The 72,089-nt window shown below is 35.0% G+C and overlaps 1 protein-coding gene across 1 annotated transcript; it reads left to right on the top strand.

Moving 5' to 3' along the window:
- Positions 1-34,184: 34,184 nt before the first annotated feature.
- Positions 34,185-34,398, top strand: LOC111148194 (DNA-directed RNA polymerases I, II, and III subunit RPABC5-like). Its single transcript, XM_022504659.1, has one exon. It carries the CDS (start codon positions 34,195-34,197, stop codon positions 34,396-34,398), a length of 204 nt encoding a protein of 67 aa, XP_022360367.1. The 5' UTR covers positions 34,185-34,194.
- The last annotated feature ends 37,691 nt before the right edge of the window (positions 34,399-72,089 follow it).

Genomic DNA, 72,089 nt, shown 5'->3' on the forward strand with positions numbered 1-72,089 from the left:
TGTTAAAACTTTCTGTTTTGAAATAAAGTTTCCATTGTCTTGTGTTTTAAAATATTGCTTCTTTTCTAAGACTGAAATTTTTAAAAATATTGCCATCTTGAGTGTTTTACCTGCTGAAAAATATACAATACACATATAAAATCTATTATTCTTTTCAGGTTTTTAAGGAGTCCAAGATCCTGGGAAATTGCATTTCTCTCTTTGATGCTATTCAATGATTACACATGAAAATATATAAGAATCTCTTTAGTTTATTAGTTAAATTAATTATGTCAAGTTGAATATTCGGCTATTTGCCCACTCATTTTAGGAAGTGGGTACTCACACTTAAAAAATTTTTTCATAGATAATTAGAACCAATTTTTTTAAGTAGAAGAGAGGAAATTTGCTTGGCAGAGTGCTCATGAATTCACAAGATTTGTGCTATTTTACAATTTAACTTAAAAAAGAAATGATTAAGCGAAATAGAAATAAAAGAATTGTTGGTATAGCCCATGGAAGACTTATCTTATTTTTCTTAGATTTTCTATTTTTTATTAGTGACCTTCCTTTTATGGCATGATACTAGCCCTGAGACTAAGAGATGAAAATATTACTGTTTTGTTAAATCTGCTGTTTATAGCTTTGAAATATATATTCGATATTAGAAGTTTCCTAATGTTTTACAAGTTAGTGAATCTCCAATATTGTTCTACTCATATACTTTTATGGAACCCATCAATATTATGCCCTTATTGTGTGTGTGAGTCTGTGTGTAACCCATGTGGAAAACAGTCATTTACTAATAAAAACAAATATTACTCTTACTTTACTTCAAGCTGAAGTACCATAATAAAATATACAGTGCACCTACATGATTATTTAGTTGCTCAGTCTTTACTTCCTAATACCTAGATAACCAAATTGATGTTTGTGCAACCAGTGGCTCAGTAATTTGTTATATGGTGATATCTTTGGTTTTTTTAAATATAAGATTTTAAAACATGTGCATACATTAGTGGCCACTTTAAAAATAACAAAACAACAGTTTCAAGCTTCTTTCAATAAAATCTTAAGACTCTTTAATTTCTTCTTTACCAATATGGATGCCTCTCATTTCTTTTTCTTATCTGGTTGCAGTGGCTAGGACTTCTAGTACTGTGTTGAATAAAAGTGGTGAGAGTGGACATCTTTGTCTTGTTGTTGACCTTGAGAAGGAAAGCCCTCAGTTTTTCCCTATTAAGGATAGTAAGTGTGGGTTTTTTATATATGGCCTTTATTATGTTGAGGTATGTTCCCTCTGATCTAATTTTTTGTTGAAAGTTTTTATTATGAATCGATGTTAAATCTTGTCAAATGCTTTTTCTGAATCTATTGAGATGATCATATAATTTTTATTCTTTGTTTGTTGAGGTGGTACATGATGTTGACTGGTGAATATTGAGCCATCCTTACACCCGAGGAATAAATCCCAACTGGTGAGTGATCTTTTAAGTGTATTGTTGGATGCAGTTTGCTAATATTTTGTTGAGGATTTTCACATCTGTGTTGATCAGGGATATTTGCTTGTGGTTTTCTTTTTTGTTGTTGTGTCTTAGTCTGGTTTTGTTATCAGTATAATGCTAGCCTTGTAGAACATATTTGGAAGCTTTCCTCCCACTTTCTTCCTACTTTTTGGAATAGTTTTAGGAGAATAGGCATTAACTTTTCTTTAAATGTCTGGTAGCATTCACTAATGAATCCATCTGACTGTGCACTTATTTTTGGTAGTTTTTGTTTTTTCCTTGCCAATTCAATTTCATTACTTGTAACTGATCAATACAGATTTTCTATTTCTTCCTGGTTCAGTTTTGGGAGATTATATGTATTAAGGAATTTACCCATTTATTCTAATTTGTCCAGTATGGACATATAGTTTTTCATAGAATTCTCATATACTCCTTTGTATTTTTGTGGTATCAGTTGTTACTTTTTCTCATTTCTGATTTTATTTATTTATTTACTTCTCTTTTTTTCTTGATGACACTCTTTGTAGACAGGAATGGCTTTTCTGTAGCAAAAAAGGTATAGTGGGAGAGCAGTTTTACTTTGCTTTGGGGAAATGTCTTCCTAGTAACATATTCTACCCATAAAAGACAACTTTCCATATCTTGCAGTTCACAAGATATTTTCCCCAAGTGAATAATGGCACATACTTGCTGTGGTAGAGAGTTTCTTGCAAGTAACACATTGTTTATTGGTATTTTTCTTGTAGAAAAATGCATCTTTTTAAATCCTGTATGGGTAAGGGATTGTGTTTTTGGATATAATAGTGTGAGTTTAATTTTATCCATGCTGTTTAATCTGTATAATAATATAATAGTAATGTTTAATAATTGTACACCTATCTAGGTTCAAATTACAGGTTGTAGTAGGAAGATGAGATACCCAGATGTTCCTTAAAGAAAAGACTTCTTGTCCCAGTAGGTATGAGTGCTAGCAGCTCCTGCTGGAGCTGCCTCAGCTACAGGGAACTATTTTGTTCATGTCGTTGTAAGAGCAGGTCACAATCGATAACAGAGTCAGAAGCATAAAGGCTTGAGGATTTTGGCCCATGCAGGACATTTCTGATGGACCATTTAGCTCCACAGGTCCCTGTGGAGTTGACTGAAACCATGGGGCCTGGACTGTAACACACTTTACCCCTGGCCCTAGTAATCATCCTGCATAACTCTACCTGAGATTCTGCTTCCCTGGAGAATCATCCAACTTGTAATATAGAGATCAGAGAGCTCAGGGAAAATAGAAGACAAAAGAATCCTATTGTGGAACATATAAACACAGATATTTAAAATTATTTTTCCCCTTTGTTTTATTTATATTTATGAAATATATATATATACATATATAATATACTTATATATATTTGTATGGAATTATTCTAAAAATCATATGTTAATATTTTTTAAATTACTTTAAAATATTTTTTAAAGCTTGCTTAAAACCATGTGTATAAACATATATATTTATAATTTATAGATATAATTGTCTATATAACGCTATATGTAAGCATTTTATGGGATCAATAGAATTCTAGAGTTTTGTCTGATTTTTAGAATAATTCCAATATATAGCTGTGCCAGTATTTATTTATGCCATATTGTTTGACATCAGCTTTTCTTTCCTTCAGTTTTCTCTTATTATAAATCATGTTTCAGTAAGCATTCTCTTTGTAAATTTTGTGCATGAGAGGTCCTCTTTTACTCCTCCTATGACATTTCTGATTATTACCTAATTGAATTGTTTTATAGTTTGGAAAGTAAAATAATTAAATGCATCTTTATTTGTAGATAGAGAAGTTGCATTTTGGAATATAAGCTATTCCAGGAAAATGTTAATAAAGAACGAAAACCAGAGCCTGACAAAATTCAATTTATTGGACTGAGTTTTATGGATTATAGTCAGTATTAAATTAATCATGAGCTTCTTAACCAGTCCCTTTATTTTGGGAAAAGTATTGAATCTTATAAACTGGATCTCTCTTGCCTTCACTTAGTTGTATTCCATTTTTTAAAAGATATTAATGCATGTCAGAAACTAGAAAACTTTTAGGGCAACCTATTTTTCAAATTGTTAAATCTGCCCTGTAAAAATTTTCTACAGCTTATAACTGGCTGCACTAGTTTTTCTTATCATCTACAATACTGCCACTTAGAACCAAATTTAATGATGCCAATCAGTTTTTCTGGATGATCTATAATGCCTGGGATTGCTGGTTATCTAATGCTTGTTAGAGATATATATTGTTAGCCTCAGTATCTTCTAACCAAAGATAACATCAAATTGGTAGCAGTTATGTAGTATTGCTTTTTTTGTTATTATTATTGCACCTAAGTTGCTGATGGAAAAGTCCAGGTAACTTAATAGCTAAGTCTATAAATATATGTGGATCATGAAGGGAAAGGTTCTTCCCACAGGTTCAGAAATGTAAGTCTCCAAAGGAATCTCTCACTCAAATATCCCTGTTTATTTCTTATTTATTTCATTTTTTATATAGTATTTGCTGTGTGTTCATTCAAACTGGAATAAAATGTAGAAATGTTTTGCCAATAAGCATTATACATTTTTGCTTCATTGAAAGCAATTATATATCATTAATACTGAATTATATCAGACATTAGTAAAGTAGTTGTTAATGCATTCTTATTTCTAAAATTTTCTCTCTTTTTTTAAGATTTTAATTATTTGAGAGAGAGAGAGAGAGAGAGAGCACTAGTTGGGGAAGCAGCAGAGGGAACAGACTCCCGATTAGCAGCTTAACTGACTGAGCTACCCAGGTGCCCCTGTTTTTAAAATTTTCTTAAAACAACCTTCCGACCTCCTAGGTGATTTTGCATTTAAACTACAATCAGTTGGCCAAATATCCAGAGAAGAGTCTCTATTATTGATTATCAACTAAAGGCCCGTGTGTTCAAGAAGACTTCATAATCTTACACACCTGAAAGGTAATAATTTTCGACTTTTCCTCAAGAAATGTTGATATATTCATGATCTTAGGGGGAAAATGCCAATTTCTCCCCATTAATGTGATGTTTCTTTTTTTAAATACCTTTTATTTTTTTAGAGCAGTTTTACTGCTCTTTTCTTTTTTTTAATACTTTTTTTTTATACCTTTTATTTTTTTTATACCTTTTATTTTTTTAGAGCAGTTTTAGGTACACAGCAAAATTGAACGGAAGGTATAAAATTTCCCACATACATCTTGTCCTCGTCACACATGCATAACCTCTTTCACTATCAAAAGCCCCCACACATGATGATACTAACATTTGTTGTGATGGACTACATGGACGTATCATCACCTGAAGTTCATAGTTTAGATTTGGGTTCACTCTTGGTGTTGTACATTCCATGGGTTTTGACAAATGTGTAATGACATGTATCCACTATTGTATTATCATGAAGAATAGTTTTAGTTCCCTAGAAATTCTCCATGCTCTACTCATTTGTCCATTCCTTTCCACTAATCCCTGGAAATCACTAATATCTTTAATGTCTCCATCATTTTGCCTTTGCCAGAATGTCATATAGTTGGAAATGTGTAGTATGTAATCTTTTCAGATTGGTTTCTTTTACTTAGTGATATTCATGCAAGTTTTCTCCATTTCTTTTCATGGCTTGATAATATTTTTAGCACTGAATAATATTCCATTATCTGGTTATATCAGTTTGTCCCTTCACCAACTGACGGACATGATGGTTGCTTCCAAGTTTAGGCAATTATGAATAAAACTGTTATAAACATCTATGTGCAGTTTTTGTGTAGGCATAAGTTTTTTAGCTCATTTGGATAAATGCCAAGGAATGTGAGTCCCAGATCTTATGGTTAAGAGTATGTTTAGTTTTATAAGAAACTGTCAAACTGGGACACCTGGGTGGCTCAGTCAGTTAAGCATCTGCCTTTGGCTCAGGTCATGATCCCTGGGTCCTGGGATCAAGTGCCACATTGGGCTTCTTGCTCAACCAGAGACCACTTTCCCTCCGCCTGCTGCTCCCCCTGCTTGTATTCTCTCTCTCTCTCTCTCTCTCTCTCTCTCTCTGACAAATAAATAAATATATAAATCTTTTTAAAAAATTATTTATTTATTTGACAGAGATCACAAGTAAGCAGAGAGAGAGGAGGAAGCAGGCTCCCTGCTGAGCAGAGAGCCTGATTTGGGGCTCGATCCGAGGACCCTGGTATCATGAACTGAGCCAAAGGCAGAAGCTTTAAACCACTGAGCCACCCAGATGCCAAAAATAAATAAATCTTAAAAAAAAAAAAAAAGAAAAAGAAACTGTCAATATGTCTTCCAAAATGACCATACCATTTGCATTCCCAACCAATAAGGAGCCAGAGTTCCTATCGGTCGACACCCTGATTAGGATTCTGTGTTGTCAGTATTCTGGATTTTGGCCATTCTAATAAGTGTGTAGTGGTATCTCATTGTTTTATTTTGGAATTCTCTATTGACGTATGATATTGAATGTCTCTCTCTCTCTCTCTTTTTAAGATTTTATTTATTTGTCAGAGAAAGAGAGAAAGTACAAGTAGGGAGAGCGGCAGGCAGAGCAGGCAGAACAGGCAGGAGAAGCAGATTCCTTGCTGAGCAAGTAGCCCGACAGGGGACTTGATCCCAGAATCCTGGAATCATGACCTGAGCTGAAGACAGACGCTTAACTCACTGAGCCACCCAGGTGTCCCTTGAATGTCTTCTCTTATGCTTCTGTGCCATCTGTATATCTTCTTTAATGATATCTGTTTGGGACTTGTTTTTTAACTGAGTTTTTTTCTTATTGTTAAGTTTGAAGAGTTCTTTACAATTTTGGATAATAATCCTTTATCAGATGTATTTTTTTGCAAATGTTTACTCCCAGTCTGTGGCTTCTATTTTCTTTCTTTTGACATTGTCATTAATTTTAATAAAATTAAAAGTTCAACTTAGCAATTATTTCATGGATTATGCTTTTGATGTTGTATTAAATCACCAAACCTAGTATCGTCTAGATTTTCTCCTATGGGTTTTAGGATTTTTATAGATGTTTATCAATTTAAGGAAATTCCCTTCTTTTCCTAGTTTGCCAGCGGGTTTCATCATGGTATGCCATGATGGTGTTGGAGTTTGTCAAATAATTTTTCTGCATCTCTTGATACGATCATAGGATTTTCCTACATTAGTCTGTTGATGTAGTCAATTATATTGAATGGTTTTTAAGTGTTAGATCAGACTTACATAACTAGAATAAATGTCACTTAATTGAAAGGGTATTTTTAATTAATTTATTTAATTTGTTGAACCTAACTTGCTAACATTTCGTTGAGAATGTTTGTTTCTGTATTTAGTTGGTCTGTAATGTTCTTTTATTGTAATTTCTGTCTGGTTTTGGTATTAGGATAATTCTTGCCTCATGAAATGAATTAAACTTGTTCTTCCTGCTTTTATTTTCGGAAAGGTCTTGCAGAGAATTGATATCACTTCTTTGTTAAATCTTTAATAGAATTCACCAGTGAAATCATCTGGCCTGATTCTTTCTGGAAAGTTATTAATTTTTTTTAATTTAGTTGTTTTAATAGATAAGGGCTTGTACAGATTATCCATTTCTCTTTGTGTGAGTTTTGATCACCTGTATCTTTCAAGGAATTAGTACTTTACATCTAAGTTTGTGGGCATAGAATTGTTCATGGCATATCATTATTATCTTTTTAATGTATATGACAACAGTAGTGATGATGGTGTCTCCTTCATCTCTGATATTATTAATTTGTATACGCTTTCTTTTTTCTTTCTAGTTTATCCTTGGTAGATGTTTGTTAATTTTAATTTATCTTTTCAAAGAATATGCTATTGGCTTTGCTGATTTTCTCTCTTTTTCTGTTTTCCATTTTGTTAATTTCTCCTTTAATTGTTATTTATTTTTTTCTGCTTGATTTAGGTTTAAATTACTCACTTCTCTAATTTCATAAGTAGAAGCTCAGGTTTTTGATCTTACTCCTTTCTTCTTTTCTAAAAGATACACTTAACTACTATAACTTTCCCTCTAACTGCTACTTTCACTGAGTCCCCAACATTTGCTATTTGTGGATTCTTTCCTCCCATCCCTCCTGACATTGGTGTAATTTATTTCACTTTAACAATAATATTTATACTATTTTTACTTTAAGCAAACAGCTAACATTTAGATTAGTTAAGAATAAGAAAATGAAATATTTCATTTTACCTTCATTTTCTTCCTACAGCATTTGTCCTTTGTAAACATCTGTTTTTGATCGATACCATTTTCCTTCTCTTTGAAGAACTTCTTTTAACATTTCTTGCAAAGTAGGTCTGATGATAAATTCTCCCAATTTTTGATTTTCCAAGAAAGTCTATTTCTATATCACCTTTGAAGGATAAATTCACTGTATATATATTTTACCTTGATGTCTTTCTTTTCTCAACACTTTAAATATTTTATGTCACTCTCTTCTTGCCTATGTGGTTTCTGATGAGCAGCCTGCGGTAGATTTCCTCTTTGTTCCTTGATGTATCTGAGTTTCCTAGGGCTGCTATAACAAATACCATACTCCAAGTTGCTTAAAACAACAGAAATTTTTTCTCTTATACTGTGGAGGGTAAAAAGTCTGAAATCAAGACATCAGCAGGCTTGACTCTTTCTGAAAACTCGAGGATAGAAATAGTCCCTTGCCTGTCTTCTAGCCTCTGGTGATTGCCAGCAATCTTTGAAATCCCTTGACCTGTAGACGTTCATTCCAATTTCTGTCTCCATCCATGGGGTTCTTTCTTCTGTGTGTTTGTGCCCCAATTTTTCTATTCTTATAAAGATATCAGTCATTGAATTAGGTCTCATTCTAATCCAGTATGACCTCATTTTAACTTGATTACATCTGCAAGAACCCTAATGCCAGATAAGGTCATATTAATAGGTACCAGGAATTAAGACTTTAAAAAATCTTCTGGGGGACACAATGCAACTCACAATAGGAAAAAGTTTCCCCCTTTGGCTTTATCAAAAATGTTCTTTTTAGTTTTGTTATGACATTACCAGGTATCAATTTTTGTTCCTTATAATTTTTTTGTATCTTACTTGGTATTTTCTAAGCCTTCTGGATTTATGGTCATGTCTAGTTTTGGTAAGTTCTCGGCCATTATTTCTTCAAATATTTCTTCTGCTCTATTCTCTTTATTTTCCTTCTATTTTCCAATTATGTGTATGCCTTTAAATTCTCTCAAAATTTTTGTTTGTTTTGCTCTCTTTTCCCCCCATTTTCTTTGTATATAAGTTTGGAAAGTTTCTGTTGACCTAGTCTACTCTTAGTCTTTAGAAATTCATTAAAATTACCATTTAAAGTTCCTATTAGTTAACAGCTTCAGTTATTTTGGCTTCAGACAAGTGGATCTCACCAGTGACTGTTAATTTATCTGTCTCTTCAGATACTATGGTTTTGGGCAGTTTTCCCCATGACCTCCTTTCTCTAATGGGTCTCAGAAAAGTCATTGATATTTAGTTTGTTAGGTGTTTTCTTGTTTTAAAGATGGCAATATGACTTCTAAGGTCTTTACATAGTGGAGTTAAAACTAGATGTCTCTGCTGCCCCCCCCCATAAAATATATTTTATTATTTCATTGGATCTCTCTGAATACTGAGTATTTTAACTAAGTAAAATTATTATCTCATTTTTATAACAACTCAATATGAGTGGAAATGTATATTTCACATATTTATCTTATTTTTCCTCCTCTTGGTTCTTCCTTTCCCCTAAATATACTTTTAGGTCTGTATATATTTATCAGCTTCAGTCAAACTCTTTAGATTGCTCAACTTTTCAAACTTAAAGTGAGTAGTGGAAATTGGAAAATATATTCATTCTAACTGACCGTGGATTTTCTACTGATGTGAAAGAAGCAGAATTCCTGAGGTGCCTAGGCTCAGTTGGTTAAGTGTCTCACTGGCTCAGGTCATGATCTCAGGGTCCTGGGAACTAGCCCCATGTCAGGCTTTGCACTCAGCAGGGAGTCTCCTTTTCCCTCTCCCTCTGTCTCTCACCCCACTCATGTTCATGCTCTCTCTCTCTCTCATAAATAAATAAATTCTTTTTTTAAAAAAGGGGGGTATTCCCTCATTCAATTCTCCCATGCAGACGTATACACCCCAAACCAGGAGAAAATTACATCATAAACACAAGATGCTATAGCCAAACCATTTAAATAAGAAGCATGACAGGAATACTTACTAGCATAATAACTAACCAACATTTTGAAATTCTAACTAAAACAATATGAAAGTAAAATAAGGTGATCATATAAAAGTTATTAATGTAAAAAAATTATTCCATTAAAAAAATAATTACCTCTCAGTAGAAGTTGACTATATAATTATATAATCTTTTAAGAGTTAGTAAAAGTTGATAAAATTTAACAGAGAAATTGATGTCAGGTGGAAATAAGATAAATACACAAAAGTCAATAGTTTTATTTATATTTTTTTCCTCTACTTAAAATAACCAACTGAAAATTGAAAAATTAGTTTATTCACAATAAGAATAAAGAATATTTAAGTGTAAAATAAAGAAGATAGATCTAAAAGTACTAAATACTAAAACCTATGCAACTTTATTAAAGGAAATGGGGACTTAAACAAGTAGAACACAATATATTCCTTCAAAGGAAGAATCAATATAATCAAAATACTATTAATTTCTAAATTAATAATATAATTAATACAATCACAATTAAAATCCAAATAAGTGGGACACCATCAGTTGGGCCTCTAACTCTTCATTTCAGCTCTGGTGGTGGTTTCAGGGTTGTGGGATCCAGGCTTCCTTGGGCTCCATGCTCTGTGAGGAGTCTGCTTCTCTTCCTCTCCCTCTTATCTTCCTCTCCCCTCACCCCCCTGCTAGGAGTACTCTCTGTCTTTCTCAAATAAATAAATAAACCTTTAAAAAATAAAAAATAGGGGCACCTGGGTGGCTCAGTGGGTTAAAGCCTCTGCCTTCAGCTCAGGTCATGATCTCAGGGTCCTAGGATCGAGTCCCACATCGGGCTCTCTGCTCAGCAGGGAGCCTGCTTCCCCCCACTCCCTCTCTCTGCCTGCCTCTCTGCCTACTTGTGATCTCTCTGTCAAATAAATAAATAAAATATTTTTAAAAAATAAAAAAAATAAATAAAATCCAAACAAATGCCTGTATTTAGCAATATGAAATGGTTTAAAGTGCATCAAAAGTAGTATAGATAAAAATAAAGAAAATGTTAAAAATGAAGAATAATGAAGACTGGTCTTAGAAGATATTAAAGCTTAAATTAAGGCCAGTATAATCAAAAGTGTGGCTCAGTGACTGATCTAGTCTTTGTTCATTGCCTAGGGAAAAAAATGGGCAAGCTATAATTCATCTATGCTAACCTAATATTAACATAAGAGGTATCTAACTTATAAAATATTCATTTAATAAATGATATTGTAACAGTCAGCTATCCTATTGATAGAATAAAAAGTTGTATCATTAAAAATTTAAAATAAAAAACAATTAAATAAAACTTCTTTTTTAAACTAGAAACACTTGAGACTATGAAGTCAGTGATAGACATATTGCATTACCAACACCTCACAAAAGTGTACAGAACAGATGCTGTAGTAAACATAAAACTGAAACTGACAAAATATTTGCCATATATATGAAATCTTAAAAATTGATAAAAAATACAATGAAAAAAAGGACAAAATATATGAAAAGACAATTATCACAAAAGCAAATACACATATGAGAGGATGTTCAACTATATGAGTCAGGGAAATGTAAATTAAATCTATAATTACATTTGGAAAATCACTAGATTGTCAACTGCATTAATGCTGAGTGTTGAAAAATGTATCATATAATTTCTGTCCTGAGCAAAGGTTGTTGTTTTCTGGAAAAGACAAGAAAAAATACTTTTTTATGTTTTATGATTATACAGCAGAAGAAAAGACACTGCTAATTTCTAAATCAAATTATCCTGTCACTTATTTGATTTTTGTGACTTCAGTCAAACCAAGACATCCCTTTAATCTTTAGTGAAGAAAATGGCTAAAATAAGAAGCTCAATCCAAGGACTCTTAATAATAAGAGTAAAGAGTTGGCAAACCATCTCTGCAAGATATGATGTACAAAATGTATCTTGACAGCTTATAAAACAATAGCCTGGAAATTCATTACATAAAACTTTGTTGGAGACTGACAGTATCATTTAATCCAGAATTATAACTCTAGAAATTACATTTAATTTTAATGGCATAAGGCTGAAAGGTTAGTGGGTTTAGCTTTAACTGTGATGGAAATCCATATTTTTCTAATATAAATAATCAACAAAACCTAGCATTTTGTATGTTTTGAAATATACAGTATAGAGCTCTAGTTAGCTTATATGCACACTGTCTAAAGATGATGAATAGAAAGTGTTTTATGTTCTGTGAAACCTTAGTGAGCACAAAATTGAGTGAGCAGTGCAACTGAAAGTCTTATCTAAGTCCCTTCTCTGTCTCCAGGGAGACACAGGGAAGTTGAATTAACTGACTTAAGTAAAATAAAATATAGCAATTTCAATATATCTTAAAGGAATGAGGACAGTAAGGATCAAGGAACTTGCCATCTACTGGGAAAGTGAAAATAAAAATAGGAAAAAAATTAAGTGAGGGCTACAAGATGATGCATACAACAAGTATAAAAAAAAAATCCTCAAGGTTATAAATGAGTGGGTGCTGGATGAATGGTAGAAACTTGTTTTTTTGTTTGTTTGTTTGTTTTATTTTTATTTTTGTTTTAAGATTTTACCCATGTATTTAGAGAAAGAGCATGCATATTTGAGCACAGCCGAGAGAGAGGGTATAGGGGGAGGGAGTGAATCCCCTGCAGACTGTGCTGAGCTGGAGCCAAGTGGGGGGACTAGATGTGGTGCTGACTCTGTGATCCCAAGATCATGACCTAAGTGGAAACCAAGAGTCTGACACCCAATGGATTGAACCATGCAGGTACCCTTTGAGTGGTTGAAAGTTTTAATGATCCCTGCCACATGATAGTCATACACTTAAGCAAACAGCAAACACCCCCCACCCCGGCTTCTTTCCTGCCTTCTCAGCTTGTTCACTTTGAGGAAGAAAGCCACCATTCTGAAGCAGTCCATGTGGCAAAGAATTTATGGCCATTTACATTCAACAACTAGCAAAGACCTGAATTTTCTCCATCATTCCACCCACAAAGAATGCAACATGGACAACAACCAATCCTGAGTTAGCTTGGAAGAGGAATTTGACTCAGTTGAACCTAAGATGAGTGTCAACCTGGCTGAGAAGTTGATTACAGGATGGTGAGAGACCCTGAAGCAGAGGACCCAGGTAAGTAAGCCAGGCTTGGATTCCTGACCTACAGAACTATAAAACAAGAAATGTGTGTTGTTTAAGTCACTGAGATTGGTAGTAGTTTGTTATGCAGCAGTAAATCAGTAATACAGTATATGTTATTAGTTAAATGTAAGAGGAAGTATTGTGACATATAATTTAAGAAAACTTCCTGAAGAAATCAAGTGAGCTAAACCATAAAGGGAGAAATCATATTAGTTGTTGTTCAAGTAAACTTAGCACATTCTTTTTTTTTTCAAGTTTTATTTAAATTCTAGTTAGTTTACATATATGGTGAAATTGGTTTCAGGTATAGAGTTTAGTGATTAATCACTTACCTATAAATACCCAGTGCTCATCATCAGTGCCTTCCTTAATGCCTATCCCTCATTTAGCCCATAGCCCACCTATCTCCTTCCATCAACCCTCAGTTTATCCTCTATAGTTAAGAGTCTCTTATGGTTTGCTTCCCTTTCTCTTTTTTCCCCCTTCCCCTATGTTCATCTGTTTTGTTTCTTAAATTACACATATGAGTGAAATCATATGGTATTTGTCTTTCTCTGACTGGCTTATTTCAAACTTAGCACATTCTTTAAATTTCAAGGACCAGCTGAAAATAAAACTAGCAAGAGTTAAAAGAAGGTATGCACTGGGGTGCCTGGGTGGCTCAGTCAGTTAAGTGGACTCTTGATTTCAACTCAGGTCAGGATCTCAGGGTCTTGGGATCCAGCCCTGGGTTCTGCCCAGCAGGGAGTCTGCTTATCCCCCTCCCTCTGCTCCTCTCCCTGCCTTCACTTTCTCTCTTTTTTTCTCTCTCAAATAAACAAAATCTATTAAAAAAAAAAAAAGGTAAGCATTAGTCATAATGAAATGGGACTGAAAGAAAGAAAATCAGTTGCTAGTGAAAAGACAGAAGAGTGATTAGAAAGATTTTTAAGAAATAGGAAGGGATAGGAAAAAGGGAAGTGGGGATGGAAGAGAAGAGGAGAGAGAAAAAGAGTGGGAAGAGAACATTTTGTTGTGAATATATTAGCTTCTATATGTGTGGATTTATAATATTTTATAATTTAGCCATTAAATAGGTATCTGGGTTATTATAGATGGTAGGCAGTTAGTTTATTTGAAATTAAGTGTCATTAAACAGGATGTCCCAAGTGTATGTGTGCATGTGTATGTGTGTGTGTTTCACAAATGCTACAGTAGTTATGAAAATGCTAGGTATATTTTACTCCAGAAATCTTGAAAGTTTGAGGAAGAACTCAGAACTATTTGTGAGTGGGTCCTCTACATTCTTTTTCACTATCTTGTGTGAAAGACATGCATATAAACTCATTTTGTGATTAGTGTAAAGCACTATGCTCTATTTTCAGACACTGAAAGATGGTTTCCATGTTGGTTAATTGTGATTAACAAAGGCAAAGGAGACAGCTATCTATACACTGGAATAGTGAGACACCAGAAAACCCAGACTCTGAGGATACAAAGATACACAGTTTCTTGATTAAAGTTATAAACATCTATGTTAATTCCTCTATGTTCTCCTATGCTGCTACAAAGGTAACAGAAAGATAATTTCTAGTTGGTCAATAACATCTACTCTAAATGGCTGGTGCTGGAAAGATCCATGAATCTTACTAATCTACCTAATTTTGTTAAGTCGGTATATTCAAATTGTATTTCAAGCAACAGTGGCTTTTGCCAGCCTTAGGTTTATTGTGTCTTCAGTTACCAGCACAGTTGTTGACATCAGGGATGTCCACACTAGGCAAAAGGTAAGAATCACTTGAAGTTGTTACTAATTCCAAGCCTTTTGTCCAGATATTCTGATTCCAAAAATTTATGTGGATACCCAGAATTCGTACATTAGATAATATTTATAATTAGAAAAGTTTAAGCAACAATTAGGGAAATGACCGGAAGGAAGAACTATGGAAGTAGTCATCAGAAAAATGCATGCATTGTTTGACTAAATCCTAGAAATCCAGGAAATTACAAATAAGTAAGAGTTGAAATAATTTTCTAAAATTTTATGTTTTCTTGAATTTTGAATTTTAAAGCAAAAAGGCATTTTCAAAATGTCATAGTCTTTGGAATCTAAAAAAAAAAAAAAAAAAAGAACTGATTCCATGCTGCTTGTGGAATGGAAAAACAAATGTTAAAATACAAAGCAATCTACACATTTAATGCAATCTCTATCAAAATACCAACAACATTTTTCACAGAGCTAGAACAAAAAATCCTAAAATTTGTATGGAACCACAAAAGACCCCAAATACCCAAAGCAATGTTGAAAAATAAAAGCAAAGCTGGAGACATCACAACTTTGGACTTAAAGTTATATGACAAAGCTGTAGTGATCAAGACAGTATGGTACTGGCACAAAAACAGACACACCGATCAGTGGAACAAAATAGAAAACCCGGAAATGAACCCACAACTATATGGCCACTAACATTCAACAAACCAGGAGGGAATATCCCATGGGAAGAAGACATTCTCTTTAACAAATGGTGCTGGGAAAACAGGAGAGCTACATGCAAAAGAATGAAAATGGACCACTTTCTTATACCATACACAAAAATAAATTCAAAATGGATGAAAAAACTAAATATAAGACAGGAAAGTTAAAATCTTAGAGGAGAATACAAGCAGTAACCTCTTTGACATAGGCTATAGCAACTTCTTATTAGGTACGTCTCCTGAGGCAAAGGAAACAAAAACAAAAATCAACTACTGGGACTTCATCAAAATAACACGCTTCTGTACAGCAAAGGAAATAACCTACAAAACTAAAAAGCACTTATGGAATGGGAGAAGATATTGCAGATGACATATCTAATAAAATGTTAGTATCTAGAATATATGAAGAACTTATAAAACTCAACACCCCAAAAATAAATAATCCAGTTAAAAAATGGGCAGAAGATATGAATAGACATTTTTCCAAAGAAGACCTAAAGGTGGGCAACATACACATGAAAAGATGGTTAACATCACTCTTCATCAGGGAAATACAAATCAGAGTTACAGTGTGATATCACCTCACACCTATCAGAATGGCTAAAGTTAACACAGGAAACAACAGATGTTGGTGAGGATGTGGAGAAAGTTGAACCCTCTTACACTGTTGGTGGGAATGCAAACTGGTACAGCCACTCTGGGAAATAGTATGGATGTTGCTTGAAAAGTTAAAACTAGAACTACCCTATTATCTAGCAATTATGCTACTAGGTATTTACCCAAAAGATACAAAAATGCTGGTTCAAAGGGATACATGCACCCTGATATTTATAGCAGCATTATAAATAATAGCCAAATTATGGAAAAAATCCAATGTCCATCAACTGATGAATGGATGATGAAGGTGTGGTATACAATGAAATATTACCCAGCCATAGAAAAGAATGAAATCTTGCCATTTGCAACCATGTGGATGGAGCTAGGGAGTATTATGCTAAATGAAATGAGTCAGTCAGAGAAAGACAAATACCATATGATTACGTTCAAATGTGGAATTTAATAAACAAAACAAATGAACATAGGAGGGGAAAAAAATAGAGGCAAACCAGAAAGCAGACTCTTAATTGTAGAGAAAAAGCCGAGGATTGCTGGAGGGGAGGAGAGCAGGAGGGTGAGCTAAACGGGTGATGGGTGTTAAGGAGGGCACTGGTTGTGACGAGCACTGCATGTTGTATGTAAGTGATGAATCACTAAATTCTACTCCTGAAAAAAATATTACACTGTATGTTAATTAACTGAATTTAAATAAAAACTTTAAAAAAGATTAGTAAAAGTTGGAGTCTCTGAGGAATTTTTTCATGACTAGAAACAGAAATAAACAAATAAACAAAGGGTGAGCCAGATTGAAGACCAAAATATCATTTTCATTTTGGGGAGAGGCCAACAAAGAGCATGTAACCACATGGCCTGCTAGCTGGGCACTCAATGAGGGCAGTACACAGTGGGAAGAGCCACCTCGACTGAAGTAATACAACTAGGGCTTCTTCCAAGTGAAAGGTGGATCTGAATATGTCCATATCATTCCCAGTTTGTTCTTCTCAAATTTACAAATCAGTCCATCTCCCCAAAGACAAACTGGGGAAAGGGTCAGGAAGACCATGAACAGCTATAGAAGCAATCCTTCCTGGGATTATCATAAGATAGTTCTGTTTTTAACTCTTTCATACTGCTTTCCAGAGTGACTGTACCGGTTTGCATTCCCACCAGGAAAAGGGAAAAATAATGTTCTCTTAAAAGTAAACATATGGAAACTAGTCAATATCCCTATTTAGACCATTAAAGTGTTTCCTTGAGGTGTTTTTTTTAATCATGATTTCTTCAGCTCCTGCACTTCTTTCACTAATTATGAAACACTAATTCTGAAATTTCAACCAGCCATAAGGACATAATCACACATACAAAGTGAACATAACCTGTTAATTAAGATAAAATTTTGTGACTAGACTAATAGCCCTATTATTATCTCAATTATCTAGTCTGACACTGTGTAATATTGCATTTTACATTGTATTAGTATGTATGGAAGACAGAGGTCAAGGAGTCTTTATGAGTGAATCAGATTCAGCATGTTAAAGATAGAAGAGAATTATAAATTATCTTAGTCTATGGAAGAAGCACTGTGCAGACTTTGTTGAGGAAACAAAGAGGAGGAAATTATTTACCACCTACAACTCACTGGAGCACTGGGAATATATAGGTAATATAGAGTAGCTCTCTGATAAGGCTTCTGCGTGGAAGGTGGAGGTGGTTGAACAACAGGAGGACCTGAAGCAAGGTATTGAGGACAGATTCCTGGTGTGTTTATGACACTCAGGAATGACTTTTTCATCTTGGAGGCTAGTGGCCTTCAAACTTGTTTTTCATGAACACTTATTTGTAACTTTTGAGAATATAACTACTTAAGTTTACATCCTCAAGTTTATAGGTTTAGATATCAAGTTACATATAAAAATATTGTCAAATTATTTAGTTGTTTTTAGAAAAGTATGAATTTTGGATTTTCTGGTTTCTCAGTCTACACCAGTTTAGAGATGGGAAATTAAAATTAGGAAGGTTGATGGAGAGTAATAGGCTAGTAACAATGGCCAGTTTGTAGACAATAAAATATTTGATTGTCATAATATAAATCCTTTGTCAAGAGAACATTCAATTATAGCCATTATCTTCCACTTAGGAGTATATAATACATTTTTGAGATATTATCATTATAAATGTTTAAATACTAACAGGTATTTAAATGAATAAGCTATCTAAAATACATACTATAAGAATAGTAACTTTCACTCCATAATAATGAATAAATTATTTGTTTCTGTCCCTTCTGATTCTTTGTTAAACCTCATATGTGATGAATTATAATAATTATTTATAGTGACACACTCTTACCTTTGTCTATGCATAATACACTTTTATTTAGTTAATTACTTAAAATACTGTAACAAGCACCTCCAAACATACCAACTAAAATATAGTTCTTTTCTATGAGTTCTGCCACTGAGTAGCTTAAGCTTATCATCTAAATGGAAAACTGAATAAGGTTGCTGACTGCTGCCAGAATAATTATCATACTTTAGAAGAAATTTTTCTTTACATTTTTAGACTAATAACACTTTCTTAAAAACTGAACTACTCATTGGGGCGCCTGGATGGCTCAGTTGGTTAAGCATCCAACTCTTGATTTCAGCAGAGGTCATGATCTCAGAGTTGTGAGATCAAGCCTGCATCAGTCTCCTTGTTGGATGTGGAGCCTGCTTATCATTCTCTCTCTCCTTCTGTCTCTGCCCCTCCTCCCTGTTCATGTCTGTGTGTGTGTGTGGGGGGGGGGTCTCTCCCTCTCTCTCTCTCTCTCTCAAACAAAAACCAAGAAACAACTAAACTACTCACCTACTGAGTGGCCGCATACTTTCTTTGCAATTACTTTAAAACTACTGTTGTTCTTTTAAACTAAATGGTAATACCATGACAACACTAGAGAATTTAATTTTATATTCACAGAGGTTCATACATAATCACATTGATTACTTCTACTTAACACATTATATAATTTGTTTACTGGAATTAAGTCTTCAAACGCAGGATATGAAAAATGATCAAATGAAATATTTTCCTAGTTAATGAATTGAAAAGAAATCACCTAACTAGCTTCAAATTTTTAGGCTAATTAACCTGGTAATAGATACAAGTTTCACTTAGTGTTTATTTTGTTTTTTCAGCTAAGACATCAAATGTTCATGTTTTTCTCTATAGTAACAAAATGTTCCTCATTCTCATTTCATTTTATTGTTAAAGAAGCTAGAAACTGATCATAAAATAAAACATTGAAAGGAAAATACACTTTAAGTAATTTGTTCCTTGAAAATTATTTTTATCTTTCCCAACTCCCAAATATTTTGTCCTCACTTCCTTAAATTTTTATGGTCCAAGCAGCAGTTTAATTTCAGAACCAATATAATAATATGTTTACTATAAACTCGTATTAGAATATGCTTTATTTAAGAATAATCTAGGATAAACTGTGTAAAGTGGGTAATATTCCAGACTCATTTCACCTTACCCTACCCTTGTTTTTTTTTTCCCTACCCTTGTAACATTAAGTCTGTGTCAACCAACTCTGTGACCTAACAGAGAATGATCCTAACTAGTAGAAAGTTAACTTGTAAAAGAAGGTGAGGGAAATAGAAATCAAATGCTTATTTTGACATTCAGTGGTAACTGCTATTTCAATGTTTAAATTGTGTATGTAGTATATATAGTATTTCAGTGAGTATAAAAAGATTTTTCAAAGATTTCTAAGTGTTTATTTTGGTATAATTTAGTAATCAGTCCTCTTTCTCAGTCAAAAAATGTGTCTTTTAGGCTTAACCAGTACATAGGAGAGATGTGTACTAACTGCATAGACAAAGTAGGGAGGAGGAACCAATTTGGCCTTTGTAAAGGAGTTGTAAACAATTAGTATAATATTCAAATTGGTTGAAAACAATGAGAATAAAACCAAAAGAAACAAATGTACAAAATCCCAGGGGAATAAAAAAAAAAAGCATGATACATTTGGGGAATTTTGAGAATTTCAGTAAAGCTTTATGATATGTCTTTGCTCGAAATGCTATTTGCTGATTTCATTGACCCTTCTAAATGATCAGTAGAATGAGTTTGATAGCTACTGCAGGAACAAACCATGGAGGCAAGTATCTCCTAAAGATGGATATCACACAATATAGAGTATCAACTGCACCTGCTGCCCTTTTTAGGGCTAATTCAAATGATCTAAGTAAGACCAACAACAGAATAACGAATATCCAAGATACTGTTAAATTAAACAGTCTTTTCCAACCCGCTGTTACATCTGAACTGCATATTAAAGAAAATTTTCAGGGCCTGGATTTGAGTTCACCATCCTTATGACCTAATAGGTTATCCTATTGTTACTGTTTCATGGATGCTAGTAGAAGACACGAGACTCCCAGATAGGAGGTAAAGGACTTTATTCCTCATAGCAGCATGAGCACCATGGTTACATTGGTTCTCCTTTCCCACTAGTCCAATGGAGCCAATGCAGAGAACCCTGGATATATGCTATACATACAGTGAGGTGCATTACAGGAGAAAAATACTGAGCACAAAGAATTTACCAACTTAAAGCAAGCAGTAAGCAAGCCTGCTAGTTCTCCTAAAGGATGACATCACCTCATATCTCAGGGTTGCTTGCTATAAACACAACCCTCAAAAATGGCCCAGGTAAAATGCTGTCAAGGCCTTGCATTCTTGGTATACCAATTAAGACTTACAGGACTATGAAAGATAGTGGAGCACTGTCTGTTAAGAAAATCATAGGTGAAATTGTTGAAATAAGTCCCCATCTACAAAGTCACCCCTTATAAGACTCTCCTATTTTCACTCATTTATTCAGTTTGGGGGAAATAAAACTTCTCTGGATTCTCAGTTTTATGTAAAAAAAATCATCATTTGAGACATGGAAATATTTTTCTCTTCACATACCATGAGAATTAGATCTGGGGCTATTTGTTTAGTAAATGGTTCTGATCTCAAAAGGATAATAAACTTCTCCTATTTCCCTCAAGAAAGCCAATGATTACAGTCTGAAGTAGGTGCCCAGGTTAAGCTACAGGATGCCAAGAAGACTGGAGCAATATCACCCCAGGTACTAACATTTTAGTACTAATAAAGCCCCTGACACATAGGACTGTCCAGCTTTTAGACAGATTTTTATTTACATACTGAAAGATTAGAGACCTTTTCAAAGAAGAGCCTGTCAGGAAGGGAGGGAGAACTGTCCCCTTCTCCTTCATAAGCCAAGAAAAAGCCTTTTAGTTTGTCTCTCACCTAAGGAGTTGTGGGCTAGTCAAGTAGGAAAAAAAAAATCTATCAGCTTTCATTCTGTTGCCTGAAGATAGGGGAAGAGGAGTCAATGCATTTATTATTTACCGTTATGCAATAGTAAATCTGTCTCTAACCCAGAATATTTTCTATGAGCATTCAGGATAAAATTAATAAAGATGCATATTAAGAGCCAACATTAGCCAGTTTTCAGCAAATATTTATTGAACATCTATTATGTGCTAGGCCCAGTTTTAAGGTCAAAGGTAGAGTAGAGCAAAAAGAAGCATATTCCCTAACATATGGGATTTATAGGGTAGTCAAAAGACATCCACTAAGCAAAAACTTCACAGTAAATGTACTATTATATATCCTTACATGGTCTTGAAAAATATATATAAATCAGGTTTTTAGAAAGGAGGTTGGGGAACATCCAATTTTAATTGGTATAAGATAAGGCTTCTCTTAAAAATTACTTCACAGTATTTAATGTATATTGATAAAGGTTTACATACATGATTTCTTTTCTTTCCTTTCTCTTCTTGTTTGGCCACTGCTCTATCCCTGTGCCTGTAACAAGGTCCTATAAATAGTAGAAAGGTAGAAAATAGTTGTTGAATGATGAATAAATAACTGAATGAGAAAAAGTCATTTAGTCATTTAACCTGAGCCCTGAAGTATAGCAGTTAGTAAGGCCAAGAAGGGAGGGGAAGCATTTTGGACAGAGAAGAAGACATGTTAAAAACCCCAGGAAAAGAGTAAACAGAGCTTGATGGCAGTATTAAGCATTTTACATTTATGTCGAGAGTGATGATAATAATTAGCCCATTTTAACAAAGGATGCAATTCATATTTTTGAAAAATTCTTACTGGCTGTGAGGTGACTGTGGAATTTTTGAGGGCAAGAGGAAGCAGGACACACCCTTAAGAAAGACTCCATGAAAGCCATAGTTGATAGGTGAGGAAGGTGACAGTGGAAAAGGAAATAAGTGAGCAGATTGAAGATAAGACTTATACATAGACTCATGGGGACTTGCTAACGGGGATCCAGGGAGAGGTTGGCATAGGTAGGTAGGTATGGAAGCAGTAGGTATGGAAACCAGATGGGGATCCATTAAAATTTGAAAGTGAGGTAGTTCTGTGAGCTTGAAAGGATTGCTCCAGGATATACCCAGCATTAAAATTAAATCCACAGAGAAGTGAAATATAAGAAGCAATGGAGAGCAAATTAACCCATAAAATATTTGATTATTATTGACTGTAACATGTGGCTCATTTTGTCAATGTCTTTTAAAATGCTGGAACTAAATTTACAGACAATAATGATTTGCAAGATGGCAGTAGAAGTATTTTAAGGGTAGTTAAGCATAAGTTTCTTGGTGAAATCTTTGGATTATGCTAGAAATATATACAGTTAAATATGTATGTTGAAATTTTAATTACTAAAAATAAAATCTATAATATCCAAACCAAAAGATAAAGTTAAAAAAAGAGGAAAATGAAAAGAGACAACTAAGATTCAAGTGACTTAGGCATTTTCAAGGCTAAATGGGAAGACAATTTTGCATAAACAGGAAAATGGTACGTGGGAAGATGAGACAAGGTCAGAAGATTTAAAAGCACAATTTGCTATGTTGCCAAGGGCAGTAAACACCAATCTGAATTATTAAAGAGTTCCTTTAAAAAGTGAAATCAATTAATTGAAAAACATTAAATTAAGATATTGTGTTTTAGAATATGTAAAAATCTACTAATTTCTGACTACTGGCTTTTAATGGGATAGGAATAAAAAAACAGTGTACAGGTTGGGATTTTGTTCTTGAGAAGGCATTCCCGTCACAATTGAAAGGAAAACCTATATCGCCGGGGTGAAAGAAAAGTCAGATGTTTGCTTTCTTAACCTTCAAGAGGGAAGACAAAGATCTTGAGAGAGAGAGAGAGACTTGGCAACCTCTGAACAAGAAATACTATGTCTCTACTGCTCCCACCCTTAGCCCCAGCATAAGAGAGGAAATATAATGTTGGTAGATACATTTGCTCTAATTGCAAACTAGATACTTGTAAAGGTATGGTATTAACACAAAGAACACACGTGTCATGAAAGAGGGTGTTGTCAAAACCACACTTAGAAGTATACAAGTCTTCTTTATCTTCATCATGAAATTATCTTTTCACTCATTTCTACACCAAGTAATGAGTCCCAGACTTGTTTCAAGCTCATGTCACACTTGAACCTTATTACTTTAAGTGGTAATGATCAGGGTAGTGTGCATATCATGTCCATTTTACACATGAGAAAACTTATGAACGGGTGTGAAATGGCTCTTTTGTGTTTATAAGTCTTGGGAGGGAAAAAATGGGGCCAGTCCTAGGTTCTCTAAGTTCAAGTTTGTTTCTCCTTCTGTTAAAACAAGGTACATATTAGATAGTACTATTTTGTAAAGTTGGCTTGGTTAAACTGATTTATAAAATAAAGGACTTAGAGCATAATTATATAGTTATGTTTTTAAATTAATAGAACCACACTATGCAGAGTAGATTTGATTTAAAATCAATACTTAGGGAGATGGGCATTAATAAAATATTTTAACAATAAGTGTGAATAAGAGCTGAGGGAGCGAAGTCAGCATATAAAGACAGCTATTCTTAGAAGCCGGGTTATCTCTAAGGGTACTAAATCTTACAGTTGGGTAGAGTACTGCTAGTAAAACTAAAGGTTTCTTTTGTGGTCTCTTCTTTGTGTGACTTGGTTCTTAACTCCCTCAAAACATGGATCAGTGTGTAAAATAGAGGAGTGGTGGAAGCATCAACTTCTGTAACAGGGCCTGGACCATACAGGTTACTTAAACCTTGGACATCTGATGACATGTCCCTCCTTTGCTTGTTTTGAGGGTTTATAGGAGAGGGGGTAACCCTATTCAGTTCTCGTCCTCATACTCCCTCCTGTGGGTCAAGTTAATACGGACATTTGAAAGCAAGGACTGATTTTTCACAAACTCTCTAGAGTAGTGATTTATAAACTTGAGTGTAACAGCAGAAACCCTGCTATATGAAAATACAGTTGTATAGTTCTCACCTCTTGATATTTTGATTCTGTATTGCTAGGGTGTGCTTGTGGGCATCTGTATTTGTTTAAAAACCCTCCAGATGATTTGGCTCTCAAGGTGGGAACAACTATTGTACTTGTTAAATATTGACTTATGGGGCTGGGGACTCACTTGCCCCCTCTTCAAGCTTCCGGATTCTTATCCCACCACTTTAGAAAAATCTAGTTCCAAAGGAGAGATAGCAGCATGTTTTATTTAAAAAGCTCAGGGCAATAAAAATACATTATATGTTTATAAAAAATAAAGTTTTATATATATATATATATATATATATATATATATATATGGCATTCATTGGGCCATATTTTCATGTTCAATGAGATTACTGTTCCTTATAAAAGACAACCCATTGGGGTGCCTGGGTGGCTCAGTGGGTTAAGCTGCTGCCTTCGGCTCAGGTCATGATCTTGGGGTCCTGGGATCTAGCCTCGCATCGGGCTCTCTGCTCAGCAGGGAGCCTGCTTCCTCCTCTCTCTCTGCCTGCCTCTCTGCCTGCTTGTGATCTCTTTCTGTCAAATAAATAAATAAAAATTAAAAAAAAAAAAAGACAACCCATCATGGGATTGTCTACCTACTCCTTGGAACACAACAAGTCAGGTTTTGCATTTTCCTATTTGAGCTTAATTGATTGGCTAATTTGGACTGGGCCTACCTTCTGTTCTCTCTCTACTATTTTTCTCCATATCTCAGAATGCTCAATAGTGAAAAAGAGTCACCACTAAATATGCTAATGGTTCTGGGTTTTTATATCTATCCCATTTTATTTCTGGGATACATTCTCTCCCAGGCCCCTTCAATCCTTGAAAATAGGGTTCCTATGATTGGAATTTAAGTTGTGAGGAGAGGAGGTAGGGATCTGCTTAAGCCTAAAGCATAAACCATGTACCTAGTTTTAAAAAAGAGCCCTGACTTGGGAGTTGTGGGGTTCACAAACAATAAAAAACAAAGCCTTACTTTGACTCTATTGTTCCCATGGTAACCACTAAAACCCAAAAGGAATTTCAGTTTTTCACAACTGATAAAATATAGACAGTGTGGATAAGAGATCTTTTCAAAATGTAATCCCCATCTTTAGTTTTGATATACGTTTAATTTATTTTATTGGATTTCACAGTGTTGCAGTTTATTTCATTGAAGATGCATTGGTATTGTTCCTCCAAGGTATTCTCAAGTACACTGAGCTAGAAGCTCTACAGAGGCAGAAACTGTGAGTTTCATTTGTTGCTGTATGGCCAGTACAGCAGCCTGCCCAACACATCACAGATACAGAACAGCTCTGTGGAGTTACTGAATTACGGTGTCTGAAGGACAGTATTTCAGAATCATGGCAGTCATCCACGTGGCTGAGTAATATTTGTTATTATTATTACCTTTTTCTTTCACCATTTTTAAGTATTTTTGAATGTCTTTTAAAATTATTAGAAATATGCAGAAAGTTTTCTTTATTTTCTTCTATAGCCACCAAAATGAGGTAATTTTCATTCTCCCTATCCAATCTTGGTTCTATATTTGCAAACCACTTAGGTTACTCTGAATAATGTGAACAATACATTTATAATTATGTGATTCACTGTGTTTATTCATAGTAATTATTTTTTCTGACCTTTCCTTGTTACTGTGATGGTAAAGTGTAAAAATTATAAGGCAAATCAGTTAGTAAATAGGGTCACATAAACACTTAGAGCGTATTTTGTTATTTCCATTAATGACCACCTCAAAGATGAGAATATTTCAGATACTCTCTTTGGGAGCTTTTTCCACTCTATATGCTTGGGAATATCTTCAGCTTCTTTGATTCATCTCTGGAATTTTGGGGGGGCCCTATGCCATGCATTGCTTTCCACTATTTAAAGACATTGTCATCTTTTATTTTTTTAATTTTACTTATTTATTTGAAAGAAAGAGAGTGAGTGAGCTGGTGGGGTGGGGTCGGGTGGGTGGAGAGGGGTAAAGAGAGGGAGAGAGAATCCCAAGCAGGCTCCATGCCCTCTGTGGAGCCCAACATGGGGCTTGATCTCATGAACCTGAGATCATGACCTGAGCTGAAATCGAGAGTTGGGTGCTTAACTAACTGAGCCACCCAGGTGCCCCCATTGTAATGTTTTGTGGCACTGTCGATCATATATTCAACCCATATCTCATTCTCTCATGGCTCCTCCCATCTTTCTCAGGCCAGTTCTGGTGCTCCCCACTTTTTGGAAGAATTGATTATAGGTGCAGTTCCCACTGCTCTAAATTATGTTCATTTAGCCCACCATCTTTGCTCAGCTTCTAAGGTCCAAAATTCTCTAAGTTCATTGTAATTCTTTCACTCCCAAGTGCATGTGTTTACCACCAAGATATCAAAGTTGGAATATATCAAGAAAGAGTTACCATTGGGGCCCCTGGGTGGCTTAGTCGTTAAAGGTCTGCCTTCAGCTCAGGGCATGATCCCAGGGTCCTGGATCAAGCCCCACATTGGGTTCCCTGCTCAGTGGGAAACCTGTTTCTCCCTCTCTTGCTGTGTCTCTCTCTGTCAAATAAATAAATAAAATCTTAAAAAAAAAGAAAAGAAAAGTAAAGAAAAAAAGATAGTTACCGTTAGACATGTTGTCAGTGTTTCACTTTATTGCTATTTCCTTATAACATTGGGACAAATCCTCTCCCAAGAGAAAATAAAAGTTCCATTGCAAATAAATAAATAAATAAAAGTTCCATTGCAAATCCCTGTATCTTCAGACGTGACTGAGATTCTTGTCATTAGAGTATCAATAGGTATCATGGGGCGTGGAGGGGTGGGAAAGTTGGGAATAATATTTGCAGATGTCAAATTTTGTAATGAAATCTCAGTTCTGACTTATTTGGGTCCCCTCCCATCCCATTCATTGCCCAGCACTGTAAAATTTCAATGCCAATTATATATATACATACTTATTTCTATGTATTTATGCATCTATCTAATCTATTATCTATCACCTATATTTACTTCCTCCTTAGGACAATTTGCCTTTATTAGCTTTGTGTCACTACTGGCCTGGAGTAATTTGAGCTGCATTGGAGATTTGCATTTAACACAAATTCTGTTCAAGTTCTTTTTCTTTATTCTTTTTTTTTTTTTTTAAGTTTAGGCTCTCCCTTTAAAATATTTTTTTTCTGTTTATTTTTAAAGATTTTCTTTATTTATTTGAAAGAGAGAGCAAGCAGGAAGGAGGAGCAGAGGGAGAAGGACAAGCAGATTCCACACTGAGTGAGGGAGACTAATGCAGGGCTCAATCTCATAACCTTGAGATCATGACTTGAGCCAAAATCAAGAGTTGGATACTTAACTGACTGAGCTACCCAGGCACCCTGATTTTTTTTCTTTTTTAAATGAGCTTCACAAAGTACTTAACACCAGTAAAGAAGAATAGTGTTTAATCCATTTAGAGTCTGAAATACATTTTTTCTTTATTTAACATACACGTTTTTTGCTAAATCACAAGCTTTCTTATTTGATTTCTTAATCTTTATGTTAAGAATTGCTTTTATTGAAGGATTATTGATATAAAAATAAGCCATGGCAATGATAACAGAGATTGATTTTACATATTCACATTCCTTAATATAAGTTAACAGAGAATTTCTATAGATTTTTTTCAACTTTATTCTTGAGTATGACTCAGTAAATCTGATTTATAGGGCAATTATGTAAAACTCCTTTTATTATCACTTTGGATTAAGAGTACTCTAGTACATAATCTAATAAAATGGTGATTAAGTCACAACATCTCCTTGAAATGAGAGCATGAAAGTCTTTTTTCATTCTCACACTAAGTTCTATACATAGAGTTTCAGTGAGATCTGGAAAAATTGAGCTTGGTCCCCAAATGACTCTATTCTTACTAAATATACCCCATTGAGAAAAAAAAAAATCTATTGGCTCTCAAGATTGAAATCCATCCCACTCAGAAGTCCTGATTTGATTCTTTTGACATCCAATTTTTAAAAATCATCAAACTCGGATAACAGAGAATCTTGCAGAATTCCCCTCTCTTATTAATCTCAAATCATTCAGGACAGTTTGCCGAAATCTGCATGTGTGTGGACCTCTGGAACACAAGAGCTGGCTAGCTAAGGAAAATGAGATTTAGATTTGTTTCCACTCAGTGCAAACCAACTCAACCAATCATCTTCAAATTGTGCCTCTTCTTCTGGAAGTTCCTTAGACAAATGACTTGGTTGGCCTGTGAACATATTTTTGGGGAGGCCATGTTACTCAGGGCTTTACATATCTGAAACCTTTTTGTCTGAATATTTTTTTTTTATTTCTTTTCAGTGTTCCAGAATTCATTGTTTATGTACCACACCCAGTGCTCCATGCAATACGTACCCTCCATAATACTCTCCACCAGACTTACCCAAACCCCCACCAGACTTACTCTCCACCAGACTTACCCTCCAAAACCCTCAGTTAGTTCCTCAGAGTCCACAGTCTCTCGTGGTTTGTCTCCCTCTCCAGTTTCCCCCAACTCCCTTCTCCTCTCCATCTCCCCATGTCCTCTATGTTATTCCTTATGCTCCACAAGTAAGTGAAACCATATAATTGACTCTCTCTGCCTGCCTTATTTCACTCAGCATAATCTCTTCCAGTCTCATCCATGTTGATCTAAAAGTTGGGTATTCATCCTTTCTGATGGAGGCATAATACTCCATAGTATATATAGACCATATCTTCTTTATCCATTCATCCATTGAAGGGTATCTTTTATAGTTTGGGAAAGTATGTACCCACTTATATATTTTAAATGATTCAAAATGTTTTTAAAAATTTTATATATTTGGAAATGATATATAATTTGAAAATATTATATCAATATTTTTAAAATATCCTGGTTATAAAACAACCATAGTTTTTGAAGCCTACTATTATTGATTTAAATACATATGAACAAAAATTTTAATAGATATTTTACATTTTTCTTCTTGAACATGTATTTCCTTTACACTTAATGCATAGGCATTTTTTTTCCAATATAAGATATTTTAAGCTTGAAAGTCATCCTTTATCATCCTGTCCTATTCCTTTGCATCAAAAACATGTATGTAAGCTTAATATATTAAATTGTGTGACTAAAAAATTTTAAATATTATGATTTTCTCATGAATTATTTTATCACAGATTATAGAACACGTCATCAAATAATAGAAATAAATGAAAATTTTAAAAAATAAGTAACATGAAAGGAAAATTTTACTGCAAATGAATCTCTTTATGAGGTAGATGAAGAGTTATAAAAAATTGATCATGTCAACAAAAGCAAAGAGGCAACCCAAGGAATGGGAGAAGATATTCACAAATGACAATACAGACAAAGGGCTGATATCCAAGATCTATAAAGAACTCCTCAAAATCAACACACGCAAAACAGATAATCATGTCAAAAAATGGGCAGAAGACATGAACAGACACTTCTCCAATGAAGACATACAAATAGCTAACAGACACATGAAAAAATGTTAATCATCATTAGCAATCAGGGAGATTCAAATCAAAACCACATTGAGATACCATCTTACACCAGTTAGACTGGCCAAAATTAACTAGACAGTAAACAAGAAGTGTTGGGGAGGGTGTGGAGAAAGGGGGAACCCTCTTACACTGTTGGTGGGAATGCAAGTTGGTGCAGCCACTTTGGAAAACAGCGTGGAGATTCTTTAAGAAATTAAAAATAGAACTTCCTTATGACCCTGCAATTGCACTGCTGGGTATTTACCCCACAGATACAGATGTAGTGACAGGAAGGGTCATGTGTACCCCAATGTTCATAGCAGCAATGGCCACAGTCACCAAACTGTGGAAAGAACCAAGATGCCCTTCAACGGACGAATGGATGAAAAAGATGTGGTCCATTATATAGTATGGAGTATTATGCCTCCATCAGAAAGGATGAATACCCAACCTTTATATCAACATGGATGGGACTGGAAGAGATTATGCTAAGTGAAATAAGTCAAGCAGAGAGAGTCAATTATCATATGGTTTCGCTTATTGGTGGAGCATAAGGAATAACACGGAGGGCATTGGGAAATGGAGAGGAGAAGGGAGTTGGGGGAAATTGGAGGGATAGACAAACCACAAGAGACTGTGGACTCTGAGCAACTAACTGAGGGTTTTGGAGGGGAGGAGGGTGGAAGGTTAAGCCTGGTGATGGGTATTGTGGAGGACGTGTATTGCATGGAGTGTTGGGTGTGGTGCATAAACAATGAATTCTGGAACACTGAAAAGAAATTTAAAAAAAATTGATCATGTGTATCAGGGAACAGATGTTAATTTTTAATTGACTACTACATGGCTAAATGTAAGTTTTTATATTTCTTTTATTTTTATAGACTTGAAAACCTTGTCAACATAAATTAATAGGTAAGAATGGAAAAGGAGTTCTATGCCAAATATTACAGAGTGATTGATCATTTTTTATGATCTGTGTGCTGAGAATTCAGTTAAGTTCTACATCAATTTTGTTGAAAATAAAGCATTGAAATAACCTGCCTTGCAAGATGATTTGTTAATCATTAGAGTTACTCACTTTTTCAACTAACAATAATTTCTTTCTTTTTTTCTTTCTTTCTTTCTTTGGCAGTTGAAACAGAGACTGTCAGAAAGGGATTGTAACTTAACAATTGGCACATTCTCAGGCAAAGCAGTTTGAGGAAAGAGACTTGTGGTAGTTGAAATTTTTAGACTTAAGTTCCTTAAAACTCTTCATGCCCAGGAACCCCTAGGAAAGTCTTCACATACTGTGTGCCTCCAACCACATTTCAAACCACTGAAGTAGAGAACTGACTTGAAAGGTTTTCTTGATTTCTGGTTTATAAACTCCAAATTAAGGGAGGCTGGAAAATTCCCCTGAGCCACAAGCACTGGCAAAGTTCTGTTTAGGTTTCAGCTATGTACCCTTCTCTGAAAAAATTATGCCTTATATGTTGCTTGGGCCCAGGGAGTATGATTCATGACTGTGTACTTCCAAGAACCCAGCTTAATCTTTTGCATATGATATACAGATAAACCAACATACTTCATAACTTTCCTTATGTATGTAATTAAGCTCAGTGGTAACTAAATGACACATTTGAGTTTCCATTGCCTTAGAAGAGGAAGTGGGAGCAAAGAGTTGAAAATTAGAAGATGAGAAAGAATTATTTTCTTTTAGCCAGTTTAATTTTGGCCTCAAATGCGGACACTATTTCATAGAGAAATTCATGAGCGTTTATTCAATTTTTAAAAAGACTTTATTTTTTATAGCACTTTTAGGTTCACAGAAAAGTTTAGCAGAATATTCAGAGCATTTTCCATACCCCTGCACTCACACATTCATACTTTCCCATATTATCAGTATCTCCCATCCCAGTGGTAAAGTGGTTACAATCATTGAACCTACACTGATACCTTATTATCACTCAAAATCCATGGTTTACATTAGGGTAGACTCTTGGTTCTGTATGTTCTGTGGGTTTGTACAAATATATAAGGACAAGTATCCTCCATAATACTATCATAAAGAGTTGTTTCACTGACCTAAAAATCTTTTTTACTGTGCCTATGCATCCTTCCCTCCTCCCAAACCCTGACAACTATTGATCTTTTTACTGTTTCCATTAGTTTTACCTTTCAGAATGTCATATAATTTGAAGCATGTAGTATATATAACCTTTTCAGATTGGCTTCTTTCACTTAATATCATGGATATAAGATTCTTTTTCATGGCTTGGCAGCTGATTTCTTTTTAGCACTGAATAATATTCTGTTGTCTAGATGTACCACAGTTTATATATCCATTCACCTACTGAAAGACATCTTGGTTGCTTCCAAGTTGGGGCAATTGTGAATAAAGCTGCTATAAACATCCATGGGCAGGTTTTTATGTGGACATTAAGTTTTCAACTCCTTTGGGTAAACGCCAACAAGTGCCAGTGCTGGATCATATGGTAAGGATATGTTTAGTTTTGCAAGAAACTGCCAAACTGTTTTCCAAACTTGCTATAATCATTTTGCATTCCAACTAACAATGAATAAGAGTTCCACATGCCCCACATTCTTGCCAGTATTCGGTGTTGTCAGTATTCTGGATTTGAGCCATTCTAATAAGTATGTGGTGGTATCTCATTCTTTTAGCTTACATTTCACTGAAGACATATGATGTGGGGCATTTTTGATATGCTTATTTGCCATCTGTATATCTTGTGAAATAACTGTTAAGGGTCTTTGGGCAGTTTTTAAATGAAATTGTTTTACTTTTGTTAAGTTTTAAGAATTCTTTGTATACAATAACAATCCTTTACCAGAAATGCCTTTTGCAAGTATTTTCTTTCAGTTTGTGCTTGTCTGTTCATTCTCTTGACAACTCTTTTGCATAGAAGAAATTTTAATTTTAATGAAGTCAAGTTTATCAGTTATTTAGTTCATAGGTCATGCCTTTGGTGTTGTATCTAAAGTCATCACCATACCCAAGGTCATCAAGGTATTCTCCTACATTATCTTCTAGGAGTTGTATAGTTTTTCATTTTACATTGTGTCTGTGATCCATTTTGTGTTAATATTTGTTAGGAGATAAGGTCTGAGTCTAGATTTATTTATTTATTTTGCATGTGGATGCCCAGTTGTTCTAGCATGATTTATTGGAAAAAAAAAACAAAAAACCTTTTGCTCCATTGTACAACCTTGGCTGTCTTGTCAAAGGTCAGTTGACTATATTTATGTGATTCTATTTCTGGACTCTCTGTTTCATTTCACTGATCTATTTTGTCTATTCTTTAGCCAGCACTGAATATATTTTTGCTATTATTATTTTAGAACAAACTATTATCTGCTAGATAAATTAAAAATAAGAGAAATAAAAGATTTTATCTTTACTTTTCCTTCTCCAATAATATTCTTTATGTAGATCCAAATTTCTTACTTATGCCATTTCCTTCCTTCTAAAATATGTCTTTTAAAATTTCTTAAAAGGCAGGTCAAAAGGTAAGAAATTCAATTTATTTTTTCAACATTCAATTTTTGTCTGAAGAAAATTTTATTCTTAACTTTTAAAGGATGATTTTGCAGGGTGCAATATTCTAGGTTGGTTGTTTTTCTCTCTCAACATTTTAAATACTTCATTCCACTCTCTTCTTGCTTGTATAGTTTCTAAGAAGTCAGATTTAATTCCTATCTTTACTCCTCTATAGGAAAGGTATTTTTTCCCCTTCAGCTTCTTTTAGGATTTTTTTCTTTATCCTTGATTTTCTGTAGTGTGAATATGATATGTCTATGTGAACTTTTTTAAAGTTTTTATTCTGCTTATTATTCTTTGAGCTTCCTGAATCTGTGGCTTGGTTTCTGACATTAATTTGGGTACATTCTCTGTCATTATTCCTTCAAACATTTCTTCTGTTTGTTTTTTTGTTTGTTTGTTTGTTTTTTGTTTTTCCCTTTCTTCTTCTTATGGTATCCCCATTACATGCAATGTTACACCTTTTGTAGTTGTCTCACAATTCTTGGATATTCCGTTCTGATTTTTTCCCATCTTTGTTCTCTTTGCTTTTCATCTTTGGAGTTTCCATTGAGGTACTCTCAAGCTTAGAGATCTTTCCTCAGCCATGTCACTTAATAAGCTCATCAAAGACATTCTCCATTTCTGTATTGTGTCTTTGACTTCTAGTATTTCTTTTTTGTTTCTTGGAAATTCTATTTATCTACTTACATTGCCCATTCTTGTATGCTGTTTACCTTATCCATTAGAGCCCTTAGCATATTAATCAGAGTTCTTTTAAAATCTCCTTTGGATAATTCCAATATCCCTGGCATATGCATCTTGTTCTGATGGTTGCTCTGTATCTTCTGTATCTGTACCTTGCCGCCGCCGCCATGATCATCCCGGTGCGCTGCTTCACCTGCGGCAAGATCGTCGGCAACAAGTGGGAGGCCTACCTGGGGCTGCTGCAGGCCGAGTACACCGAGGGGGATGCCCTGGACGCGCTTGGCCTGAAGCGTTACTGCTGCCGCCGCATGCTGCTGGCGCACATCGACCTGATCGAAAAGCTGCTCAACTACGCGCCCCTGGAGAAGTGAGGGTCTGGCGCCCCCACCCTGCTCCCCGCGGGAAGCTTACCCCGCCTGCCGGCCCTGCCCTCCGCCCTTGGGCCTGTGTCTCTGCTCCGCGGGCAGCTGTCCAGTAAAGGTCTTCGCAGAACCGGAAAAAAAAAAAAAAAAAAACCTATGTTTTTTGTTTGTTTTATTTTGCATTATAGTATGTCTTATAATTTTTTTCTTGCTAGCTAGACATGATGAACTGGGTAAACGGCACTGCTGTAAATAAGTCTTTAGTGATGTGTTCTCAGGTTAGCAGGGAGGGGAAGCATTCTGTAATCCTGTTATTAGGTCAGTCTTTTAGTGAGCCTGTGCCACTGTAAATTTCACAGGTGCTTCTCAGTTTTCCCATTTCCCACTTAGATGGGACAGCGTGGCTAGAGTAGGCTTGAGTTAGGTATTTACTTTCCCCTACATAGAAGGCTAGACCCAGTTGGAGTTAGATATTTACCTTCCTGGGGTCAGTTAGGCTCTGAAAAAAATCTCAGCAGGTTGGGTTCTGGTTAAATAGTTTCTCTTAAGGGCAGACCTTGTTAAGAAAAAACATACTCTGGTGCATTTCAAAGTAGTTCTTTTTGTCCCCATTCGTCTGGAAACATAATGGGTTTTTTCTGTGATATTCACTGTGAGAATCTGCTAGAGTTCTAATAAGCAAAACTCACAAAAGGTTTCATACCTCCACTGCCCCACCATGACTGGGACCCTCTAGAGTGTTTATCTCAGACATGTACCTCCTGAGCCTCCCACAGTATATTACAATTCAGGTTACCCTATCCCAGCACTGGTTCCCATGGAGGTTTTTGCTTGGGAGTGTATTCTCTGGTAAGTTGCGATTCTCTGTATTTTCCTATTTGTCCCTCCAATTTTGGAGACAGTGGTTGGCCCTGTGACCTCTCTTATATATACAAGAAGAGTTGTTAATTTTCTATTTTCCATCTTTTTACTTGTTCTTTGGATAGAGTAGTTGACTACCACACTTCTAACACACTGGATCAGAAAGCGGAAGTTCTTTTAATTCTTTCTTCACTTTTTTTTTTTTTAAAGATTTATTTATTTATTTGAAGGAGAGAGAGCGAGAGAGCAAGAAACCACAAGCAAGCAAGCATGGGGTAGGGGAGGGGCAAAGAAAACCTCAAGCAGACTCCCCACCAAGTGTGGAGCTCTGATACAGGGCTTGATCTCACAACTCCAAGATCATAACCTGAGCCAAAACGAAGAGTTAGACACTTAACTGAGTCACCCAGGCAACCCTCTGTTCATTTTTTTTTTAAGATTTTTATTTATTTATTTGACAGAGAGGTACAGAGAGAGCACAAGTAGACAGAGCAGCTGGCAGAGGGAGAGGGAGAAGTGGGCTTTCTGCTGAGCAGGGAACCTGATGTGGGAATCAGTCCCAGAACCCTGGGATCATGACCTGAGCCAAAGGCAGACGTTAACCAACTGAGCCACCCAGGGATGCCCCCTCTGTTCATTTTTAAGAAGAAAAAAATTCTGTGTCTAATTACAGATAAAAGAAGAATATTTGTATTTTATATTCCGATTCATATATATATATATATATACATAGATATATATATATATATATATGACACATGGAAATTCTAATTAGAAAACAAATAATGAGAATAAACATCATAGGAAATGCTAACTTTGGAGTTAATTCCTAAACACACTTCTATTCCTTGAAGGGTAGAGCAAAGGCATCTAACTAGTGCTGCCTGTGCCATTTTGGCTCTAACATCTGTATCTTTATCAAGAAGGTTCATCTATTTAAAAAATCTGTAAGATAAAAGTCAGTAATAAAAGATCATGCTTTATATTGGCAATCTATTGCTCAGATTTATTGTTAAAAGTGCTACCAGGGCATAAGAAACTTGTAGATAACTCCAAGTGAAATGGATGATCTTTATATACTTTGACCAAACCTATTTAAAGAAAGAATTGAGTTTGCAGGATGGGGTATATGTAATTGCCCTTCTGAGCACAATTTATCTCACCTAATAGTGCAGTTAAGTCTATAGCATTCCCTTAGCAATAATCAGTGTGTGAGTGTTCTGGAAATCCCAATCTCCCATGCATAATTCAGGAAAATAAACGGATAGTTTTAGGTTTTCTTTAGTGTAAAATCTAGATTGAAATTTACTATTTTATAAACTCAGTGTCCCCAATTCACCTCTATATAAGAGATACATTTATTTACCTGCAATACCAGGCTTGGAAGCTTTATAATTTACTTTCCTGCTTTATGATTTTGTAGTACTACTTGCACAGAAATACTAATACCAAATGTAGATGGACAACTCAGATTTTACCCAACAAATATTTAAAGGGAGGTACATTAAATTTTCTCTTTCAACATAGTGAAATTAATTCTGTCAATTCTTTTACTGTTGTAATAGCACAACAGTCATACAGTAGGACTAGAATTAAGTAAATCAGTTTGTGTAATCTTGAATGAGTTGCATATCTTCTCTTAGGACCTCACTGTTAAGCATATTTGTCAGGGAAGTAATAACCCCTCTTGTGTTTACTCCATAGACTGATTCTTATTTTCAGATCTTTTGAAAAAAAGTCAAAAACCTTTGTGTTTGATCCTAACCTATTATTATTCTATGCGTTTATCCTAAAAATCACTACTCTATCCCATCATTTTGTGAGTAGTTAAGGATGTGGCTTTAAACTATGAGCAACAGTGGTTGCCCTTCTTGCTATCACTGTCTTCAACCTCATCCATTTTTTTCTGCTCATTAGTTAATTAGCTACTTACCATGCTTTTGCTAGACCCTTGTGTATTTGGCACCTAGCTCTCATAGTTCTTTTATCCCAACAATATTGTCTCAAATGCCCAACTCTAATAGTTCTCTTATCCCAACAATATGTGTCTCAAATGCCCAATGCCAGAATGTTCTTCAGGATGATTGATCTTTTTCTCACTTTAGAAAAGTGGTTCTTCCTCAGTGGAGTTTCCAAAAGTGATGACGCCCCACTCCCAGATTCTGATTTTATTGGTTTAGGGTGTGGCTGAGACATGTCAATTTTATAAAGCTTCCCAGGACATGCTAAGGTGCATATAAAAGTTGAGAACCACTAATCTAGAAGATTCTAGAAGGTCTGAGGAAAATTGACATTGTATTACTGCTCCTTAATTAATTCCATTTTTTTAAAGATTTGCATTAAAAGTCACAAGTTTTCAAGCATAGGAAATTGTTAAAAGATGCCTACTGTTTTTCTTGTGAATTAAGGGAGATTGAAAAATATTTCATATTGTAGAAACTGTTCATCTTCTGATTTCATTGTAATGCCAGTAATTCATTATAACTGCTATATATAAGACAAGCAAATATGTTCTCTTTTGGCCTACTGAGACTTTTGAAATCCCTAAAGAGAGAAACACTGTACAAGGGAAAGTTATTTCATATGCTTCTGAATATTGGAAATATTTTTTTCTAACTATGCATGTGGTATAATGCAAAAATATTTGCTAATAATATGTAATAGTAATACTTTTTGCTGGTTTGTTTTTGGTTTTTTTTTTTTGGACATGATCAAGAGCTGAGGATATTTGTGAGCAAATTCAGATCGAATACTTTTTATATTAGTTTTCATTCATGTGCTAAAACATATTCAGTTCTGTTGCTATGTATTGTACATACATAATATCCTTAAATGGCAGATGTAAGTACATATAGGACATGTGGCTGACTATATGATGAATCTGATGAATGACAGTATTATGGATTTTAACCCTTCTTGGGCCTAGATACATTTTCTGTCTTAAGAAAAAAACTTTCCTTATTACTCAGCCATCAGAAAGGATGAATACCCAACTTTTGCATCAACATAGATGAGACTGGAGGAGTTTATGCTGAGTGAAATAAGTTAAGCAGAGAAAGCCAATCATCATATGGTTTCACTTACTTGTGGAACATAAGGAAAAACATGGAGGACATTAGGAGAAGGAAAGGAAAAGTGAAGGGGGGGATGTCAGAAGGGGAGGCGAGCCATGAGAGCCTGTGGACTCTGAGAAACAAACGGAGGGTTTTAGAGGGAAGGGGGTAAAGGGATGGGTGAACCTGGTTGTGGGTATTAAGGAGGGCACATATTGTATGGAGAACTGGATGTTATACATAAACAATGAATCTTGGAACACTACAGCAAAAACTAATGATGAACTGTATGGTGACTAACATTACACAATAAAAAAAAAAAAAAACTTTTTTAAAAATTTAAAATTTCTTTTTTGGTTTTTTTTTTTTTTTTTTTTTTTTTTTTTTTGTCCAGAGACGCCCAAAGAACAAATATATGTCATGTGGGAACATTGACTAACATAACTAATATTGTTACATCAGATTATCTAGATTTACCTAGCAGAACACTGGGATGTAAAGGATTAGGACAAAGTAAGGAGATATTTTGATTGGGAGTTTGGATATAAGAAAGGTCCAGTTTATGAGGTAGACTTCACAGAGCACTACTGGATGTTACCTGACAATAAGAGCAGGGCAGGTGGGGATGGGGCTCATATCAAAGAGATAGGTGAGAACTCATGGAGCTGAACAACCAAATCTCAGAACAAGAGGTGGGACATGTGTCAGATAGAAGGAAAGGAAAGAATAACTTCCTGTTTTATGTATTAAGGGAAGGGGGAAAATAATGTAAAAAGCTCACTATCTAACAATGCTATGGTTGCAATATCCATTATCCATTAATGCCTTTATTAGTGCGTAAGAATTTCATGATGAGAGAGGGAGAGACAAAGAGAGGAAAAGAGGCTGAGAGGGAAGAGTTTGGTACTTTTCAGGAATAGTTGACTTGGGGTTAAGAAAAAAATTAAACTTCCCCTCAAATAAAAAATGGTTCTTCCTTTCTTTTAACCAACACTAGCCCCTCTTTGCCTGTTGATCATTTCTTATCCTAATGTCTATTCCAAATGATACTGTATCCCAACTCTAAACTGTAAAGTCCTTGAGAGCAGTGGCATCTTTTTCATCTTCTCTTTCCCTGTTCTTTCACAGTCTTATGGAAGCCTTATAGAAGGCTTCTGGTAAATACTGACATTAACTGAACTAAGCGCACCCCATCTCTACCTTGGTCTCTTGGTTTTCCAAACAGAGTAAAATTAGGCATAATGATTGTTTCCCTATTAAAGCACAGGCTATGGTGCTTTAGACCCTCAAGCAAAGCACTATCATTCCACAAAGAGCCAGCAGTTTGGTTACAAACTGCATTTACATCTATTAATTCAAGATGGCCTAATTAAAGTAGCAAATATATTTGAAAGCAGTATTAAGTAATAACCATGAATAATCATTTTGCTTCCTGTTGTACTGATAGAAAAGGAGAAAGCGCTTTTTTTCAGAGATTAAATGCTTGATCTCAATGTCAATGGTTTCATGTATTAAAAAGTCTTGACATTAATATTAAAAAAAAGAGCATCATTGAATCTATCAGTAATGTAGCCACAGGAGAGCCCGAAAGCTGCTGCTAAATACATGGCATGTTTTTATAATTATAATCAGTTAAATTGCTTAAGTGAGTGATTCTGTTTAGATTAGGAAATTAAAAGTTTGAATTATTTTTCTGCAAATGTGCTACTGTTTCTTGAGGAAGCTAAAGCCTTGTTGAATGCCAAAATTCTCCATAGCCACTGATTGTGTGCTGTTTACAATCAATCTACAATTTGCCTAGCTGCTTCCAATAAAATATTAATGCAATCAAACCTAAACTGTTTTCTTTAACATTTATCTTTTCATCCTGGGTCAGGCTGTAGAGATTTTTTATTAAAATGAGCCAAACTGTTTAACTGCACATATGTAAGTTTGGAAATCTCATCCTAAAGCATTCAAGAGATTTTTTTATTAATTGGGATTTCATCATCTATAAATATATGATTTTCAAAAAGTATTTATTGTTGATATATTTTTATGTCTAAGAACAGTTTTACTAGGCAAGATATAGATTACTAAGGGGTATAGGATAAAGGTTCTGACATTTACTGTATGACTTAGGAGACAATAATACATACAAAGAGTAAGACTATAAAACAACGTGTTCTCAAGAGTGCCGTAGGTCGTCATTTCTAAACAGGAGTGATTTTCACTGAGGGTCTGGAGTAGTGTCAGAATACTCAGGGCTGGAGAGCAGGGTAAGAAATGGAGGCCAGCAATGTATAAGCCCTCCTACCCTCCAAGTGACTCCACTCCTGTCCCTTATTTGAAAGTAGAGAGCAATTGTAAAAACAGTTTAATAAGAGGAAAACCTCATATATATTAAAATGGCCACATATTGAATTATAGAATTTTGTTGTACTTGAGCTGAAGTTCTTATGACTAGCAGTTGGGCAGATGGAAATGTAAAGGGCAGAGCCTTTCAGCTGTAGGAAATAGGAGAATGAAAATCAAAACAACAGCAAAACAGGAACAAACCATTAAGAATCATTATGACCTAGAATAAATGGGCAAGATTAAGTGAAAATGATGAGAACAGTCTGGAACAAATGGATTTATAGCATTTTTGAAATGCAAAGATAAGGAGTTTTTGTCTTAAAAAATAAATAGTGTGAAAGCCTACATAGATGGTGATGGTGGAACTTTGATTTCCACACATCACAAAGATTATACTGGGTCTAGGACTTCTTTTTCCTGGATGTGATTAGAACAATCCTAAACTTCCTGGGTGTCATCAGAAGTTCTACATTTAATGTAAGAGAAGCCCATAACTCACTTCATACTATGTTCTGTCATGTGTGATAAGTAAATGGGGTTACTGGCTTCATTATTCTGAGGCCCTATTAGAGTATGCCAGTTAAACAACTTCTCACTTTGTTTAAATAGTCTAATTGATTGTGATGCAAAAACCAATGTCTTACCAAAGATCTTTTGGCTTATGCCTCATGTCAAATCAAAATATGGAGACCCCTGTCACCAACTAAACAAAGTTGAATTGGCTGATTATTGGGCAAAGAGAGCTAAGATCACTTAAGAAACAAGCTTTGTGGGTCTCCCTGCACAGAAATGCAAAGGGCTAGTTTAAGTCATCTTAATAGTGGCACTACTGACATTTGGACTAGATAATTTTTCATGGTGAGTCAGTGTGTGTGGTTGTCCTATATATTGAGGGATGCTGTGCAGTATCTCTGGCCTCAACCCACCACATGCATGTTACCTCACATCCCTAGGGTATGATAATCAAAACTGTCTCCAGACATTTGTGATCCCCTTGTGGGTAAAGTGACTCATGGTTGACAATCACTGGCAAGATAAAGGAAAAAAGAATAGCAATTTACATAGTATTCTGAATTTAAGTCTTTGGTCAACCTATGAAATAGATTTTAAACTCTTTTTTTTTTAACAAATGGTCTTTATATTATTAAGTCTTAAAAGGAAGGGTGCAGCTTTCAAAGAAGTCCAGGATGAGATGACTAAGACTAAAACAAGGCTTTTGGATGTGCATGATACAGAGCTTGAACCATTTTTCTTTAATGGCCCACTTTAGGAACCCCTGTTGTCCCTGAAAATACAAGAAGAGGCCAAAGTTGGGTTACATGTTAATAGCTTCTAGGTCTTCACCACTATATACATTATTACGAGCAGATGTTCTATGAAGTAGATTTAGATAGATGTTCTGGTATTCAGTCTGAGCAGAGCAAAAGCATTTTATTTTCCTTTTGTTGAAGAATGAGTTTTTGTGCAATCTGACAAGAAAGCATTTATGCAGCATCATTTAAGACTCTGGAGACCAGAAATTTGAGGACATGAATTGAATAAGAATAACAGCAGTCATATGAGATGGAACTAGGAGATACTTCATAACCAGCACCGGAGATTTCTTATTCTTGACAAGGAGAACAGGTCCCAGAGACCTCCAGTGTCTATTTTTAATAACCAAGTTGTTCTTCCCTTTATTATACATATAGACTATTCAGCTGTCTCTGTGGTATTACTCCATGTATAGCAGGAAATATTAGCAATAGCATATACTCTTCCTCTGCACAGGGGTGGGAAAACTAGGGTGAGACTGTTGTCCAGAAGCACTTAGCCATTGTACTCAGTCTAGTTTGTCGTGCTCCTAGGGCTTATGCAGTGTTATTTATCATGGGCTAATGTGAAGAGTAACTTTTGGATTGGTGCCTGTCCTTTAATATCCTGGATTTTCCCATTAACATGTAATACCATTTTTATGAGATAAGAAAATATGGTACAGAAGTTAATATAATATGCAAAACTGACATTATGAATTTCCCCACTATTTAAAGTAATGTCATGATAAATCTCAATATTATAAATGGATTTCTGGATGTGTCTGATTTAAATGAAGTCTTTTCATAAAAGATGAGATGGTATAGTGTAGAATATCTTCTGAAAATCTGCTTCAATCCCTGTTTACTTTCATGTACAGATACAAATTTGCATGTGAAATATTATTGCATACCACCATAGGCACTATAGAAATCATTAGAAATGGTCGATTCACAAATTTCTCCATTCTTGGTAATGTATCTATTATCTTTAAGCTTCTTCATGGTTTCCTGCATCCAGTCACCCATCCTGGCCTGCCTCAACATTAGAATCACAATTGATAGCTACCTTTTCCCAAACTCCCATCTCTGTCTTGTTTCCCTTCCTCCTTTTAAAGACATGCTACCACACTCTAACTTCCATTCAACCTAAGGTTTCTTTCCTTCATCATCTCCAAATACCCGCATATCTTTTGTCTCTTCCTTAAATGGCTGTCATTGCACATTAACAGACCCCTGGCTTGCTTCCGTTAGGACATTTCCCATTGGGACTCTGGTGGAAGGAATCCCATTCACTTCTCAGAACTAATACAGAATTGTATAGTTACCTGTCTGAATTTTTGGGTTTGATATTAATTCATTTATACCATGCTGTCCACATTATTGTTTGAATCACACACAAACTTCAATGAATAAATCCACCCCTTTAATTTTTATGCAAAGGGAAAAATTCTACCAGTTTTTTATTACAAATTTAATAGTAGCAACAGTATAGAATTGCTACCTCCATAAAATTAATTGGTTTGGAGATTGTAAAAATAGACATACAGTGTAGAGAAATAGGGAGATTTTTAGCTCCCATTTTACTTTGGATTTCAATGTCTGAAGTTAGACTTAATCATAATTTGAACTAAGTAATAGTTCAAATTAGCCCTAACTAAATATTTAGGGCCGATTTAATGTTAAAACCTGTTTAACTATTAGGGCCTGCTTAGCCAGAGTGACTCCGTATTACCTGGGTAGCCATATTGTTGTTTACATCTAAAGACTTCATTCTGGGACTTCTTCTCCACATCCTTACCAGCCCTGTATCTTGAGTTTTTGACTTTAGCCATTCTGACAGGTGTGAGGAGATAATCTCTTTGTGGTTTTGATTTGCATGTCCTTGAGATAAATGTCAAATATCTTTCCATGTGTCTGCTGGCTGTATGTCTTCTTTGGAAAAATGCCTATTCAGGTCCCCTGTCCACTTTTTAACTGGGTTGTTTGTTCTTTTTTAGTATTGAGTTGTTAAATTTCTATATTTTGGATCTCAACTCCATATCAGATATATAATTTTCAAATATCTTCTCCCATTTAGTGTTACCTTTTGTTTTGTTCATGGTTTCCTTTGCTGTTTAAGATTTTTTATTGGGGGGATGCCTGGGTGGCTTAGTCAGCTAAGCATCTACCTTTGGCTCAGGTCATGATCCTAGGGTCCTGGGATCAAGCCCCATGTTGGGTTCCCTGCTCAGTGAGGAGCCTGCTTCTCCTTCTCCCTGCCACTCCTCCTGCTTGTGTTCTCTTTCTGTCAAATAAATAAATAAAATCTTTAAAAAAATAAAATCTTTTTATTTTTATGTAGTCCCAATAGTTTGTTTTTGCTTTTGTTTTCTTTCCCTGTCTGAGGAGATATCTAGAAAAATGTTACTATGGCCTATATCAAAGAAATTACTGCCCGTGTTCTCTTCTAGGATGCTTATGGTTTCAGTTCTCACATTTAGTTGTCTGTATTACCCAAAGCAATCTACAAATTCAGTACAATCCCTGTCAAAATACCAACAGCATTTTTTCAGAAAACTAGAACAAATAACACTAAAATTTTTATGGAACCACAGAAGAACTTGAGTAGTCAAAGCAATCGAGAAAGAAGAACAAAACTAGAGGTATCATAAACCAGTTTTCAAGATATACTATAAACCTGTAGTAATCAAAACAATATGGTACCAGCACAAAAATAGACACATAAATCAGTGGAGCAAAATAGACACCCCAGAAATAAACCCATGATCATATAGTCAATTAATCTATGAGAAATGAGACAAGAATACACAATGGGAAAAAGACAGTCTCTTTAATAAATGGTGCTGGGAAAACTGGAGAGCTACATATAAGAGAATGAAAATGAACCACTTTCTAATATCATGCATGAACGTAAACTCAAATGGATTAAAGATCTTGCCGTACATTTTTGAAACAAAAGGCAACCATGGCCAAAGTTTTTTTTAAAGGTTTGGATTGTGCTACTAACCCCTTATAAGGTCACTGCTTTGAACTAAAAGAGAATTTCAGCTATGGAAACACTTAACGTGGAAACAATTTAATTTGTGCATCCTTCCTTGTCAATAGCAAGAATGCAAAAAGGCTTGGAGAATGGAGCATCTCTGGCTCGTGGTGCTAAGCAATTTGTTTTTTGTTTTGGGGTTTTTGTTGTTGTTGTTGTTTTGCTTGCTTCTCTTCTTCCAGTCTGTAGTTCCAAAGATAACCACCAAAATAAAACAATTAGATTTATTTTATATAATCTATGTGATACAGTAGAAGAAACAAATAAAACAAGAGTGACCTTCAAATGGAGTGAATTATGGTTTTTCGGCAGAAACTAAGCTTATGCTTGAATTTACACTACTCACATTTTGTATTATGAACTATTACTTACTTTTAATAATATCAGTAAAAGCTTAGCAAAAAAGTTAACGTATCTGAGTGGAAAAAATGCAAGATAAGTAGCTTTCCAATAAAAAAAAATAAGATAACTACACAAGAAAATGAGCACCATAACTGTTGGGGTCCGTTATCAAAGGAGCGAGACTGATACAAATTGAAGGTAAGGCAAGGCTTTATTTTTATGCCAGGCATCAGAAGTCAGACTGACCGACCAGGGCCGCCTCCGAAGAGGGCGACCTCGTCCGGATCTCACAGACTGGTTTTATAGGGCATAACAGCAGACCCAAGTTACATGGCTTCTATTGTTAAGGCGTTTACTCCCGGAATCGACAACCAGAACCGATGCCAGGAACTACTGGGGCGTTTATTCCCAGAATGAAGTCTTTAGATGTAAACAACAATATGGCTACCCAGGTAATACGGAGTCACTCTGGCTAAGCAGGCCCTAATAGTTAAACAGGTTTTAACATTAAATCGGCCCTAAATATTTAGTTAGGGCTAATTTGAACTATTACTTAGTTCAAATTATGATTAGGGCCCTAATGAACTATTACTTACCTTTAATAATATCAGTAAAAGCTTAGCAAAAAAGTTAACGTATCTGAGTGGAAAAAATGCAACCTAAGTAACTTTCTAATAAAAAAATAAGATAATTATAACAAGAAAATCAACACCATAATCATGACTATGAAGAATAAGATTCATGTATAAATAATCTCAACACTGATTTCTAAAGAGAATAATTTTTCCTGACAATTATAGATCAAAGTATATAAAGAGAAGTTGGAACAAACTGGCACCATACTGCTACTTTATTTTCTGTATAATATTCTAACATTGAAAAATTTGAAAGAAGAATGCAAACAATAATCTATGGAACTATGTATTGCCTCAAGAGATGGTGAAAATGGTAATTTAAGGGAGTAATTTATAAAATGAAATTGAAATATTTTGCAATGTTTTATAATGATGATACTTTACTATTTGCTAACCCATTACAGTGTTTGAGCATATTGTTTTAAACTTATAATTTCTTTTTTAACATAACTTTAAATTTAAGAATTTTATTGACAATTCCAGTGGCTACTGTCTCAGTAGGCTACAATTTTCCATCTTGAAATTATAGAATAACTAAGAACTACAATAACTTAAGAAGAGTTGTTAGAGGCTGCAGGTGGTTAGAGTGAATTATATAAACAGGGACTTAGGGAACTTCTTAGAGTGACAGAGATATCAAATAACTTCATTATTTGGTAAAGTTACATGACTTTAAACATTTGTCAAACTCATCAACTGTACACTTAAAAAGGTTAAATATCACCATTTTCAAAGTATACCTCAATAGAATTAACTTTAAAAAATTGCAACATTTGTTCTTTGAGCTCTAATAGATAATAATACACCATTATTTCAATAAATGATCCAAAATCATTTGTTTTTAAAAGCTTTCTAATTTAGTATTACTGTCAAGGCAAAATGTATGTAAAATTGTGATTATAACAATATTAAAGATGTTGATAAAGTGAAATCTAAGATTACACAGATAAATATAATTTATGAATTATGTCAGTTTTAATTTATTAACTATTGATATACTACTGACCCATCAATAATTGAATACTCAGACAAACACAATGAGATTGTTTATTTATAGTTTACATTTTGCCACCTTCATACTACACTAAAAATAATAACCTTAACATAAATTTCCATTTTTCTATTAGGTAGCTAAATTTTTAGAATAGGAAAATAAAAAATATTTTATGTACCAGTTGTGTTACTTGATTGTACCTTTTAGACAGTGTGTGATCCTCCATGTGTTTTCATGCCACAGATCCTACAAATATTAGAGGTGGGTCTGAGGCCCCCTTAATCTATACAGCTATTTATTAGAAAAATAATTTTAGTTCCAGTAAAAAAGAACATGTTAGCCATTAATGATGCCCCAAATTGGAATGGAAAAACTCTTTGTATACACTCCAGTGTATGCTGTATAACTAGAATGGTTCAAGGTCAGGTTGAACAGTTGCCAGATAAAGATGCTTTAGAGAGATTTCTTGCATAAGAATACGGGTGATAAATGACATAGTAAGGGTAAACACCAAACTGCCTTCTGAACACATTAATATTTATTGTTTACTGAGTACTAGATTCCATGGTAAGCAGTTCTTAGATATTAACTCATTTAGGCTTTACAAGTTTTAAAAAAAAAAATTTTTTATTTTTTTAATTTCTTTTCAGTGTACCAGAATTCATTGTTTATGCACCACACCCAGTGCTCCACGCAATACGTGCCCTCCCTAATACCCACCATCAGGCTGACCCAACTTCCCACCCCCCGCCCCTTCAAAACCCTCAGATTGTTTTTCAGAGTCCATAGTTCTCATGGCTCATCTCCCCCTCCAATTTCCCTCAACTCCCTTCTCCCCTCCATCTCCCCATATCCTCCGTGTTATTTCTTATGCTCCACAAATAAGTGAAATCATATGATAATTGACTCTTTCTGCTTTACTTATTTCACTCAGCATAATCTCTTCCAGTCCTGTCCATGTTGATACAAAAGGTGGGTATTCATCCTTTCTGATGGAGGCATAATACTCCATAGTGTATATGGACCACATCTTCCTTATCCATTTGTACGTTGAAGGGCATCTTGGTTCTTTCCACAGTTTGGCGACTGTGGCCATTGCTGCTATGAACATTGGGGTACAGATGGCCCTTCTTTTCACTACATCTGTATCTTTACAAATTTTAATGTGGGGCCATATTCTCCATTTTTTAGACAAGAAGGCCCAGTCTTAGAGATATAATTTTCCCAAGATTAGCCTGCCAGGATATTCAGAGTCTAAATTTGACTTCTGATCTATTAGCCTTCAATTACTTTCTGATTATTCACTACATAATAGTGCCTTTCTTGTATTTCTTATTTTTATTTTTACTTTTTAAAGATTTTATTTTTTTGACAAAGAGAGAGAGAGAGAGCACAAACAGGGGAAGCAGGAGTGGAAGAAGCAGCCTCCCCAAAGAGCAGGGACCCAGATGCAGGGTTCAATCCCAGGGTCCTAGGATCATGACCTGAACCAAAGACAGATGCTTAACGGACTGGGACACCCAAACACCCAATTTATTTCTTATTTTTAAAAGGATGTTTCCTTTAGAAGACATAACAGATCCTTTCAATGTCTTACCATATCCTCTGAGTCTTTCCCTATTCCTTGCATCTTAGCCTGCCTTCAGCACATCTTACATCTAGCACCTGCATTTTGTTGCCAGAAGACTTTTTCTGATCCAGGAACTAGGTCTGCATGCATGGACGACAGATTAGTAATACCAGGGAACTAAGGCTCCTTGAAAACAGTCTCCTGACCAGGGACTGATGGGAATTACATGGTAAAGAACCTTTTTATACCTCAGTTGGGAAAATTCTGAGGTATGTGTCCTAGTATTCCCTAGGAGAATTGAGCTCCCATCAACTTACTTGGAAAATAGCAAAATATCAGCTTATTTTATATAATAAAAGATAGTCTATGAAATATAAATATATAAATTTGATGTTATTATATTAATTAACTACTCATCCATAGCATATAATTTCCAGTTAAACCTATGTAAGGCTGCAGTGCTTCAAGTTATTAATTTCCTATAGCCAGTCTACAGCACGTTCAGGGCTATTCAATATAGAATCCCTAATAATTCAAATTAAAATTACCAAAGAAAATATGTTATAAATTATAAAAAAGTTAATGGTAGCTTAATTTAAAAATTGACTATAATTGAAAGTTGGCTAAAATTGAAAATAGGCCTTCCATCTTTTTAAACCATAGTGTGAAATATAATAATAATTGAATGATAGTCATCCTCCTGTATTATAGATACTGCATTATAGGTATTAAAGTACTTAGGATTTTTATTTCTTATGTGAATAAAATCATTTATTTTCAAATCTTTGGTATTAGCTAACTCTTCATGCTTATCAAGTAATCCTTTGATACAAGTGGATGCTAAACATTTATTACTTCCCTTCCTCCATTTCCACTGATAGGTTTTATTGTCAGTAAATGATATTTTTAGAAGATTTTTACTTATTTATTTGACAGAGAGAAAGCAAGTGCACAAGCATGGAGAGAAGCAAGTGGAGCGCTAGAGGGAGAAGAAGGATCCCCACTGAGCAGGGAGCCTGATGCGGGACTGGAGCCCAGGACTCTGGGATCATGACCTAGGTAAAAGTAGCCACTTAATCAACTGAGCCACTTAGATATCCCAATGATTTTTGTTTCTAACTAAAGAATCACACTAGGAAAATGTGATTAGGTAATATAAATTGAATCAAATTATCTTTATACTCTCAGGGACTTAAAGAAAAGAGCTATTGAAAGAATCAGAAGATTGTTGCAGTGGATCCAGTGATTTCTTTTTTTCCTAAAGAAGAAGATGTATGGTTTGTAGCTCTCAGATGGTCTAGGCAATGGCATAGAGACCTCAGGGGGCTCTGAGAAAGCTGGGTATAGTGGAGAGGACTTCAGATGTTGTGATTCTTCAGTTCTCAACGTTCACCAATGTGGCTCCATGCAAAAATATGAGATGTACTTCTTGGTTAGGAATAGTTACCTGTGGGGCACCTGGGTGGCTCAGTCGATCCAGCCCCACATTGGGCTCCCTGCTCATCAGGAAGCCTGCCTCCCCCTCTCCCACTGCCCCTGCTTGTATTCCCTCTCTTGCTGTTTCTCTCTCTGTCAGATAAATAAATAAAATCTTAAAAAAAAATACTAGTTACTTGTTTTTCATTAGACATTTTTAAATACATCCTTTTAGTGGTTTTCTTTTAATTGCTAATTTATCCTTATTCTGTAAGTTTGTTCAGGACATTCACTTGGGGATTTAGCCCAGTGTTTTGCATGAAACAGTGTGTTTCAGGAATACTAATTCTATAGTATGTTAATAGAATTATGAGAAATCAAAAGTTTCTGTAGACATGTAAGTTTTGGAAATACTGTGACAAACAATGTTGGTCAGTATGTTATTTACTAATTTTAATGTGCTGAGAGGAAGAGATGAAACATAAGCAAAAAAAGAGGGAAAACAGGAAGAAAAAAACAATGAACCATTATTAAATAAGAAAGGGTATCTCTCAAGATTTATTTGCACATATTGCACCTACATCCTTTGAAACGTAGTAATGCTTCAACATAAACTGTAATGTAATGTGGTAATTATCCTGGTTGCCAACCTTTTATTAATGGGGAAATGGAAGGGTAAAAGGAAAGAAAAGTATTCTTCCTACTGAATATACTTGGTGGGAAAAAGACTAACAAAATTACAACATGTATCTTCACGACCTTTAAATTCTCTAAAACTGAGTTGGAAGGCCAAATCAGAAAGTACCCTTGGGAGCACCTGCGTGGCTCAGTCAGTTAAGCATCTGCCTTCAGCTCAGATCATGATCCTGGAGTCCCAGGATCGAGCCCCGTATTGGTCTCCCTGCTCAGTGGGAAATCTGCTTCTCCTTCTTCCTCTGCTCTTCCCCTACTTGTGCTCTCTGTCCCTCTCAAATGAATAAATGAAATATTTATTTTAAAAATATTACCCTTAAGTATAGAGACCAAACAGGCGTGCTGGAAGGAGGTGGGCAGGGGACTGTGCTAAATGGGTGATGGGCATTAAAGAAGGCACTGGTTGTGATGAGCACTGGGTGTTGTGTGTAAGTGATGAGTCACTAAATTCTACCTCTGAAACCAATAGTACACTGTGTGTTAACTAACTAGAATTTAAATTAAAAAGAACAATATTACCTTGATATAGATTCTGCACAGTACAGTGTGGAAACAGGATAAGGAGATAACAGAGTAAAAGTGTCCTGTAAAATCATACATCAGGAAGATATAAGGGATTATTAAGAAATATTAGGAATAAGAATGCTAATTATCTTTAAATTAAAAGGAGAATAACCTTAAATTAACCAGAGAACAACCTAGGAAAAAAAAAACTCACTACATCGTATTTATCCTGAGGAATTTACAGTTTTTAAGACATTTGCAGGATTTCTATGTTGTTTTCATGAATGTCCCATGTAATGAATATTCATGCTTAAATAACTTTGGAAAGGAAATGTAGGGGATAAAATCAAACAGGGTCATCTGTTCTACCCACATAATTCCACATTACCTGATTGGAAGGGATTAGGAGTGGCTGAGCTTTACTTACTCCTGTTGATGTGAAGGATACAATCACTTTCCTCATGGTGAGTATTTTGCATACTTGCCTGGATTTGGGATCCAGAGCAGATAAACACCTCACTTTGGAGAAAGCTATGTTGCTCTAAAGAAAATGGAATTCTTGGGGTGCCTGTGTGGCTCAGTCATTAAGCGTCTATCTTTGGCTCCGTCATGATCCCGTGGTTCTGGGATCGAGACCTGCCTCCGGCTCCCTGCTCAGTGCAGAGCCTATTTCTCCCCCTCTCACTCCCCCTGCTTGTATTCCATCTCTCTCTATCAAATAAATAAATAAATAAAATCTTTAAAAGAAAAAAAAGAAAATGAATTTCTTCATCTAATTCTTCTTTCTGTTAGCTTCTTTGTTTTAAGTTTATAGCAGCAACCTATCCGATTTATCCCAGGGAACATTATCTATCGTGGCTCTCTCTTATTTCTAGTCATCAGTTTATGAATATTACTGAACTTGAATTAAAGTGGTAACTGTTTAAAGAATAGTCTGATCTAATTTCAAAGAAATAACACAAATATCTGTAACTGCAAGAAATCAAATACTACATAAGCGTCATGAAAAAGTGGAAGGAAGGGCTTCTTCTAGCAAATCCTTAAGTTCATTAGTATTATTAATTGGTGTTAATCTGTCCTTTCTCTGTAATGTTGACTATTTAACCCTTAGAATCTATTTCTCCACTCCAAATACTACATAGACACACACACACACACACACACACACACACCCCTGCATCCTTCCCCACCATGAGAAAAAGGAAATACACAGGTACCAAGATAACAAGAGAAAATCTAGAATCTCCACAAGGTAATAATATATATATATATATTTTTTATGTGTGTGTGTGTGGAGAATTAAAAACATCAAAAGGCTAAAAGGTTTATATCCACAGAAAATTATTTTGATCAATATGTGAATGGAACCAATGAATGGAATTGGTTGAGTATTTTCTTAAAATCTTGTGGAAAATCTGCACATGTAATAGTCTAGCAATGAAGATGAAGAAGCTAAGGTAGTTTCTGAAAAAGAGCACTAACGTTGATCAAAAAGAAAAAACATACAAGCACATGAGAGGGGCATTGAGAAGACTGGACTGAATGTTTTTTTTTTTAATCTGATAGAGCAGAGCGATACAGAAATCACCATTACATTTATTATTACTGCCCTCACTAGCACTGCTAACTGCAGTTTATGTGAACAGAATAAACACGGAGTCATGGCACTAAATGATGATTCTGCAAATCAGAATTACTGTAACTGAAACAAGGAAGCAATTCTATCAAGCACATCATGTAATGTATCATTTAACCTGCACAACGATTCTATTAGGCAGCCTTATCTGTTTCAAGTCATGAGAAACCCAGGGATGATGAGATTCCTAGTCTCTCATCATTTATAAAAGATTTAAAGGTGTTTATTTGCCTGTTTGTGATTGTGCATTCAATGAACTGATTTAGTCGGTAGTAGCAAGTGTATGTTCCTCAGTGACTTCTTAAGGATGTAAGACCCAAAATGATGTTGATAGAATTAGAAAGTTGCAAAAGAGTAATAGTAATTAAAACATAAAACAGATTTACATAGTTAATATTCAAACAACCCTTTGAGATGCATACTGGGGTTATCCTCATTTCACAGATAAGAAAGCTGAGGCAGAGAATTAATAAGCCTAGAAATCAAGCAAAAATAAGGAGATTTAAAAAAAATAGATGAACAACTTAAATCTTTCAGAAACAGATCTTTAACCTATCAAACTGGCTTCTTCAAGTTACCTATAACTTCAGGAACATGTAAAAGTCTGGAAATCATCCTTATCAAATTTTCCCAGAACTGGGAGACTATCTCCTGACAAGGCACTCCTGATTTCCACACTAAGGCCTTTGCCTTCAGCCAGATAAATGTAGTGGTGCGACACACTGCCCTGTAACCACCACTATGGAATTCTCTGACTTTGCTTATGGCAGTGAATGCCAGACACACACAAAAAAGATTATATGGTGTTTGAAAGGTATTACTTTGCCCAAAATGAACATTTTTTTTTTTTCTTTCCTGGCCCATCTCTCAGGAGAGGATTTTATAATGGCTGTAGGAATGAGAGGATTTCAAATAGGGTGTTTACATCTTTCTCTGTTATTTAGAGGAAAATGTCAGAACAATAGTCTACAACCAAACAGAAATGAATGGTCTATTCCACTGGTCCTACATGTGTTCATATTCTATAGTGCTATATCAGAGCACTATATGACATTGTCTTCACATTCTTTCTTCAACTTCCCAATTTCACCACTGTGCAGCCTTACCAGAGGAAAACAGGTGGAGTGCAATCCTAAAAGAAAAAAAAATGGAAAAGATAATTTAAAACAAAAGGAAGTAATAGTAATGCTGCAAACTGAAGAAATTAAAGGAAATTGAAATTAAAAGACATTAAAGGAAACACAAATGCCAATTAAATTTTAGTATTATGTCATTGGTGATTGTGAAAAATGTAAAATCAGTAAAGACAAAGGAGAAAACAAAAGATAACGATGTCAAGATGGGCAAGTGTGTATTCTTTAAAATAATTTTGATGAGAGTGAGAGATGAGATAGAGCCCGAGCTAAAAATTAGAGTGAAAAGACTGAGTGTAATTTCTTTTTCTTTGTTTGTTTGCTTTTTTGTTTGTTTGTTTGTAATGTTGGGAGAAACTTGAGTGTAGACAGTATAGAAGTTGCAGAGCAGAGACTGATGAAGATGGATGAAGAACGGCGATGGGGTTGTGATCCATAGCAGAGGTGCGAGGTGAGGCTTGGATGGGAAATGGGGCATTCTCTCCATGGAAACCAAAATGCAGCAGAGAAAGGCTGATTGGTTGGTAATGTACTGGGATATTTGCGGGGGTGGGGGGAGCTTAAAAGACTTCACACCTAATGGACTCAGTGGTCACTAGGAAATAAGAGCCAAAGATGCTCACTGAGAATGAGAAGAAAAGTGGGGTGGCAGGACTGCAAGGAGTGGCACTGATATAAACTACCACTTGAAAGATTTCTAAGAAAACCTCAGCATATAACTTGGCTGGAGATTAGATATGTGTGGTGACTTCAGGGCAATCATGGATCTTTTTCCTCTAGGACTTAGCAGTACAGGTATAGGGACTGGAGAGATGAACAATTGGTTTTATACAAGGGGGTTATTACTTTTCTGGATAGAAGTGGGTAAGTATTTGTAGGTAATTTGTGCTAAATTTGATAAGGAAAATGAATGAAAAATACAAATTCAGAGTACTGCAGCTTTGGTTTCTGTTGAAGGAATTTGGGTCCAGGACTGTGTTGGAGGAGCCTCCCTAGTGGCTCTGAAATCACACTTTATACCTATATAACCAACAAGCCAGAGTCACAGAGTGGTTACTTGCATGGACACTGCAATCAGAACACTTGGTTTCAAGCCCTGCCATTGACACTTTCCAGCTATAAAATGTAGGAACAATTCTAAATTGTTCAGTTTCCTTACCTTTAAAATGGAAATAAAAGCAATTGTAAAAACCTTATGAAGATTCATTAAGCCTAGAACAGTGCCTGCCTGGTCACATTAAGCATTCTATAAATGTTGGGACTAATTAGACCCAATACAGTTGCTTCCTGAAATTCAAAGCAATCTCCAAATGCTGAAAGCACAAAGTTAAAAATATGCAAGGAATGAAGCCAAGAAATAATTATTTGATTTTTCTATTAATGTTATAAATAATATATGTAGTATTCCATCTCTCACATTCATTAACTACTGAATGAGGATAAGGTTCAGGGTTAATTTTTAAAAAGCAGTTAGTTTGCTCTACTAGTGACAGAACCTATTAACTTATTGCCACTTACTCCATTTCTTTACACACGGACAAAATCTTAATCCAGCTCTGAAATGAGCTTAATTCAGCTGTTCCAATGGCTGAGGGTAGTTTTATCATCATTAGAAAACCACTCTTTGAAATGTATTTTCTGGCTGAAATATATTTTAATGGCAAAAGTCCTCGTATGCTAGGTAGAGCAGGGTAGTGAAATTTGAAGAGAATGCTCTTTGTTCTGTAATCAGAGATAATGAGGTGCTTAATTAAGGATGATTGGCACATCTTTCTACATCCATTCATAGGACAGAAGAATAAATAATTCCTAAATGCCCAGTGCTCCCCTGTTTCATCTGACCATAGTTTAAGGAGGGTTGAGGGAGTGAACTTACACAGAGACTCTCTTGGGCAGTTGTGCTCTAAATAACTGGGTCGCAATCTTAGCATCACCTGTTGAAAATATAAACTTTCAGTCCCCACTTCAGACCTCTCAAAACAGTCCTGCATTTTGGCAAGATACCTGAGAATCCACATGCAGGTTAAAATTTGAACAAGTTCTTACTCTGGAAGAATGAAGTCTGATTTAAGGTCTCAGCATTCTGCTGTTTTCCATTCCTTTGGTTTCTGCCTAACTAGAAAAACTATCAAAACAGATCTGGGAAATTTGAGAACAAGTCAGGAAGGTGCTTCGCCCCCACCAGCCTCTGCATCTCCCTTTTCCCACATCTGCGTGAAAGGAGATTTTGTATTCACACACCCCTGACCTTGATTCTCCTCATAAAGTGATGGATTTTTGGTTGAAGAAATAGTATGTTCATGCTGTGGGTACCAGTACAGCCATCAATTTTAGCAACCACAGCTTTTGAAAACAAAATCATAAAATATGACTGAACATACAGCTTGAAGACCAGGGATAATTTTTCCTATGACAAGAACATTTTTTAAACCCACAAATTTGTCCTGGGTGATATGTGCTTTATCAATAAAGACAGTTGTTGTGGCAAGTTGTCAGGCTAAGTAGATTTAAGAGAACAAGGAGGGATGGGACAATGAAGCCCAAACATCTTTGTTTAAAGTTATGAATTAAATATTCCTTTGTTTTATTTGTTTCACTGGCTTATATAATCTTAACATTTAGGAGAGAAGAGGGAATAATGAATTTGGTTTTCAGAACAAGATTTAAGAGTAGAATTGAGTTTGGAGTTGCACTAATCATCTCTGATACCCTTTCAAATAGTAAATCATCTCTTTATTTTGAAACTTTTTGATAAAACTAAAATCTCTCAATTGAATATGAATGAAATTTTCTTCATGAAATCTTAGTGGAAATATGTCTGAAGTAATACTTAAATGATATTTCTCTCCTGAGGACAAGGCCCTTAAACACAGCAAATCATGGTTTTCCCATTACCACACCATCTCAGTTTCTAGAATCAAATTATGTTCTCTATTACTGTACAGATGAGTTGAATATTTCTTAGATAATAACCCATTTTTCTTGCCTGGATATACCTTCTGTGGATTAATTCCATCTCAAAGTTTACTTTGAAGTACAAGGTAAAAAAACAAGTTGAGAAAAACAAAGAAAGCCAAAGTGGATGAACCCCCCCCCAAAAATGGCATGATTATGAATAAGTTGTAGTAATCTGCTATTGTGTTATCCTGCCTACTGAGATTTTATACATTAGATAATCAGACTTTGAGGGTGCAAGAAATATTTGAGACTTGAAGTTGAGTGTTTATATTAGCAATCCAAACACTGTTACATGATGATTAGGAGCAGTGCTTCTCAACCCTGGGTGAAATGTAGTATCCAGACTCATTCCAGCCCAACTGAATCATAATCATTTAGGATATATGAGCTGTGCATTAGTATTAAAAATACACAAAATTCTCCAAGTGATTTCTAACTGGAGTTAGTGTTGAGATCTACTTCCATCTGTTACAAGACATTAATGGACTTACTATATGATATATATAAAATGCAATTCTATTTATTATTAATTATTATCCATAATGTCTTGTGTTTGAAAATGGTAGATATCATTTTTTTTAAATCTTTTTTTTTTTAATCTTTTTTTTTTTTTAATTTATTTATTTGACAGACAGAGATCACAAGTAGGCAGAGAGGCAGGCAGAGAGAGAGGAAGGGAAGCAGGCTCCCTGCAGAGCAGAGAGCCTGATGTGGGACTCGATCCCAGGACCCTGGGATCATGACCTGAGCCGAAGGCAGTGGCTTAACCCACTGAGCCACCCAGGCGCCCGGTAGATATCATTTTATAAGACTGATCATAAAACCTCCAGTTGAGTGAGATACTGGTTTAATATGTGAAAAATGCATCCTGATGAAATATCTGGGCACATTTCTTTCATGGGGAGATCACAAATGTCATTGTTTCTCATTCTTATTAGTTCATGGAGGTTTTATTGACTTTAAAACTTTATGTAGGGAATAATATTGTCTTATAAACATCCATCTAAGAAAAATAGAATATAACTTTCAGCTTGGGTGGCTCCATCCACGATATAAATAGCTTGGAGTTTAGGATATGAAAAAGGATTATTATATTTTATTTGAAGTGATAGTCATTAAGTAAAATATCATTATTTACTTTTCTTACCATGCTCAGGTGTTAAAACATTTCAGCAAATTTCATACTGAAGCATTTTTGATGGCAATAAGCTGAGTTATTATTCTTTGTTTATGGCTTAGGGACTTATCCTATGTTCTTGAGAAGCTCCTAGAGAAAGTAAGTACTTTGTCTAATAGTTCACCAACTTTTGGGGGGAATTGTAGCTTCTTTCTTGGAGGGGTAGGTTTTATTAATATTCATGGCAAGGGAAATATTAGGAAATACTTGTATTTACAAATAGATACAGACCCAAATAAGTAAAGCAATATATTTTTTTATATTTAAGAACTTTGAGGAACAAATGGTTAGAGTTACCAGATGACCTAGCAATTTCACTTCTAGATATGTACCCATAAAAATAAAATGTCTGTCCATACAAAAAAAAAAAAAAAAAAAAGAACTTTGAGGAATTAGAAGGGCAAACAAAGAAACAAGAATCCCACTGGAACAAGTTTCCTTTTAAGAATGTAGATTGTATATACTACTTAAACTAAGTAGCATATAATAGTTTCACTGGTTTTGAATAACTTAAAGGTATTATCTAAAGTAAGGTAGGGAATACAAAGATTATTTGTAAATGGGTCACTGTAGAATCTAATGTCTCTGGTATAATTTAAAATATATAGGAAACAAAAGCATTTTTAAAAATGTAAAAAAGGGAATGGCTGAGATACACACAGATATATATGTATATATCTGCATATATCTGTATATATGTGTATATGTATATATGTTTGTGTGTGTGTACGTATACATATATATAGGTTGAAGTCTTAAAGCAGGGACTAGGAATGTGTCAGTTTGAGGGGATGTGTTTGCTTCACTTCTTTGCCTAATGCTAGTATCAATATGATGTAAGACTGGAAAAACCACCAAATGATTATGTTTTTTAGAATTAAGAAGATACTTCATTTAACAAAGTAATTAAGAATATACTAGTTTGAGGGCCCACCAGTTTTAGAGCCTACAGTCTAACTAAGCTAGGATTTATGGGAGGAAGAGATTGAGAATTGGTCTAATTGATAAGAATGGGGATGGTAAGTTCCCCCAAATAATAGAGTCTAGATAGTGGCTCTTAACAATTTAAAACAAGGTAAGCTCAAAGATTCTCATGGGAAGCCAGGCTGGAATGACAATCAGAGAAGCATGGCAAGCAGAGAGCCATAGATGTGGCTAAAATAAAAGTTTTCTTGGTATCAAGGTAAATGCACACATAATGAGGGTATGGCTCCATCTCTCTAACAGCAACAACAAATGAAGGAAGGCTAATGCGGGAAGACTTAAGGCAGCTGTCTTAATAAAATGTCTCAACCTTTTATCCAAAATCCAGATATGAGCCAGTTTTCCAGCTTTCCAGCTTTGAACTCACTGAGTAAAGGACAGACTAGATCCCCAAGAAGTATCTTGTAGCACTCCAGTTGTAATGATTACCTTATCTTTTCCCAAAGAGACCTTTTAGTTGAAAGACCGTACACTAGAATAACCATGCACTCGAGCAAAGGGGATGCCCAAACATTCTGAGGATTGTTTCACACAAGAGCTAAGTAGTCCCTTCTCTAATTGGCAAATGTATAATTTTCATGAGCATTCTTGGTAATTGGCACAACTTCTACCTATAAGGCAAAATCTTTGGCCTATAATGTTTAATCTATCGTGGTGGAAAAGCAAGAAAATGGAAGCATTAGACAAATTGCCCCCTGTCCCACACACACAAACAAAACACGAACACAGGCAATATAGTGACAGTATTTCAGGTGAAATAACAGAGATTGGTACTACTTTAAAGATATAAAGGAGGCAGAGGTAGTATCTCCATTATATCTGCATTTGGTTCACAGGGTGGTAGGGCACAGGTGATACAAAGGCCCCAAATGGGAGTTTGTGCATCTTGATCCTTCTTTTACTATGAAGCATGATCAGGTAGGTACTCACTCTTTTAGCAGCCACTAATGTAAGTCTCTCTTCACTGCTTATTAAAAACAACACGAATTAATAATCTTACAGTTTTGGAATTCAGAAGTCTAAAATGAGTCAGCAAAACTGCAGTCCTTCTGGAGGCTGTGGTGGAGAATTAATTTCCTTGCCTTTTACATATGCTAGAAAACACCCATAGTCATTGGCTCATAGCCCTGCCCTGCATCACGCCAGCTTCTTCCATGGTTACTTATCTGATTCTGACACTCCTCCCTTTTATTTTATTTGATTTTTTTTTCATTATGTTCATTCCTCCCTTTTATTTAAAAAGATACTTGTGATTATGTTGGACCCACCTAGGTCATCCTGGATAATCTTTTTATTTTAAAGCCCTTAATTACATCTGCAAAGTCCCTTTTGCCATGTAAGATAAGCCATCATAGGTTTTGCAGATTAGTCTGTGAACATCTTTGGATATGATTATTCTGCCTACTGTCTCCCCCCAGGCACCATTCAACATCTTAAGATGAGTAGTCTTTGAACTTGCTGCACCTGAGGAAGATCTGGGGAGTTTTAAAAAAAAATACCCATTCTGGATCCCATCTCCAGAAGTTCTTGTTTAAATGGTTTAGAATTGAGGCCCAGGCATCTATATTTTTGAAAGATTTCCAGTTGCACCCTCAATTAAGAACTGTTTCTGTTACATGCCATGGACTTATTCTCAGAGTCTCTGTCCTGGCTCTCATCCCCAAGAAGAAAGAATATTCAAATATAACTCCGTTCTCCCTCAATTACTTGTATCTTCTAACCATTCTCACAAAAGTTCTTCCTTACTCAATGTGCCAAAATAAACTCAGCATTCCTCTACATCTTTGGTTATAAATATTACTTTCAAGCTATGTTTGGCCTCCTCTCTACAAAACTTACTTTGTAGACTCTTCCAAAGTATTCTCTTCCTTATCCGAATTCCTACTTGTTATTTGTACCTATCATTTCAGCTTAGTACCTATAATCCTGGGTGTGGGTCTTTGTTGCCAAAGCACATGGCTCACTTTGCTAATATAAGCTTACCTGAATATTTGGAGAAGTATTAATGGCAATAATACATTTCTCAAAATATTATTAAAACTAAAATTATTTAAAGTAAAATTATAATGCTAATTTTACTTTAAATAATCAAAACCAAAAGGAATAGTGATATGAATGAATTATTTTTCAGACTCTGTGGTGATCCTGATTAATGCTCTTGGGTCAATACATAGAAGTGTTCTGAAGAATAAGTGAGGTTTGGAAAGGTAAATTCTATTGCTAGATTATGGGATAATAGGTGTAAAGGGCAGGGTGTTTAGAGGGACCATGTAGAATAGCTGAGAGGAGCTTGTGTAAAACAAAGAATTGTAAAATATTAATCAGTTCTTATGGGGCTGAGACTCACTGGGGTCTTCAGGAGGGTGGAGAACAGATGCTTTCAGTCCTTAGGTATACCAGCCCGCTTCTCTCCCCATCACCTCCTCTTCTTTGGTCTCCTCTGTCCTACTTCACTTCTCCCTTCTCTCAATTGAAGATACTTCTTCTTTTCCCAATCCTCTCAAGGAGCTCAAATATTCTTAAAATCCATGAACTTCATTTGTTTGTAGGCAGTCTCTGCTTTCATGCCTGCAAACACTGTTTCCTTGGGGAAAAATAAAACAAAGTGATGCCTGCATTCTTGGTAAAGGAAGAGAAGAATGTACACAAATTAAAGTCTCAATAAACTGTGGCCACATATTATAAATCACTTCTTCTCAATAATACTCTCAGGTAAGTATCATTATAAAATACAAAATGCTTAGTCTCCAATCATTTAGTGAGTGTAAATATAAATGAACTCATTTATGGAAAACCTAGCTTCATCACCTAAGGTCACCTCTCTGAGCCTCAGAGTCCTCATTTATAAAATGAGGATATTAGACCAGGTGATCTCTAAGGAACCTTCCAAGCTCCAAATCTGCCTCTGTGTTATTGAAGCTATATGAAGAAAAACAGCTCAGTGGGATAGCAACTTATGAAAAATTTAAGTTATCCCAGCCAGAAATTTTTCATCTTAACAGGCTTTATGTCACGATGGGAACAGATGCCATCTGACTTTGTAATTTGAGTTTAATTGATTTATAGGCTTATGGTGCCCTGCAGTGCAGTGACTTCTCCAAGTAGGAGAGAATTGCTACTTTAAATTCTCTGGTATGAAATTATGCTTGTGCTTCATGGAGAAATCACAGTTGCTTTTCTGACTTTCCCCAAGACCTGCCCCTGGCCTACCTTCCCTCTGCTTACACTCTTGTCATGCCCTTTCCTCACATCCTCCATCATCTCCTTTTAGAAAACTTTGAACTGAGTCTCTCCAGACCCCTTTCTTGAGTTCATCCTGCATTTCCATCTACTTGCTTCCATCTACTTTCCATCTACATCTCCACTTTTATGATTCATAAGGACTGACACTCAACATGTCAAAGCAGACTAACTTTGTCTCCATTCTGTGGCATTTTTCTGCAATTATCATCTGCATCTTCTCTGTCACAGAGGCTGGAAAACTGCTATCATGTCAGAATCCGGCCTTTCTCATGCCTCCTTGTCAGTTGTGGGAGTTCTAAAATAGCACAGTTGCTCGGAGTACAACAGCTCTGGACTGAGATGGCCTAGGTTCAAATCCCAGCTCCCCTGCTCCCCAGCTGTATTGTCTTGGGCCTGTGTTATCACTCTCCAAAATGAAACCAGTTGCTTTTCTCTTAGGCCTGTCGAGGATAAGATTAAGTAATGTATGAGGAGTTTTGGCACAGAAAAATCACCAAATAAGTGATCATCATAATCCTTATTGAGTTCCAAACTCCTTAGTATTTTTCTGAAACCTCCATTCTCACTTGCACTAAAATAACATGGGCTTTCTTTGCTTCACATATAATCTTTTCACTTCTCTTTTTCTTTTCTTTCCTTTTTCCTTTCCTTTACTTTTCTCTTTTCTTTTTCCTTTCCTTTCCTTTTCTTTTCCTTCTTTTTTTCTCTTTCTCTTTCTCTTTCTTTCCTGTCATTTTAACCCCCTATTTAGTGTATCAATCTTCGACTTACCCTTTCCGCAAGAATAGCTTCCCATTTCTGATTTCCTGTTGAATGAAATCAAAGTTCTTTAATCTAGCATTCAGGAAAACTTGTGATTTAGAGAGTTTCCTTTTCTTATTTGCTCTTATTTGCTAATTTATTTCTTAAATTTATTTGCTACAGTTCCATTATCTGTAACTTAAACCAAACAATGTTAAATGGCTACTTTTTTCCAACTGTACTGTGTAATCTGCCCATACTTTTTTTTTATTAACATATAATATATTATTTCCCCTGGGGTACAGGTCTGTGAATCATCAGGCTTACACATTTCTCAGCACTCACCATAGCAATATCCCCATACCAATGAAGGATCTCAAATGCTACTTTGGTCTTCACATCCCTCATCATCTGGGAGTTTTTTCCTCTCCTCTATTGTCCCATAATTAATCTGTCCTTTACTTACAGTACTCATCTCCTTTCTCCCTTTCATTAATGTCACTTGTATACCTAACTCATCTTCCTTATTTAACTACAAACTACCTTAGGAAAAAAACTTTTCATTTCATATTTGTATATTCCAAATAGCTATTCCATTGGAAATGTGAGTGGACAGCATTTTTAAGGAAAGAAGGATTTAAATAAATAAATAATGAATGGGTCAATGAATGAGCGAGCTACCAGATAATAATCATTTATTTAGCAGGTGCCTTTACAAATGGACAGTAAATTGGAAAAGCAAAGCACCAAAAGAAAATTAGGGTAGAGAAATAAAAATAACTAAAAATGAACTCAAGAAATCACAATGTAAATGTCATCACTGATGGAGTGAGACAAATAGAGAAAGCCAGGCAGGGTAATTAACATGGAGAGACTAAACTTTTCATCTGCCATGCATCAGGTTTGCCATCTTTGTTACCTACACAAATATGCAGTTTTACCCTAATATAAGATATCTTGAATATAACCAGGGACTAGTCTAATTCAATGTTAATAATAATGCCTAATTTCATATCTTACACTATTTTATAGTTTCCAAGTATTTTTACGTATATTGCCTCAATTTTTGGTCTTCAGAATGATGTGGTATCAGTATTTTCTTTATTAAACAAAGGGATTTGAATCTAAAAAGTTTTTAAGTTGCCCACCTACTTAGTAAGACAAGGTCTGGACTCAACTCCAGAGTTAATGAATTGAAATTCAGATTCTTTGATTCTTTCATTACTGCAACCTACATAGGGTAGATGGTACACATCCAAATTCAGCAAAACAAAGTGACAAAGTTGTACATTATCCTTCCAAAAATCTACTCCCACTCTGATGGATGCTATTTTTAAACAAAACAGTAAGTTCAATTTGTCAGGCCTGAATATGAACCCTTTACATGCTGCTCATGCTGCCCTGACAAGGAATAATGGCCCCTCTAAGATTTCTCACCAGAGTGTAACAAACCTGGGATATAGAATCCATGCTGCCAACTTGCTCTGAGGAATTGTGCTGTTCCTGTATAATTTGTTTACTTTCTCCCTGGAGTCCATTATCTCTGGATGATTTTAGTCCTGAAAAGAAGGCAGAGGGAGCAGCAAGCATATGAATGTTTGCTGACAAATGCTGCTTTATTGTTCTGAAACAGAGAAAATAATACATGAAGGAACTGCATATTGCAATACTATGAAAAGAATCATTTTTTGCTTTTTTTTTAAGTGGGGGAATATTGGGAAATAAAAAGAAATTGACTTACGTCTTCTTAGTCTGGGTCAGACAGATAATAATTCACTAATGAACTTGATCTGCTGTATTTAAAATTATTTATTTTATTTTTGGTTGCTGAAAGAGCTGAAGATTGAGTTTAAGCTTTATTTGTGCAATTTTTCTCTGTTCTAAGTGTGGAAGATAAAATTAATTTATATTAACTTCATATAAATCATATATAATTTATATATTATCACAGAAAGCATGCAACTAAAATTAAATGTAAAATTGAGCATGCTAAATTGATAACTTAGGAAATCTCAAAAATGGGAACAAATTCCAAATGCTTCACAAATCCTGTCCATTGGAGTACCTACAAAGGACAGAAAAAGCCCAAGTTAAAAAAGAGTGGGGGGAAATCAACCTGAAAGTAAACCTATTAGTAAATAATTCACTGAGTAGGTGGTGTATAGAACTGAATTTAAAGTCAGGACCAGTAAGAAATATTTGTTTCTCCCAGAGCACTCAAAATTGACAAAATTAAAAAGTCTTACTGGGAGAGTCAGAGCTCTTTCCACCTTCTGTCTCCCAACTTATGCTCTTAGAATTATTAATGACAGGATAACTGAACAACCAAACTTCTCTTTTATTTTCATTCAATAAGAACAATATTATCTCTCTGCCTTCACATCAGTATCTCTATCTGTATCCATCTGTAGATTGCAACACACACACACACACACACACACACACACACACGAGAAATTAAGTGTAGACTTGTGTTACTCTTATTTTGTGGAGTAGGGAACAAGAAATGCTGATTTTTTTTTTTTTTTGAGTTTTGTAGTTAGGAAGAACATAGAAATATAATTGAGAGTAGTACACGATAAAAAAATGTAGTTGCTACGTGTGATCTGTAGTTTTTCAGGGACCAAAGCTATCAGAAAAGAACTTCTCTGAAACTAGCATATAGTTGAAGGCTGTTTAATAATACACACTGGTTTTGTAGTGTATCATATCAATAATTTTGTATACATTTTAAGGTGATTTAAGAACAATGCCAATATACAAGTTAACAGTGACCAAGGCTTAAATCTTTACTTGATGACAAACATGAATTTGGGATAGACCTCAGATTTTTAACAATCAGTATGCAATAAACAAAATAATCCAGAATGAGATATATGAAAAATACTTCAGCACAATGAAACATTTACTATCATTTACTATCATCCTCAATACCTTAGTAAAAAATACTACTAAAATACTACTGAAAATTATTTTTCAGTAAAAAAACAAAGAAATATTAGAATCCTTTGGATATTCTCAATACAGTGAAATCTTATGAACTGAAAATAACACTTGCTTAGAACTGTGCCTGGAACATAGTAAGCACTCAGCAAATTTTAACTATTGTTACTAGAGACAAATAGGCCATTAAATAATGTTAATGTTAAAAGGGGCAATTGATTATAAATGCGTAACTATTATGAACATATAGTCACCTAACAGAAACAAAAAAATACAGGAAGCAAAAACTTAGAACTTAAAAAACTTTTAACAGAATTAAAAGGATAAATGCACAATTCAACAAATTGCTTCTCCCTCCTAGCTCATGCTCTCTCTCTCTGTGTGTGTCTGAAATAATAAATAAATCTCCAAAAAAAGTAATCATGATAGTGTGGTACTGACATAAAGGTAGAAATACAGATCAATAGGATATAATTTAGAAATAAACCCTTACATTTATGGTTAATTGATTTTTGTCAGTGGTGCCAAGACCATTCTATGGGGAATCAGTCTTCTCAACAAATGGCACTGGGACAACTGGATAGCCACCCACAAAAGAATACTTTTAATCCCTACCTCACGCCATGCAAAAAAATATTAATTCAAACTTAACTAAATGTGAAAGCTAAAACCATACAACTGCTAAGACACAGCTTATGTGTAAATCTTCAGGAACTTGAGTTAGGCAACAGTTTCTTTGATAAATGACCCACAAAAAGGGAGAAAACCCTTGCAAATTGTATCTGATCTGGCCCTAACCCTGTAACTCAATGATAAAAGAAGAAATAACTTAAAAATGGGGAAATATTTGAATGGATATTTCCCCAAAGAATATACACATTAGCCAATAAGTACACAACATTATGCTTGAAATCATTAGTCATTAGAGAATTGAAAATCAATGCCACAAAGAGCTACATCTTTACGCTGACTGACAGCTATTAAAAACAAAACAAACAAACAAAAAAACACCCAAACAATAACAATTGTTGATGAGGATGTAAAGATATTGGAATTTTCACACGTTGCTCTTGAAAACAGTTTGACAGTTCCTCAAAGTGTTCAACACAGATTTACTATATGATCCAATAAGTCTATTCTTTCATGTTTGTGTAGAGAAAAAAAGAGAGAGAACCAAATAAGTAAAACTCTAAATGAGAGAGGAGACTTTATGAATGATACCACAGAAATATAAAAGATCATAAAAGACTACTATGAACAATTATATACCAACTAAATGGACATCCTAGAAGACATGGATAAATTCCTAGAAATATACAGCTTACCTATACTGAGTCATGAAGAATAGAAAACTGAACAAACCAATAACAAGTAAAGGTATTGAATCAGTAATTAAGAATCTTCCCAAAAAAGAAATGCCTAAGACCAGATGAATTTTACCAGACTTCAAAGAATGAATTCCAATCCTTCTCAGCCTCCTCCAAAAATTTGAAGAGGAAATTATACTCCAAACTCATTTTATGAGATCAGCATTACCCTAATACCAAAGCCAGGTAAGGACACTACAAGAAATGAAATCTACAGGTCAATATCCCTGATGGACAGATGCAAAAATTATCTCAATGTGGTTTTGATTTGAATCTCCCTGTTTGCTGATGATGATGAACATTTTTTCATGTATCTGTTAGCCATTTGTTTGTCTTCTTTGGAGAAGTGTCTGTTCATGTCTTCCACCCATTTTTTGACGTGATTATCTGTTTTGTGTGTGTTGAGTTTGAGGAGTTCTTTATAGATCTTGGATATCAGCCCTTTTTCTGTACTGTCATTTGCAAATATCTTCTCCCCTTCCGTGGGTTGCCTCTTTGTTTGTTGACTGTTTCCTTTGCTGTGCAAGAAGCTTTTGATCTTGATGAAGTCCCAACAGTTCATTTTCGCTTTTGTCTCCTTTGTCTTTGGAGACATATCTTGAAAGAAGTTGCTGTGGCCGATGTCAAAGACATTACTGCCTACATTCTCCTCTAGGATTTTGATAGATTCCTGCCTCACGTGGAGGTCTTTTATCCCTTTCAAGTTAATCTTTGTGTATGGTGTAAGACAATGGTCAAGTTTCATTCTTCTACACATAGCTGTCCAATTTTCCCAGCACCACTTATTGAGAAGACTGTCTTTTTTCCAATGCATATTTTTTCCTGCTTTGATGAAGAATATTTGACCATAGAGCTATGGGTCCATATCTGGGCTCTGTTCCACTGGTCGATGTGTCTGTTTTTTGTGCCAGTAACATGCTGTCTTGGTGATCACAGCTTTGTAGTAAAGCTTGAAATCAGGCAATGTGATGCCCCCAGTTTTGTTTTTCTTTTTCAACATTTCCTTAGCAATTTGGGGTCTTTTCTGGTTCCATACAAGTTTCAGGATTGTTTGTTTCAGCACTTTGAAAAATGCTGGTGCAATTTTGATCAGGATGGCATTGAAAGTATTAATTGCTCTGGGCTGTATAGACATTAACAATGTTTATTCTTCCAATCCATGAGTATGGAATGCTTTTCCTTCTTTTTGTGTCTTCTTCAATTTCTATCATGAGTGTTCTGTAGTTCCTCGAGTACAGATCCTTTTCCTCTTTGGTTAGGTTTATTCCAAGGTATCTTATGTTTCTTGGTGCTATAGTAAATGGAGTTGGTTCTCTAATTTCCCTTTTTATATTTTCATTGTTAGTGTATAAGAAAGCAACTGATTTCTTTCCATTGATTTTTTTATTCTGCCACATTACTGAATTGCTGTATGAGTTCTAGTAGTCTGGGAGTGGAGTCTTTTGGGTTTTCCATGTATAGTATCATGTTATCTGTGAAGAGAGAGAGTTTGACTTCTTCTTTGCCAATTTGAATACCTTTTATTTCTTACACCAGTCAGAATGGCCAAAATCAACAAGACAGTAAATAACAAGTGTTGGAGAGAATGTGGAAAAAGGGAAGCCTTCTTATACTTTTGGTGGGAATGCAAGTTGGTGCAGCCATTTTGGAAAACAGTGTGGAGATTCCTTAAGAAATTAAAAATAGAGCTACACTATGACCTTGCAATTGCACTACTGGGTATTTATCCCAAAGATACAGATGTAGTGACAAGAAGGGCCATCTGTACCCCAATGTTCATAGCAGCAATGGCCACAATTGCCCAACTGGAAAGAGCCAAGATGCCCTTCAACAGACAAATAGATAAAGAATATAGTCCATATATACAATGGAGTATTATGCCTCCATCAGAAAGGATGAATACCCAACTTTTGTATCAACATGGACAGGACTGGAAGAGATTATGCTGAGTGAAATAAGTCAAGTAGAGACAGTTAATTATCATATGGTTTCACTTATTGTGGAGCATAAGGTATAACATGAAGGGCATTGGGAGATGGAGAGGAGAAGGGAGTTGGGGGAAATTGGAGGGGGAGACAAACCACGAGAGACTGTGGACACTGAGAAACAAACTGAGGGTTTTGGAGAGGAGGGTGGTGGGGGTTGGGTGAGTCTGGTGGTGGGTACTAAGGAGAGCACATATTTCATGGAGCACTGGGTGTGGTGCATAAACAATGAATTTTGGAACAATGAAAAAAATTAAATTAAATTTTAAAAAAAGGAATGGCAGTAATAAAAGAATCATAGAAACAACAACAAAAAGTTCTCAACAAAGTGTTAGCAAAGTGAATTCAATAGCAAGTTAAAGGATTATGCACCATGATCAAGTGGGATTCATCCCTGGGATACAAGAATGTTTTAAAATCCACAAATAAATAAATATGAGATACCACATTAATAGAATGAAGGATAAAATTATATGATCATCTCAAAAGGAAAAAAATTATATGATCATCTCAATAGATTTGACAAAATTCAACATCTTTTTACGATAAAAACTTTAAAAAAATTGGGTAAAGAAGAAACCTACCTCAACATGACAAAGGCCACATATCACAACTCCACAGCTAACATCAGACAATAGTGAAAAGTTGAAATCATTTTCTCTTAGGTCAGGAACAAGACAAGGATGCCCACTCTCATCACTTCTATTCAGGCTAGTACTAGAAGTCTGAGCCAGAGCATTTAGACAAGAAAAAGAAACAAAAGATATCTAAATGAGAAAGGAAGGTATAAAATTATCTCTATTTACAGAAAATATAATATGATAACCATCAAAAATACTGTTAGAACTAATTTTAAAAACTTAGTAAAGTTTCATGATACAAAATCAACATACAAAAATCAGTTGAATTGCTCTATGCTAATAACAAACTAAAAAATAAGGAAAATCATTCTATTTGTAATAACATTAAAATGAATAAAATGCTTAGGAATAAATGTAATTAAGGAGGTAAAAGATATCTATGCACTGAAAACTATAAGATACTGATAAAAGAAATTGGAGAAGATACAAATAATTTAAAAGATATCTGTGTTCATGGATCAAAAGAATTAATATTATTAAAATTTCCAGACTACCCAAATCTATGTATAGATTCAGTGCAATCCCTATAAAAGAAAAAAATGGTATTTTTAATAGAAATAGAAAAAACAATCCTAAAATTCATTTGGAAGCACAAAAGACCCCAAATAGCCATAGGAATCATGAGAAAGATGAACAAAGATGGTACTGGTCTAAAAAGAGACATATAGTCCAATGGAACTGAATAGAGATCCCAGCAGTGAATGTGTGTGTGTGTGTGTGTGTGTGTGTGTGTGTGTGGCCAACTGATCTTTTGATACTGCCATGTGAGACAACATGGGTGCAACTTGAAGTCATTATGCTAAGGGGAATAATTCAAACAGAGGAAGACAAACGTACATTAGTGGTTGCCAGGGGCTAAAGTTTTGGGCAAATGATTAGATGTTTGCAGAAGATTTCAAACTGTAACAGTTATAAGATGAATAATTTCTGAAGATCAAATGAACAGTACAGTAACTATAGTTAACAATACTGTATTATATCCTTAAAGTTTGCTGGGAGAATAGATCTTAAACTTAACACACACACACACACACACACACACACACACACACACACTTAACTACATGAGGTGATGGATGTGTTAACTGACCTTATTGTGGTAATAATTTCACTATGTGTGTTTGTATGTCAAACCATCATATTGTATACCATAAACTTGCACAATATTATATGTCAATTATCTCAATAATGCTGGAAAAATGTTGACTACTAGTTACTAGTTTTTCCACTTAATAATGCTAGAATCTTACATTTTATTCTATTTGCCCTTTTCTTGAATGATGTTTTATTTTTATCATTTAATTCTTACATTTTAAATCACAAAATGTACTATTTTCTTCATTTATATTCATTTCTTTACACCTGCATATTTACCATTTCTGTGACTCTGTCTCCCAATATTTATGCTGAAGAACTCACTTTAATATTCATGTGTTTCAAAATATCTTTATATTACTATTAATATATAACTATATATATTACTTTATATTACTTTTATAACTATAATATTACTATTATATTTTAATATAATTGTGGTTAATTTTCATTGTATGATTAAACACTATATATATAGGTAGATAGATGGATAGATGTAGAGATCTCTATATATGGAGATAGATGGATAGATAGATATAGATATATAGGTAGATAGAAACTTCTATCTATATCCATTTTGATGTTTATGCATACAGTTTCCAACTGTGGAGTAACATGCAGAATGACTTCTGAGTCCCTGTAAAGCCTATACCATTCTAGTGAGAAAAATTCCAGGCTGCAGATGATAATAGAACTCAGTCTTGGGGTGCCTGGGTGGCTCAGTGGGTTAGCCCTCTGCCTTCGGCTCAGGTCATGATCTCAGGATCCTGGATTGAGCCCCGCATTGGGCTCTCTCCTCAGTAGGGAGCCTGCTTCCCCCTCTCTCTGTGCCTTCCTCTCTGCCTGCTTGTGATCTCTCTCTCTTTCTCAAATAAATATATAAAATCTTTATTTTTTTTTAAAAAAAGGATCTCAATCTACCCAAATATTAAAAATTCATCTGAGGTTAATTAGGCTCTATTGTTGTTTGATTTATTTTGGGATTTAATAAGTTAAGTTTAACCTATAAAGATAATGTGGTTTCATAATTTGGATAAAATACTAATATTTTTCAACA

Source organism: Enhydra lutris, unplaced genomic scaffold (genome assembly GCF_002288905.1).
Source record: "Enhydra lutris kenyoni isolate GAN:26980312 unplaced genomic scaffold, ASM228890v2 scaffoldscaffold18, whole genome shotgun sequence".
Lineage (NCBI taxonomy): Eukaryota > Metazoa > Chordata > Mammalia > Carnivora > Mustelidae > Enhydra > Enhydra lutris.

Bases quoted from the DNA above. Each gene is read 5' to 3' on its own strand.
- LOC111148194 (XM_022504659.1), top strand. From the start codon at position 34,195: ATGATCATCCCGGTGCGCTGCTTCACCTGCGGCAAGATCGTCGGCAAC.